The 72,089-nt window shown below is 35.0% G+C and overlaps 1 pseudogene; it reads right to left on the bottom strand.

Moving 5' to 3' along the window:
* Positions 1-71,198: 71,198 nt before the first annotated feature.
* LOC112675164 (splicing factor 3B subunit 4-like) overlaps positions 71,199-72,089 on the bottom strand; it is a 9,939-nt pseudogene continuing 9,048 nt past the window's right edge.

Here is a 72,089-nt window from a genome sequence, read left to right as displayed (position 1 = left end):
TATATGTTCTTGTTTGATTGCCCCTGTAACTATTATATAATGTCCTTCTTTGTGTCTTGTTACAGTCATTGTTTTAAAGTTTATTTTGTACAACATAAGTATTGCCACTCTGGCCTTTCTTTAGACATCCATTTACTTGACAGATGTTTCTCCATCTTTCCTCTTCAATCTGCAGCTATAGGGGATCCCTGGGTGGCGCAGTGGTTTGGCACCTGCCTTTGGCCCAGGGCGCGATCCTGGAGGCCCGGGATCGAATCCCACATCGGGCTCCCGGTGCATGGAGCCTGCTTCTCCCTCTGCCTGTGTCTCTGCCTCTCAATCTCTCTCTCTCTCTCTGTGACTATCATAAAAAAAAAAAAATCTGCAGCTATATTTAGGTCTAAAATGGGTCTCTTTTGTAGGCACTATATAGATGGGTCTTATTTTGTTTTTTATTAACCCACTCTGTCACTGTATGTCTTTTTAAAAATTATTTATTCAGGAGAGACACAGAAAAAGAGGCAGAAACAGAGGCAGAGTCCTGATACTGAACTCGATCCCAGGACCCTGGGATCATGACCTGAGCCAAAGACAGATGATCAACCACTGAGTCACCTAGGAGCCCACTCTATGTCTTTTTATAGGAGAATATAGTTCATTTACATTTAAAGTAATTATTGGTAGACATGTCTTTATTATCATTTTAATACTTGTTTTAAGGTTGTTTCTGAAATTTTCTCTTATCCTTTCCTGTATTTATCTCTTTCATGTTTTGCTGATTTTCTTTAGTAATATGCTTGGATTTCCTTCTCTTTATTCTTTGCATTTTTATTAGTGGTTTTTGAAATATGATTACCAATAGGTTACCATTAAGTTTGTACATAACCTCTTCTGCAGGTCGCAGTTCTATATTAAGTTGATGGAAAAAAAAAAAAAAGATGGCCATTTCAGTTTGAACTCATTATTTTTTCCTCCTCCCTGTTTTTACCATATTACTATATGATATATCCTTTGTGTGTGTATGTGTGTGAGTTCATTGACTGATTCTTTATTAAAGTACTCATTTTTACTGATTTTGTGTTTCCTACCTTCATACTATTATTTTTGGTTCTTCTCTCCACTCACAGAGTCCTCTTTAAATTTCCTGCATGGGTGGTATCGTGGCCATGAACTCCTTTAGTTTTTGTTTGGAAAACTCTTTCTCTCTCCTTCTAATCTGAATGATAGCCCTACTGGATAGAGTATTCTTGGTCATAAGAATTTTTCCCATTCAGTACTTTGAATATATCATGCCACTTCCTTCTGGTTTGCCTTTTTTTTTTTTTTTTAATGTCCTGATAGCCTTAGGGATTTTCTTTTTCTTTTTCTTTTTTTTTTCTACTTTTAAAAATTTTCTTTGTCATTATATCTTATAAAGTAATTATAATATGTCTTGGTGTTGGCCTTCTTTTATTGATTTTGCTATGAATTTTCTGTGCTTCCTGGATATGGATATCTGTTTCCTTCCCTGAATTAGGGAAATTTTCAGCTATTATTTCTTCAAATAAATTTTCTACTCTCTTTCCCCTCTCTCTCTTCTTCTGCTGGAAAGCCTAAGATACAAATGATGTAATGTTTGATGGAGTTACTGAGTTTCCTGAGTCTATTTTCATTTTGCATAATTCTTTTCTCTTTTGCTCAACTTGATTACTTTCCAGTACTCTGTCTTCTAAGTCACTAATTTCTTCCTTTGTTTCTTCTATCCTGAGGTTCATTCCGTCAAGCATTTTTCTCATTTCATTTACTGAGCCCTTTATCTCTGCTCTCTTCTTCCTTATCTCTGTGGTAAGAGTCTCACTGATGGCTTTCTTTCTTTTCTCAAGTCCAATGAGTATCTTTATGATCATTGATTTAAATTCTTTATCAAGCATCTTACTTTCATCTGCTTCACTTAGATCTCTGGTTGTGGCCGTGTCTTGTTCTTTAATTTGGGATAGATTTCTTTGTCTGCTTATTTGGTCTGCCTCTCTGTTTTCTTTTTTTTCTTTTATATATATATATATATATATGGATGTCAGTTGTGTGTTCTGCTTTTGAAAGTAGTGACTTTATGAAGAAGAGGTCCCGGTATGTCCTGTAGTGAAGTGTTCTGTTCACTAGAACCTGGTCCTTCAGGAGAGTATTCTCTGTATGTTGCTTACACCCTGCTGTTGTGTCTTAGTCACTTTTCCTTTCACTGCAGACATTTGCATAGACTCTCTGCCTGTGTATGCTCTGCTTACTCTCTGTGGTGTTAGTGACTCAGTCCTGCCAGCTTTGAAGGTGGTGCCTGCTGGGGCACTTGGGAATGGTGTGGCAATGTTAGCAATATTTGTGTTGGTCCACCAATCCTATGGCAGATCCCCTGAAGTGCTCCAGAGGCTAGGGATGTACACTGACTAGGGGTCCAAAGGTGGCCAACGCACAATATCTGGGTGCTGCATGCGATGGCATCTGTGCACCAGGTGGCTGGGTGTAGTGTTTGTGTAGCTTTAATAAAATTTGCCCTGAGCAGAGGCTACAAGTAACTGTGTAGTCTTTCCTCCCAAGGGTGACTGTTTTAATGCAGGGGGTGTGGGAAAGGAAAATGGTACCTGCCAGCTCCCTCATTTTCAGAGAAGTCCCCCAACACACTCTGAAATCAGTGTGAAGAGACATATCTCTCATTTGTCCTGGGGTTGTAAATTGCTGTCCTTATGTTGCCTCTCAGGATAGGCTGCTGTCTTTTTAAGGGCAGAGACCCAGCTATCACTGGCCCTCTCAGCTCATTCAGGGCTGAGTGAGATGGCTTTTATAGCTCCAGGTTCCAAGTCCCAAGGGCTTATAAACTGATGGAATCCAGCCCCTCTGTTTTTTAAAGCCAAATGCTTTGAGGGAATTAGTGTTCCCCAAGTGAGCTCCCTGGTACAATCAATGGCCCATTTCTTTGCCCTCTTCACATGTTCAGCTCCCTCCCTCCTGCAGGCAGCCTCTCTCTGCCTATTGGACCTTCCTAACCTTTCAGAGGCATCTTCTTCCCTCTATATAGTTGTGAAGTTTGTTCGGTCAGTATTCAGGTCATTCTCTAGTTTATTGACTTGAATGTGGAGGATATCTAGTTGTGAATGTGGGATGGAGTGAGCTCAGCATCCTCCTACTCTGCCATCTTCCCAAGCTCTTCTTAGAAACAGCATTCTAAAGGTAAGAAAAAATAATCTCAGTGCCTATAAATCTTAGATATTTTATAGTCAAATCTGATGTATTGATATATATATACTGGTTTCTCCTTTTCTGCCTTGCTCAGAATTTTCCCCAGAAATAGTGTCAAATAGAGACTGTTGAAATGATTTCCCCAAAGTACTTCATGAAAAAATGTAAAATCATGTCCAATATTTTCTTCTAGACCATGACAAACATTGATGCTGCTTCTATATCAACTGCTTCCCCTATTGATAGTGGAGGGGAAAATACACCAGCTACATATTGTGACCAATAATGAGCAGGACATTTTTGGTAGAGTTCAACACATTTCAGTTCCAAGGAAAAGTATATCTGTGCACATTCAATGGTAAAGAAGTTTCATCTAATAAACCAAAAGCAGGGTCTGTGGTCAAGAAAAGGGGACCTCAGTAAAGATCCTAAGTGTGTGAGTTATCCTTACCAGTAATTAAACAGATCAAGTATGGTCAAATAGTCTGTCAATAGGTAAGTTACAATTGTTTCTAGAGCCCGAAGGGGAAAGTTTAAATTATTTATTGCCCTGATGAAAATATCTATATGATATCTCATATAACCTACATATTAGGCTCTTCTCTAGGGAGAACCTTTGTTTTAGACTAAATAATGGATTTTCAAGAACAAAGTTTATACATTGAGACTGAGTTTCTGAGAACCCATGAATTTTTCTCAGTAATGAAAAGACCTATCACTTCACCAGAGCATAAAATATAGCATATTTTTAATTTAACTTTTAAGGATCAAAGAAACTCTGTTACTGATGACAAATATATACTGAACTTCTTTACAGAAACTGTATAGGATGTAGTTTTGGAAAAGTCCATTAATAGCCTCTTGGAAAAAAAACATCATATTAATAAAACAAATGGGAAGGAAAAACGTAGTTATGCCAAGCTCAAAGAAACTGCCAGACCCAAGATATTTCTGAGGCAATTCTCTTGACTTTGTATAACTATTCCTACAGGGGCTGATTCTGAATAGAATGATAATTAAAGGCAGTTAATGTGAAACAAAGACTATGTGAGAAAATACAAACTGCTTTCAGCATTATCTGCTTTTACACTCCCCAAGAATATATCGATAATAACAATGAGCCTGAGCCAAAATACATGATGTCTGTTATCAGTGATTAACAGAGGAGAGTTAGAAATTGAGACATAAAACATTACTTACTTACTCAAATCAAATCTTTGTAGTTTGTCTGCCATAAACCGTGTATAAGTAAGCCCTGATTTTAACATCTGAGACTAACAAACTATAAAATATTCAAAATAGTATTAGCACTGTTGACAGAAGCATTTGATTCATGTTTACTTGAATCTTATATACTTTCAAACTGAGTATAGAGTGACTGGCTAATGTGCTTTTTAATAGGAGGCTAATACTAATTACATCCCTTGCTCAGAACACATTCACCTAAGATAAGCTTTCCAGGATAGATGAAACTCCTGAAAAGAGTATCAAATATTTGAATCTTCCAGGAAGATTCATGTATCATAGGAGTAAATGTATGTACCATTAAACTGTTGATTACCAATATTCCTATATGATAATTTTCTCTCAGTCAGGTCCACTCAGATCTCCAGATATTCCCAGAAGGATAATACAAGATATCAAATAATGATGAGTGATAAAACTCTGGCCCTTGGGCCACTAGATAATTAATGCCCATTTTTTTCTTATCAGCAAAGTAACACACACCACCCTGACACATCCTCCCCATTATTTAGTAAAAATGCAAATTCTTCGTCCAATGTGCATGTGTATCTCTAGGAAGACAATGGAAACATTGCTAGCAGTGCAAACATGTCAACCTATTTTTTTTCATGTCAACCTATTAAATTCACATTCAAATTTATTAAAGTGGAGGGATAAGATCAAGAGAACAGAAATGGTGAAAATTACAGAAAATGTTATGTGCTGAAAAGAGAGATATTTAAAGTTCTCCCAGAGTAGCAAAAACCAAACAAGAAATCTTGCTAATCTGAGCCAGATATTTGACAAACCACTTGATGATCGGTATACAACATAGTTCTCAAAGTCACAAGGCTGCAATATAAATGTGTGATTTTAAGATCTAATCCTCCATCACATACCTGGATGAAAGGAAGAGCTACTAAAGGTGGAATGTGGAATCCTAGTTAAGTTTCAAACTTCACTGTACAATGGACCAACAATGAATTAAAAGCAAAGCAGCATTCACTTGTATTTAATGCTTTATAGATTTCATCAAATGTACAGATTGCTTCATGGCAGCTTTCTATTTACTTACCCATACGGTTTTTTTTCTATAGTGGTATTTCCCAAATGATCATCTGTTTAATATTTATTTTTATCAATGTGTATTAATGATTTTCACAAATAAAACAAAATAAAAATGAACCAAGGCTGCATTGGCATTATTTGCTCCTAGAGTTTATTTTTTAAACAATGGAGGAGAAATATTATGAATTATTAATCTTCCATTAATAAATGGAATTTAATAAATGACAGATACATAATTCATGAGAAAAAACTATTTTTCTGCAATAATAAATTGTGAGCCACACCTCAAAATAATGGAAAGACGTGTGCAACAGCACATGCTATGAAACGACAGAACCATCAGCCATGAATACACAGGCTCCACTTGTTGACTTTCAGTTGCATTGATGAACGTCATCAATTTGTTTCCATGTATTGTACCCCTTTTTTAAAAATTTCAACATGTAAAAAAAAAACAAAATAAATAAATAAATTTCAACATGTAGCTGTGATAATATTGTTTATACCATAGTAAATATTTCTACAAAACTTGTCATCCAATAGCTCTAGGACTAAAAGCAATACTTTTTAATAAAAAGCAAAATATCATGATCTCATATCATTTGCTAAAAATAGAAAAGTAATCTTCAAAAGTAAAGGCCACCAATTTGTAGGCACCTGTTTCTAAATTTTTGGAGTAAAACTATCCCAGAAAAAAGAAAATTGTTGAGTTTTAGATTAGCTTAATGCAAACTACTTGATAAGTACAAAATACACAGCCTCTATGCTTTTTTTTTTTTTTTTTGGACCACATATCTGAGGAAGATTACATCCTCATATCACACTGAACTGAAAAATATTGTATAGATGAAATCTTGGTTTTATGTCTTCTTTTGAAGATCAAAAAAAGTAATGGGACTTCTAATGTTTGACATATATAGGACATAAAGATTCCAAAGTGTAATTTTCATTTTAATATATTTTCTGTAAGTCATATTTCATAAGAATGATATAAGTGCAAGATATTTTACTTTCTCTTTATATCTTTTTTTTAGTTAGTATAAAATGAAATATCTTTGGTTTTTTTCTGGCATAGATTTAGAAAGACAAATATATTGGGAGAATGAAAGATATTAATCCTTCATCCACATTCCCTGTAGATTCTAAACTGATTAAAAATAGATAGAGGAGCAGAACCAATTAAGAATAGACACAACCTGTGCAACCATACGTGGTGTTTCTGCTCTGGAGCCAGAGGGGAATTAAAATACAGTGCTGCTTTAGTAATACGTGTTCTGGATGAGGTGCAGTATGGTCTGGCAACAAAAATGGGCTCCCTCCAATTCTTGTCCTGACTTGGATCTATGACTAAACTTGCTTTTAGGAAGCTAGAAGTAGGAGCCACAGAAAAGTGAATGAAACGTTCTTTCTTAGCTTCTTTTTAGAGGGAGCAGAAGCTTAGTATCATGGTCTGAGGCAAGAACAAAGGAAAGGGAAGACTGGAGTTTTCAGAATACTTGGTAGCACCTCCATTATAAATGGTATAATAAAAATGCTGTTTTTGGTAATGATTTCACAAAGAAACAGGTATCCTGCTGTAGTCAGAGGCAGAATTTAAATCCCGGTTCTGCTGCTTATTGTGTCACAATGATTTCATCCATATAAAATACAGATAATAATACTGTCGGTAGCAAATCTAGAAAGCTCTCAATTTTAAGGCAAAATTTTAAATGCCACTGGGAGAAAAAAATCACAGCCAATTGAAATATGACAAAAAGCTCTCATAATGCTATGATTTCTGTTTTGTGAGCATATTGAAAGATCTCTTCTAGAATTAATTATACATAGATGTTTTTAATCATACACACTCTCATGCATATATAAAAAAGAAAATATAAGCAACATAAATTGGTTTAGATAATCCTAAGTCTTCTTGATATTTAGATTCAAACTCTTCTAAATCAGTTCTTGAATCTGATTTGCCAATGTCTGAGTTTTTCCGTTAGTGTTGTCTATTGTGCCATCAAAAGTGTTAATGGTGGTCTCTGGGGTGGCTCAGTGGTTGACCGTCTGCCTTCAGCTCAGGGCATGATCCTGGGCCCTGGGATGGACTCCGGTATTGGGCTCCCCACGGGGAGCCTGCTTCTCCCTCTGCCTATGTCTCTGCCTCTTTCTCTGCGTGTCTCATGAATAAATACATTTTTAAAGAATCTTTTTTTAGGTGTTAGTTATATAGCATTTCTTAGTAAAAACACATAAATCCACTAAAAGCCATTGGCTGTACAGTTCTAGAATCCATCTACTGTTGACACCGGGTTTGGTAATTCTGCCGAACATGTGTGGCTTGCCAATCTCCACTATCAACCATCAGCTGTGTGGCTCCTAAGACCTCCAAAGCCCTTCTTATACTGTCTCTGGGATTTCCTTTCTAGCTCCTGACATCTATTCTTCATGCTTTAAGGCTGGTGATTTTAATGTTCTCACATGTAGCAGATTGTAACAAATACTATCTCAACTGCTGGCTCATGCATAGCAATTGTAAGAAGTCATCAATTTTAAGACATAGCCTGATTTTAGAACTGTTAAAATATGAAAAGTATGCACCCTAGAGTTGATGAGAAACAGTAGTTATGTGGATTTAAATGAGTTAAACCATCCAAAGACCCTAGAATAATGGCTGATACATTGTAAGGATGCACTTATTGTGGTCAGTTACCATTATGCCTAAGCTAAAGTAGCACATGTTCATGCATGCCAGTTGGTTAATTAGTTTAGGGAAATGCTATTCCACTTGTCTTCTGTATTTTTGGCTACCTAACAATGAAGAAAGTTCTTGGAGAGCTAAATGCTGAATAAACCTCTCTAATCAATGGTTTCTATTATGTTGAAAATTAAACTAGAGTTTCTGTGACAAAAGAAATATATGGAACATCACCACCAGTGTTAGAACCAATTCTATTTAAGTTATCTGTACAATCAGTATGGCACTCAAGAAAGTGTGAGTTTTATACGAGACAGAATTATCCTGCCTTTCTCTAATGTACCTACATATCAACCTGAAGAAAAATAAAACAGCTTTTACTCTACATGAATGCTTAGCCATTTATGACCTCCTGAAGTGGGGGTATGGGAAACATGTTGCTCAGTGGGTCTGTTATATTGCTTTTGGTATACCACGAGGCAACAATGAGTACCCACCAGTCTGTCCCCAGACAGGACAGACTGCATCGCTTTTAGAACTGGTGGCTGAAGCTTACCCTTATTCATAACAGTATTTTGAACAACATAAGCCCGCGCTTTCATTAAACTAGAAGAACCTATATGAAATAGATTTCTGAGGTTTGTTTCTATTTGGTAAATTTGCCTTCGATTTACAATCCAGTACATGTAAATCCACATCACTGCAATAGTGAAGGATCGCTGCCACCTATAGACATAGACTGGATTAGAGAAATAGTTTCATACTTCAGAAGAATGAGAGCATTCCAGAATATAAATTAGAAATATTTTGTTAAAACGGTACATTAGCAAAGAGAAATAAAAGCTTACAATAGAACAATATTTCAGAGGCAAATCTTTTGTCTGTTGCTTTACTGCCGAATCAAATCATTTATCCAAAGAGACATCAGTGTTACCTGTGAGATGAATGAGTTATGCTTATTTATATATAATAGACTGAGGTTTCAAAATACTAATTTTCCACACAGTTGGGAACATGTAGAAATAATGTATGTGGCTTCCTAGTTTGTTTGCTAAGAGCAGCTTGCTAAAATGTAAAAGCAACTGTGATTGTACAATAAACATGAGTCTTCTTTCTCCCCTAACATAAGCAAAGAAAAAGTGAAACGTTGTTATTGCTGAAAGAAAATAGCATACACAAAGTAAGAATCCGATACTAAATCTCCACTGAAGTATTTCCTTATTTATCAAAAAGAAATGTTCCCATTTATTTCCCACAAATGCATGTTTTCAGCAAATCAGCCAGATGTCCAAACAATGAAATTCCATCTTGTGAAAGAGCCTGTGCTTATGGTATTTCTGACAAACCCACGCCAAAAAGTGGCTCTGGCCAGATTCCTCTTTCTTATGCTCACAAGTCGAATTTCCAGATAGGAGTGATTCAGTTACAGTTGGAATTGAGCATAAATGCCAGGAATTTATCCATACCAATTCACACTTTGTTAATGCCAACATTCTTTGTTCTTAACCTGAGTATTTAATCCCACTTTCCTGCTTTAGGATCCTTTTGATCTGGAAAAAAGGTTGGCCTAGAACCAAAGAACAGTTTTGATAAAACTGAGTAGATGAAACTGCTGAAGCATTTGTTACTGCTCACACAATAGAAACAACTTGTCTGGGGTGCCTGGGTGGCTCAGTTGGTGAGTGTCTGCCTTCAGGCTCAGGTCATGATCTCAGGGTCCTGGGATGGAGCCACACGTAGGTCTCTCTGCTCAGTAGGTATTCCTGCCCAATGGGCAGCCTGCTTGTTCCCTCTCACTGCCCCTCTCCACCCCAGCTTGTGCACTCTCTCTTTCGCTCTCTCTCTCTAATAAATGAATAAAATCTAAAAAAAAAAGAAAGAGAAAAGAAGAAAGAAGAAAGAAAGAAAGAAAGAAAGAAAGAAAGAAAGAAAGAAAGAAAGGAATAAAAGAAAAAGAAAGAAGAAAGAAAAAGAAAGAAAGAAAGAAAGAAAGAAAGAAAGAAAGAAAGAAAGAAAGAAAAAGAGAATGAACGTTGTCCTGAAAGGAATTGTTTTGATAGCAGAGTGGCATGCCCATGTATTCGTATTCATGAAGCTTTCCATAACTGTCTCTCTTAAAGCGATCTGAATGAGTTTTCATGAGACAGACCCTGATGTGATACATGCCAGGCCCTTTCCTTCCTCAGCATCACTCGCAGAGCTCAAAAGGATATTCATGTCTTAAATATGGAGTGAACTTAGAGCTCTTACATTACAGTTATATGTCAGTGCAGCAAACAAAGTTAGTCTCAGCAAACGCAATAAATGAATTAAACTTCTAACAAAATATTCTACTTATTAGCATGTTTATAATAAAGATAATTAATGGCTCTCTAAATAAATATATGATTGCAAAAAAATGGCTTACCAATTATGTTTTTAAAAGACAGAATCAAGATTGTATGACAAAGGCCGCTGGTGGCATTCGATTCCATGGAAGAAATGAGGATAGTTCTTGGATATTGTTTACCTTTGGTAAGCACCAGGAAAAAGACTTTATCCTGGACTTAATCCAGGAATCCTCAGATTCTGAAGTATTTTACCAAATTATTTCAAAATATTCATCTTGGTTCTCTCTTTTCTACTCATAATAGGACACAAGAAACAGGAATTCCTTAATACAAAGAGGTAAAGAATTATGCTTTACTCCCTATTCCAAATTTCTTCTTTAAGTCAAAATTTGCTTCTCAATTACTCAAGATTGCTCAAGACAGGCAGAGAATTTTTTTCCAATTCAGAGATAAGATACTGTAAACGGTATCAAAACAGAGACATTTTTGAGCACTTATTATAGGCAGAGATTTTATAGGAATTATCACTCCCATTTAATGAATAAGGAAATAGATGATCATACAGACTCAGCAGCTTGATCAAGATCAGACAACTGATAAGTGAAAAGCAAGATTTTGAACCCAGGTTTGGCTATGTTCTTTGCATTATATTCTGCTCACAAGTGGGTGATGGCCAGAGTTGGGCTACTACACCTATAAACCTACAAAATACACTGGTTTAAACAACACATAGCCTCTCTTCTACTATAATCTAGGGCTTCTTTGGACAATCTATAATGAGACTTGTACTTAGATGTAAAAAATTAATAAGAGCATTTTATCTATTTTTAGGGAAAATAAACAGCGTAAACCTATTGCCTAAAAATATAGAAAGCTGTCTTCAAGGCTTGAAAATAAATCAAAGAAATTACAAGTAAGAATTATGTTTAGTATAGTGATAGTTGAAATCAATATGCAATCTATGTGGCATAAATAAAAAATACAGAGGGTATACTTACATCCTGAAATATTTAAAATCAAATATCAGTACCTATCCTTCTCATATATATGTAGTTAAATACGTCAACTCGCTTGCTATTTAATCAATGAACCAAATGATTGAAACAGCAATATCATAAAGCTATGCTGAACTAGTGTTAAATCCATTTTTTCTAAAGCAATGAAGGTCACACACCTCCTGGTTTTTAGTAATGAAAAGTAGGCAATCAAATGTGAGCATCATGCCTAGATTGTTGGTGAGTGACCTCAAACTATACTTGAATAGAATGCCAGAGTTAGGAGAACTGATATAGGTACAGCAGATTTCAGAATCTGAGGTGCCTGGGTGGCTCAGTCAGTTGAGTGGCTGACTCTTGGTTTTGGCTCAGGTCATGATCTTGGGGTCGTGAGATCAATCTCACATCAGGCTATATGCTGGGTATGGAGCCTGCTTAAGATTCTCTCTCTACCCCTCTCCCTCCACCCTTCCCCACTCCCCCTCAAGCGTGAGTAATGAGTAATGTTGACCCAATATTGGCTAAAAATTTAAAGTTGAAAGAGAGAAAATGGGTAGAGGACATTTTTTCTATACTAAAGTATTTTAATAGATTTTGAAGGACTTGTATATTTAAATTGATTTTCACATACTAAGAGAGGCAGAAGAAAGCTCCACAATTCAAAAATTGTAAACTTAAGCATTAACTATATAATTTCATAATACAAATGTGTTGATATTGAGCAAATGATTAAATATTGACATGTAAACCAACTCATTAGGATAATTCAGTTCAGATCATCTGGTAAAAAAAACTGCCTTGAACAAATGTTCAATTATAGCACAGAAATGAAGGGACTGTCATTTTTAGAAACAGAAAGAAAAGTCTGCGACAACCCAAAGATCTGTCCTAAACTGTCATAATGAGATCATCAAAGTTGCACAGCAAGTGGGGCACATGCAATGATTCAAGTATCAGCATAAAGCTACATCCAGAGTAGGAGGTCAACACACATTTGCTGAATTAATAAATATGTAGCAATATATAGATAGGGAAGTGTTTGCTAGACCTTCCAAAAGCAGGGTGGAAAATTCTCAGGAAAAAACAGTGTTTATAGAGCATCAAAATGAAAACTGCAAAGGAGCAGTTAATGTTTGAATCATATTTTCCCATCAATTTGATCAACCATATTTCTAAGCAACATGTAATACAAGTCCTGTCATGTCTCAGAATTAATAGCCCAGGGTTCTTAATTCTTACTGAGGTTGACAAATTATTGTTCCTTATGGCACCAGTCACACTTGATCATAAGTAGCATCTCTACACGTTACTCTCCTTCCATCAAATTGAGCCTAAGTTTATTTGTCTAACACTAAACGCCAAAAGGTCTATGATATGCAATGAATCAAGTGTTCTCCATTAATGAGCAAAATGTTTCAAGTGCAGAAAATGATTCTCCGGCTTTCAAATAGCCTCATACAAATACAAAGCCACTGTTGCAAAGTTATTATTTTATTTCCAGAGTAAATGACTGCTGTCTAATACTTTTGGAAGTAGCACTAAGTTATTTTCAAGTCATTGAGCCTGGAGACAGTGAAATGTCACAGATTATATGTATGTATGTGCATATGTATTTTTTTCTAGACATCATCACACTATTGTTTTCCTTAGCTTCCATAACTAAAGGACCTATCAAAAGGATAATGTCATGCTACCATTAAATTAATAAACATTATTTGAGGGAAAAGAGTCTCTTAATATGCTATATTTTTAGCTCTGCTAAGTGTCCTAAAGAGTACAAATTAAAATATATATATATTCTAGGGCTCAAGTAATCATCCCAGGTTCCCTGGATCATCAGGCTCCCTGTTTAGCAGAGAGTCTGCTTCTCTCTCTTTCCCTCTGCTTCTCCTGCTGGCTTGTGCTCTTTTTCACTCACTCTTTCTCTCAAATAAATAAATAAAATATTTTTAAAAATAAAGTATCTCTTCTATTATTTAGAATGCACTATTAAGAGGAAAGTGGAAATCTTAAAAGGCATAGCAGTCAGGGCTCAAAGGACAGGATCTAAATCTTAGACTGGTTACCCCATTAAAAAAATTTTATTTATTTGTTTATTTATTTATTTATTTATTTATTTATTTATTTATTTTAGAGAGAGAGAGAAAGTTCCCAAGCAGGGGGAGGGGTAGAGGAAGAGAACCTCAAGTGGACTCCATGCTGAGCATGGATCCCAACATGGAACTTGATCTTATAACCCTGAGATCATGAACTGAGCTGAAATCAAGAGTCAGATGCTTAACTGACTGAGCCATCCAGGTGCCCTCTGGTAACCTAACTTTTTATATCATCAGTTTGATCATCTATAAAATGGATATGGAGGTGCCTGTGTGGCTCAGTGGTTGAGTGTCTGCCTTTGGCTCAGAGTGTGATCCTGGGGTCCTGGGATCAACTCCTGCATCAGCTCCCCACAGGGAGCCTGCTTCTCCCTCTGCCTATGTCTCTGCCTCTCTGTGTGTTTCTCTCGTGAATAAATAGATTAAATCTTAAAAATAAAATAAAATGGGTATAATTGTACCAATTTCATTATGAAGATTAAATAAAATTCTGTAAAACACAAAGTTTAGTGCTCAACACATGGTAGATGCTCAATAGATATGATTTCATTTTCTCACTTTCAAACATCTGCATTCCCATGTTAAATGATAAGGAAGAGATAAAAGGTCCTTAAAAGTCTTTTTCGGTCTTAGTGCATAGTTTGTGACTATGGAATGTCGCACAAATGTGACTAAGGAATGATTGATTAGTTTATAATACTAAAAGAAAGAAACAATGGTGGATTTCACATTTAATAGACATTTCATTTATGTAGAGGATAAATTTGGTATAAATATTTATGCTCTTCATCGGGTAAAGTTTTCACAATGGTGTGACTGTTCCTCTTCTTGGCCCTAGCTCTACTCTAATCTATTTCTTCTTTCATGGCACAGATAGCTCAGCATAAGCAGAAAGGTGAGCTAAAATGTTAAATTTCACCTTTTTTGACCTACAGCAGGTGTTATCTAATTATGACAGAAGACAAGCACTCTACAGATTCAATACAATCCCTATCTATGTACCAGCAGCATTTTTCATAGAACTAGAAGAAATACTAAAATTTGTATGGAACCACAAAAGACTAAAAATAGCCAAAGTAATCCTGAAGGTATCAAAGCTGGAGGTATCACATTCCCAGATTTCAAGATATACTACAAAGCTGAAATAATCAAAACAGTATGGTACTGGCACAAAAATAGACACATACTTCAATGGAACAGAACAGTACTCCAGAAATAAACCCATGCTTGTATGGTCAATCTACGACAAAGGAGGCAAGAACACACAAGTTCTCTTCAGTAAGTGGTGCTGGGGAAATTAGAGACAGCTACGTGCAAAAGAATGAAACTGGACCATTTTCTTACCCATACACAAAAATGAACACAAAACAGATTAGGGACCTAAATGTGAGACTTAAAATCATAAAAGTTCTAGAAGAAAACATAGGCAGTAACCTCTTTGTACCTGATAGTAGACAACTTCAATTTGATGTTGAATCCTCCCACTATCTTGGATTCTCAGGGTAAACATGTCTCTTTGGGGTCAGATCCCTCCAGCCCCATGAGTTTAGACTTGCTATAAGAAAAAAAAAAAAAAAAAAAAAAAGAAAGAAAAAAAAAAGATCTTTCTAGATTCTTATCATACCTTAGAAATCAAGATATTTCCAGGATAACTGTCTGTACTCTGTGCCCTCTTCTGAATTGATCGCCTCTCAGTCCTTATTTCTTTGGCTTGATGTTCTAAAAATATTAAATTCACAGCTCTACAGAGCATTTCAGAAACAAACAAACAAACAACAAAGATTAAACTAAGATAAAAATATCATCATTAGTAAATACCTTTATTGTAATACTATAGTTACTTGAAAATTGGTAATTAATTTATAGGATTAAAGCTAATTTTTATAAACAAAATTTAACTAGAAAAAAGTTATTCATCAACCTTCTAGATAATAGAGTTCTCTATGCCCATCTATTCTAACATTAATGCAAAATAAAATAAAAAAACATTCTTATACAAATGAAAATATCTTGCAAAAAATTTATTTAAATTGTACTGATTAAGAGTGATCATTTAATCCCTTATACTCAGGTTCCTACACTAGTATATAGTCAAATTATTCTTTTTAAAAAGTATTTTCAGACTTTAACTCTTATCAATGAAATAAAGCACCTCAAGGCATAATTTAGGCAAAGTCTAAAGAACATTTTAGAAGGTAGTTCAATCTCAGATGTGAATCCATATCTTATCTTCCTTCATTGGAACTAGCATACCCCCAAAATACTACATTTAGCTTTATAAGAATGCAGGATTGTATTTAAAGGGTTTTACTCAATATAGATATCAAACATACTTCTCTTTTGAAACTGTTATGATAAACAAAATGTATGATATCACGCATTGGGCTCCTGGGTTGGTTGAATGTCTGACTCTTGGCTTTGGCTTGGGTGGTGATCTCAGGGTTTGGGATTAGTCCCCACCTTGGGATCCATGCTAATCAGGGAGTCTGCTTAGCATTTTCTCTCTCCCTCTCCCCTTCCCTCGACTCTCTCTCTTTCTCTCTCTCTCTCAAATAGGTAAGTAAATCTTTAAAAAATTCTACACACACAAACACACTGCCATTTGTTCCAACAACCCATTTTGGAAAAAACAAGTTGAAAACAAGACCATTTCAGGATTGTGTATATAATCCTGGAAATGCCTTTTAAATTCCTTATTGAATAACCTTTCAAAATGCCAAATATTCCACCTTGATTAAAATGCTATAGAGCCTTATGTCAGCCGTTGGATCTCAAACTTGAAGTCCTGACCTTAGATCACAATGGTAGCACATAACCCTGGTGCAACACTGTGATGGCTAACATTATAGGGTGATAAAGAGCTTTCAGCCCCAGTATTCCTGACACAGCACAAAGCTGGAGACCATTGTCTGAGTCTCAGCAGTATCTTCCTCTTCCAGGCCTTTGCTCACTCAAGGCCTCAAATCAGATTATACTTGATCCAATTGGACAAACTCCCAACATGCACTGAACATAATATTATTTGTTAAGGGGTTTTCCAAGACAGGAATAAGACTAAGAAGAAAATTATTGATATTTTTTTTGTAACTGAATTTAAATGCATTGCATATACATCCTTAAAGACTGGAAATTGGAAAGAGGACAGCTCCAGCCTTTAAGACATCACCTGGGCCATATTCCTTTATCAGTGTCTCAACTCCACCTGACTAAAGCAAGGTGAATTCACTCAATGCATGACCAACCTAGCCCTTTTCTGACAAGATCACTGACATTAAAGTCATGGTTTCAGTTTCGATGTTGTTTCTGCTTCGGATCACTGAACTCAGACAGGTAACAGAGCTGCTCATGCTATAGGCCAATGAACATGGCACAAACAGTTCTGATATCAAGGGCCCTAATGACACAGAGAAATCTTGACTGATAACCTATGATAGGAAGAATTTCAAATACTATTCCTAATCACCTCGTAACCCCAGACTAATGTTAGAGCCTGAATTTTTAGTGAAAAGCTGGACTACTGCTTCTAGTTGAATGACAATGTATTTTAAATCTCTTCTAGATGGCTAAGGTTGCTAATATGCTGCAAAATGGAAACATTAGACATAAAGAATATTCCACTTATTTTCTTTGCCATCTGCATGTACACATATTCAAACTGTGGAGCAGGAAAACCAGCTACCAAACCCAAGGGAGGACTCTTATTCTGAGGAAGAAGGCAAAGATCATTAGCACTAAAGTTCACCAGAACTAGGAGCCCACAGACCGGGCCCACTGCATCTTTATGGGTTTGGAGTGATCGAGGAGGATTCAGCACAAAAGCCACTGGTTGGAACAATGCTTAAGTTACAGAAAGGAGAAGAGATGCAGTAAGATCCGTGTCTGTCCTCCCACAGTCCTGGTTCGCTCCTGACAGCCGACACCGGGCACTAGACTGCACACACCTATCTCCTGCTACAGGTGAAGACCTGTTTCCTTCTCAGAGGGGCAGATGTACTGGCCAGCTGGCAAGGTGGCATGTGAGACACACCTGTAAGCAATATGAGGTAGTTCACCATGTGCCCAGAATGGGGGGAAAGGATCTCCTAATGAGGAGGAGAAATCTGGGATCAAGTATCAGCTCACCACCCAACTTCCACAGAGTGGACTGTTCCAAATCAGGACACTGGATAGTCATATAAGGGAATATTATTTGTCCAAGAAAGGAATGAAATTTTGATTCTTGCCACACCACGGATGGACCTTAAAAACATTTTAAGTGAAAGAAGTGAGACAAAGGCCATGTACTGTATGATTCTATTTACAATGTCCAGAATAGGCAAATCAAGGGATAGATTAGTCATATTAGTGACTTGGGTGAGGAGACAGTAGAGAATGACTTCTCATGCATATAGGGTTTGTTTGGGGGGATGAAAATGTTTTGGATTTAGTGGTAATGGTTGCACAACTTTGTTAATATACAAAATCCACTAAACCCTACTCTTTTAAAGGGCAGATTTTACAGTATAGAATTATATCTATAGAATAATGATTACCTTTTTCATAATGGTGGGGATGAGGTAATAATAGCTAACATTTATTGAGCACATACTATATGCCAGTCACTGTACTAACATCAATACTAATACTTTCATTACATTGATTGCCTCGTTTAATTTGAAAATGACCTTATGTGATTGGTAGGGTTTTAATCTCTGTTTTATAGTTTGGGGACCTGTATTTTGGACAGATTAAGAATCTTTCCCAAGGCCAATCAGCTAGCAAATAACAGAACCAAGAATCCAACTCCAGCGGCCTGATTCTGGAATTCACACTCTTAACACCAAGCAACATCTCCAGTAGTAGACCCTTGGGAAAGTCTGAAACGTGGTAGGTGAGTATTTTTGTATATATGTGTGTTATAGTCATGGTAGTAAATAAGAAGATTAAGCTGCCAGGTGTTCAGCTGCAGTTCCTTTTCTGCCTGGTTTAAAATAACTCTGAATGAAGACGTTATCAGACAAGTCAACATTTTAAAGTGCTAAACTTTTCCATAAACACCTGGAGCTGGGGGTGGTAGCAGGGAAATAGGCCAGCAAGAATTATGAGAGGTTAGGCCCATTCCAAGGTAAACATACCTTAAAATATAGAGAAGTCCAAATCAAAATAGGTCTGCTGACAGTAGGGTTTTTTTCTTTAACTGTGGAATATATAGAGGATTCTTTGCTGTGTAAACAAGTCAAAAATAAAGTGGCAAGTAAAAATATTCCAGAAAACTTTACTGCCAATCATAATAAATTTGTAATCCAGAAACTAAAAGTGGTCTAAATTAGCATTTATCATACATGGAACACATGCAGGAATAATTAGAAATAATTATGGGAAAGAGGGAATTCTACTTTAGGGACTTAGAATATTAATATAAAAATTTGGGATAGAAAATTGAATAGGTAATATGTGATTGTAATTCTAAGCCATGTTCAAAACAGTCTAGTATTTTGGAGATGCATTCATATTGAGTCTGATAAGCTTAGTTTGGTCATATGAAAAACCTCAGAATTGCTTATTTTTGTTGTAGTTCATAAATATGAATTTGTATGCACAACTCCTTACTAAATATCTGTCAAAAATGGAGAACAAAATCTACAGGTTGGGATAGGGGAATGAACCGGTGAGTCTTATGCTACTAATTTGGCAACAAGCCCTGAGTTTTTATTTGGCCAGAGAGCAGCTCTGTTCCAGGCAATCAACAATTTTCTGGGCATCTATTATGGAGTCATTAAGAAAATTCCAATTACTACACTTGGCAATCTTTTGTTTGTCTGCTTCCAGCCCCTGCTACAAATATAACTGGAATTTCTAGTGTCCCCTGGGGAGAGTATGAGTGAGGAGTATTATTTTCTTGGTTTAGTAGTAATGACGAGGTCCACGATTTCTTGCATTGACAAAATTCAAATTAATAACTTTGTAATCTAACATTTTCCTTAGCATGCAAATAAAATTTAGGTAATCTTGTCATTGTACCTTGGAACACATTCTGAATGTGTTCATAGTAGATATTTCCAGTTCTCTTATTCCTCTCACCATTCGTAAATATTGCTTTCCATCAGTTCCCAAAACTGTTTTTCTTTTTCTTTCTTAAAGGATCCAGGTATTCTAAGTTACTTCTGTATCACTTTGTCACAATCCAAGTAAACAGTATATACTAAGCAATATTTTTGTCATTGGCATGTATCCTAGAAAGTAATATTATTTATTCCCTTGTTCTAGTTGAGCTAATCCTACCCCAATACCCTTAATATAGCAACTGTTTATAAGCATATGCTGTATACAAAGAACACTATGCTAAGTGTTGGTAGACTTCCTGGGATTAAGATGTATTTTACAGGGACACATAATAATGTTCTCTGGCTGAGTCTCCACCAGTGTAAATATACGAACCTCACCTTTCCAAATCCCATCTCCTCTAAAGAGAATTGTTACACATGTTCTCTGAAGGACTATTATGACTCTCCTCTTTACATATATGTCGTTCTTTCTGGGATATTTCCAGATTCTAATGGGATTCCCATCCATCATGTTGACATGGCCACTTAGGTGGTAATTGTGGTTCCTGCTGCAGCTTGGTTACATCATCTCCATTGTCTCCATTCTTGAAGGTGGTATGATAGCTATTAGCATTGCTCTAGTTCTTTTTATACACATGCATACACATACACATACACACACTTGCATTGGGCAGTGGAGCAGTAAGAATTCACTCTATGAATAAAAGTAAATTGGTGAACTCAACCAATATTACTGGGATTTATTTTTCCCTCAGAGCTTTTTTCTCCCTGAAATATTCTATGGATATTAAGGGTCAGAATTTACCCACTCTTTCTCAGACTTGATAAGGAGTTTAATTCTAAATATTGGCTACAATCTCCAATATATCTCATCTTTGCATACTACATGAAATTTATCGGGATCCTATGAATATAGAATTTCTAATAACCCATCTTAATAAAAAATAACTTCTGCACATTCTGAAATTCTCATTACATACAAATAATTAAATATGTAGTCCCTTCCTACAAAGAGTTTATAGGTTAAGAGAAAGGGATAATATGGGTAATTTTACCCAAGGGCTGTTTTTTTTTTTATGTTATTGCTGTTTGTTATTGTTTTTAATAAGTAAGTCCTCTAATTCAGTAATGGGCATATAGTATTTCAGGAAAGACTGACTCAGTGGTCAGTGTAAATATTTGTTATTATGTATATGCTATCATTACAGAAGGAAATGTACCAGTATTCAGAAAGCTTTCAGAGTATAAGAGCTTCAAATCATGTGTCTTTTTTTGATAACATGGAAATTTATTTAAGTGGATATTGGTATGTCAGTGAAGAAATAAAATATTATAGTTCAGTCATTTTAAAAATTAATTTCGTTAATGTTATATTATCTTGGTATTTCATTTATTTACTATTATTTTCATCATTTATGTTGATGAATTTGTATTTTTTTCTACCTGATATTTGTATTTCTTAGACATGATGAACATGTATTCCTAGGACAGCTCTTGTTTATACTGGTTTTTCTGATCTAATTATTAATTGGGTGCTTCTTTTCACTCTTTAAAGATTTGAAAAATAAGTTACATGGCCATCCTATTTATAGATGTATTAGGTTGGATTCATCCTACCCTACCTCAAAGCAAAATGTGAGTCACAGAGTAGTTTACAGTCACTACAGTCACACCTATAGTTTACTGTGGGGACAGGTATGATTGGAGTAGGAAGAGTAAAATGCGGAAGAAGGAAAGGCAATGCAAAAGTAGTCCTAGTCACCTGGGCAGCTAGATATATTTCCTTTGGGGAACTCTGGAAAAAAAAAAAACATGGAAGATATGCTTCATAATTTCAAATTTTTCTGCTTGAGACATGGAATAATGAAAACTTCTATCCACTAATGTTATATTTATTTTTATTTTTTAAAGTAGGCTCTGTTCTGGGCATGCAGGGATTAAACTCATGACCCTGAGATCAGGACCTGAGCTGAGATCTAGTCAGATGCTTAATTGACTGAGCCACCAGGTTCCATAACTAATTTTGTTTTCCATCAGATGAGAATTTCCCCAAGGGTTTTTATTACATCTCCCCCAAAGTTAGTGCATACCTCTAAATGTCTGAGTGGAATACTCTACAGTGGTCTCACACAGTGGCATTAGATAGAAAAAGATATCTAGTACAGTTGAGATAAAGTGCCATCAGGGTAAATATGCATGTATAGCTGCTTCAGCAAAGCTAGAGCAAGATTTAGATCAAGTGTATGTGAGATAGGGCACAGAAGGCATCAAAGACAATCACTTGTATCTCTTGGATTCACTATTGTCCTACATTAATTACAATTTCTCAGACAGTATTCAAAAAGATAGCTTCTAAAGATGGCACAAGAAAAAAATTACAAGTCAATATCCTTGATGAATATAGTTACAAAAATCATCAAGAAAGTATAAGCAAACAAAATTCAATAATACATTAAAAGGATTATATACACCATAACCAAGTGGGACTTATTCCAGGGATGCAGGCCGACAACTGCAAATCAATCAGTGTGATACACCACATTAACAAAATGAAAGATAAAAATCTTAGGATGCTCTCAATAGATGCACAAAAAACATTTGACAGAATACAATATCCACTTGTGATACAAGCTGTTAGCAGAGTACAGAGAGAATATGCCTTAATGTAATTAAGGTCATATAACATATAATATATTAGGTCAATAATATATAATGAGACCACAGCTAACACCATACTCAAAGGTAAAATCTAAAAGCTTTTCCTTTAGAATCAGGAATAAGACAAGGGTGTCCACTCTCACCATTTCTATTCAACACAGTATTTGAAGTCTTCACCACAGCAATCAGGAAAGAAAAAGAAATAAAAGACATCCAAATTGAAAAGGAAGAACTAAAATTGTCACTATTTGCCAATGACATAAGATTACATAAAGAAAATGATTCTCTGTCAAAATGAAAAAACAAAAAAAAATAACAACAACAACAAAAACCCTGTTAAGGACTAATAAATCAGTACGTTACTGGTGTAGGTACAGACATAGTGGAACAGAAGAATAGAACCCAGAAATAATTCTATGTTTACAGCAAATTGATCTCAGTAAGGATGCCTAGAATATGCAATAGGAAAAAAATATCTCAGGAATGTTGGAATTACCAGACCAGGAATTCAAAACCAACTGTTTCTATGTTAGTGGTTCCTTGGGTCATAGTTAACAGCATGAAAGAACATATGTGCAGTGTAAGCAGAGAGATAGAATTCTTAAGAACCAAAATGGAATGCTAGAGATAAAAAAATTCTAGCAGAAATTAAGAATGCCTCTGATGGGTTTACTAGTAGACTGACTATGGCTGAAGAATGAATTGTTGAGCTTGAAGCCAACTCAATAGAGATTACCAAAACTGAAAAGCAAAGAGAAAAAAAATGACTGAAATAAAAGCCAAAATAAAACAGAGCAAAATATTCAAGAACTAGGGGTCAACTACACGAGGTATAACAATCCTCATGCTGGGAATTTCAGAAGAAAAGGAAAAGAACATAAAAAAACTATTTGGAGCAATAACAACTAAGAATTTCTCTGAATTAACCCCGAACACCAAACCACAGATCCAGGAAGCTCAGAAACAACTTAGCAGGATAACTAACAGAAAAAACTATACGTAAGCCTATCATTTTCAAATTACAGAAAATCAAAGATAAGAAAAACATCCTGCAAGAAGCCAAGGGAGTGGGGTGTGGGAAACAACTTGCCTGGAGAAAGCAAAGATAAGAATTATATTTGACATCTACTCAGAAACCATGCAAACAAGAAGAGAGGTGAGTAAAATATTTAAAGTGTCAAGTGGGGAAAAAAATCACAAAAAAACTAGAATTCTGTTTCCTGGGAAACTATCTTCCAAAAGTGAAGGGGAAATTAAGACCTCTGATGAACAAATATTGAGAGAATTTATTACCAGTAGATCTGCCTTATAAGAAATGTTAAAGTAAGTTATTTAGAGTGAAGGAAAATGGCAGAAGCTTGGATCTACACAAAGCAAGGAAGAGTACAGGAGAAAAAATAAGTAAAGTTGAGAACTAAGCCTCTGAGATGTCACTCAGTTAAAAATGATGCATCCTAGTATTAACACAGCTGCTCTGGCTCCAAAAACTTTATTATTTCTGCCATCATAATGCTCCAAAAGATGGAGTCTAAGGGAAGAGTTATGTGCACAGGACAAAAGGGCACAACTCATTGGATAGAAGAATGTTTAGTGGGTATTATGTTATGGAGGCCAAGAGAAGATAGAGTTTCAAGATGGTAGAATTGGAAAATAGTGTTAGACACTACACTGGGTGAGCAAACGGTTACTAGTAACTATGGACAGTTGCAGGAGGCTGTGTTGATAAAAACAAGTAAAAGTGCCTGCATAGCAGCAAGACCTTAGCTCTCATGCCTCTGCAATGGTCCTCGTGGAGTGGACCACTCTCTGTGGTCAATATCTGATGGACATTCCATGTGTTTTATCAGGGAAGCCAAAGCCCCTCTTCTCAAACAACTCATAACTTAATTAATTGGGGACACTAGTTTTCAGATATGAAGACAACCAGAGAACACAGACTGCAGGGGACCTAAGGCACTGGCCTCTTCCTAACCCACTTCTGCCTTTGTTCTGCAACTTTTCTTCAGCGGCTGGCCAGGAGAGCACGAACACAATTCTTCTGCTGGATCAACCTCAGGTTTAGGTGCCCCTGGCCAAAAAAGCATTCAGCTGCCACAGTGCCTGAAATATTAGGATTATCATCGATTCCTCTGAGAACTTGAAAAGAAAGAAAGACTACTGTTGATATTCCTTCATCTCCTCCATGCATTTCATAAGTCTCTATTACTCTATAAAATAAAAAAAATAATAGCCATTTTTTAGATAATGACATAATTTGATCCAGAAAAGTGTATCAGGATTTTTCTGCTGAATATATCTATTTTATATATGAATGAGCAGGAGTTTTTAATTTGAAAGTTCCAGGTAGTATTGGATAATTCTGAAAAGATATATTTTTTTGCTACCGAGTGTACTTTTTTAAACATCTATGTGATTAGAAGGTTTATATTCAACAGTATCCAGGAATATTACAAAACATATGTTATACAAATTTTAGTAGCAAAAAAAAAATTTAGTAGCAGCATCATAACCCTAATGATTAACAATTCAATATAATGAGAATACTTTAATCTTCATAAGGAGATATATTTGTTTTTTTTTTCATTTTTCGTTTTTAATCATAAGGAGATATAATAGAACTTATAACTACTATATAGTTTTTCCCTAAAAGATGAATCAAATCAAATTTTTTTGCTAATATATGGGACAGTGAACATTTCTCTACAAAGGAAAATAACTGTGCTCTATGCCGTCATTTATCTGTAAATGTTCTGAATATATATAATAAGCTACAGCATCTTACAGAGATATGAATATTCCACCTGCTTGGAGTCTGGAGTATCCTTTGAGGGAGGATACTTCATCTGCTAAAGAGAGTTAAAAAGATGGACATAAATTATTTTTTGTTTTTATTCAATAACCACCTAGTACCCTCTGGGAAAGCATCAAATATAGAGGAAGAGGTTGGTTACTGTTAAAATGACCACCTGTCTTCACAGGTGATCCATAGTCAAAGTTTATTTATTTATTTTTTTAAATTTATTTTTTATTGGTGTTCAGTTTACTAACATACAGAATAACCCCCAGTGCCCGTCACCCATTCACTCCCACCCCTGCCCTTCTCCCCTTCTACCACCCCTAACTCTGGGAAACGAACCATGGTCAAAGTTTAAATCCACCATTTCAAATCATGTAGAACAGGAGAGGCTGTTGAAACTATCATCAATGGCCAGTTGTCAGTTGTTTCCAAATCTCCTCATTATGGTGAAAACACCCAGTTAGTGTCATTGAAGATCAGAATATGGGAAAAGATATCAGATGACTAAAGGGCAGAAAACAGGAAGGAGTTACCTAAAGGAAAGGGAACACAGCATCTCTTGAAATGGAGATATCACATCCGCTAGCAATCAAGTTAAAAACCCAGCAAGAAGACTGACACAGATTTCATAGGAAGTTCAGACCTCACAGGAAATCCTTTATCCACAATATATAAAGATTCCTCCTGGAGGGATTGGAAATCCTTGAAGCAAAGATCTCTATAAGACACTGAAAAACAAGGGGATAGGTAGGATTGTTCTCTGTAAACCACTACATACTGCCAAGGGTGCAGAACGGAGAGGCTCAGAAATTGCTGGTGGGAATGAAAACTGGAAAATAGTTTGGAATTTTCTAACAAGTTAAACATATACTTATCATATGCACCAGAAAAGCCAGTCCTAGATGTTTACCCATGAGAAGTAAATACATGTACACATAAATGTGGTGTGGATGTTTATAGGAACTTTATTCATGATTTCCCCAAACTGAAAACCAACTAAATGTCTTTTAACTGATGAATAAATGTACTTTATTGCTATTGTTAACTGTAAGTTGTTTATAGATGCCCTTTTGTATTATTTATTGTATTATTTATTTTTTTTATAGATGCCCTTTCTAAGATTGAAAATGTTCCTCTATATTCCTAGCTAGTTGAGAGAGTTTTTTTGTTTTTTGTTTTGTTATATTTTTTTTAATGAATGGGGGCTCAATTTTTTTTTCTGCATGTATTGAAATCATCATATGTACATCTTTAGTACACTGATACAGCAAATCGCATTGTTTGATTTTCAACTGTTTAATGAAACTCCCATGCACAGGAAAAAATGTGTTTTGCTGTGATTTCTTTTTTTTTTTTTTTTTTTTGGAGTTCAGTTTGCCATCCCGTCAAGTGTCCCCCACAGTGCCCATCACCCAGTCACACCAAGCCCCCACCCATCTCCCTTTCCACTACCCCTTGTTCGTTTCCCAGAGTTAGGAGTCTCTCATGTTCTGACACCCCACTGATATTTTCATTCATTTTCACTCCTTTCCCCTTTATTCCCTTTCACTATTTTTTTTATAATCCCTAAATGATTGAGACCGTATAATGTTTGTCCTTTTCGGATTGACTTGCTTCACTCAGCATAATGTTGAAGCAAATGGTGGATATTTCTCCTTTCTAATGGCTGCGTAATATTCCATTGTATACATATACCACATCTTCTTTATCCATTTGTGATGTGCTCTCTATATTATGTGTCACTGGATTTTATTTAATAAAACTGTTTTTGAGAAATTTTGTGTTCATATTCAAGAAGGATGACATAAGAGGTCTGTAGTTGGCTTATCTTGAAATGTCTTTCTCTGGCTTTGCTAGTAAAATAATTATACCCTCATAAGATGAATTGGAAAGTATCCCTACTTCTATTTTCAGGTAAAGTTTGATAAAATATATAGTCTAATATAAGTATAGAATTTATAGTATTTCTTCCTTAAGTTTTTTTCCAAATTCACCAGTGAATTTGTCTATACATGCAATTTTTGTCTTGAGGGTCTTAAACTATAGATTGAATTCTTTAATACACATGAATTCTACGAAGTCCAAGAAGCATAATCTGATTTTATTTTTTAAAAATTTAATATGGCTTCTTTTATGGTCCAGAATAAGGTCTATGGTGAATGATCTCTATGCACTTGAAAAGAATGTATATTATTTTGCGATTGTACTGTGTTCTATACATACAATTAGCTTACATGTATTTTATAGTATTTTTCTGCCTTCTATATTCCTGCTAATTGTCTATTTTTTCTATCAATTACCGAAAAAGAACTTTTAAAGTCCCTTACTATAAATTGTGAATTTGACTTTTTTTCTCTAATTTCTAACAAGCTTTGTTTTATATATTTTTGAAGCAATGTTATTAGATGCATACACTTTTAGGATTGTTATGACTTCTTCATGATTTGACCCTTTTATTGCATTTTATATATTATGAAATATAACTTTTGATATTCACTGCCTGAAGTCCTCTGTGCTCAGTGCTAATATAGCTGATCCACATTTCTTTTGATTACTGTCTACCCGATATGTATTTTTCCACATTTTTATTTTTGATCTATTTATATCTGAATTATTTCTGATAAGTATTCTTATATCTCTGTAACTTGGTTTTCCTCTTTGTTAAAGGTATAATAATACCCATCCTACCTGGCTTATAGGGCTTTTGTAAAGATTAGGTAATATTAATAATGTATATTAAAATGTTCTAGAAGTGTTCTAGAAGTATTATAAAGGTAATAATGTATATTAAAATGTTCTAGAAGTGTTAAGTGTGATCACTATTTTAGGATTATACAGATCTTGTAGGAATAAGTACTTCAGGAAGTCTGATTTGTCAGAGGTATACAGACTGAAAAAGATGAATGAGGCTAGAGGATGAGAATCGTATCTGAAGGCAGTTTCAGTGATCTAGTCCTTAGATACCAAGGGTCTTCAACAGAACTCCACCCCTATTTGACTCATGTTCTTTAATGTACTTCCTCATACTATTTTAAACATAACTTTATTTGATGACATAATTTTGTTGCATATCACAGTGTTTAGGTTTTGTGAAAACAGATATATTGAAAATGCTATATACTCTTCCTTTCAAAGATTGATTCCATAGGGGCTATCCCACCATAATCAAAAATTAGTTCCATATTACATAAATTTCTGGAAATTAAGAAAGCTTCTTAACTGAAAACATTTAGGATCTTTCATATATTAATACACATTAATAAATATATTTTATGTGTATGTGTAGAATATCTCAAGGAGTAGGAGTTGATCTTTTATGCTTCCGGAAAAATTTCATTCCATAGGAATATATGATTAATCAAACTTCCTGATACATTTTGTTTGTATACTCTAGTTTCATGTATATTATTATTTAATTAGAAAATAAAGCCAAGTACCCATATAAAGTGTATGGATATTTTAAAAAGCAGTTGTCAAACCTCAGACAATTTTATGCTAGCAGAGTGCCTGGGGAAATATTCAGATGCAAACATTTTGAGATGTATCATCAAAATTAAGCATAATAATAAGAGAGGTAGAGAAAAATAATCATCAAAATGATCACAACATGTCCAACTCTTTCTTCCCTATTTACTGTTCTTTACATTAGATATTTAATCACTAAAATTCATAGCAATGCATTAGACTGATCAGTCTTGTTTCCATCTACCAGTTGCAATGTTTCTTACTTTATAAATATTAGATAAGTAAAAATGGTTTACATTTTCCTTCTCATTATACTAAGACTATTAGTTATGGGGAGAAGATGTGAGGGGAAAATGTTCCCTGATTTTGCATATAAAATAGTAAAATTTATACTGTACTTAAATAGCATCACTGAAGATGAAACTGTACTCTTCATTTAGGATTATTTGTCCAGTTTGGGTCCTTTTCGGGAACTAACTAGATCTTTCTTTCCAAGGGCCATAATACAAGCTTTCTCTTTATCTGTGTACTTCAGAAATGCCTAAGAAGGCTAAAGCACTCCATAAGAAAGTTGTGTAATTTTTGGCATTTTATATATAACATTTTAAGGTAATATAGAGACTAGCAATGTAGTACTTAAATGGAACTACTTTGAAGAAATGCCAAGGGGTTTAGAAAAGGAAGAAGAAAAAGACTTTATTTATATAGAGCATATCTCATGGCATCTATTTGTAACACAAGTTTATCTACCTGAAACAAAACCCCCCAAAATGTTGATAGTTTTATGTTACTCAAGGCATAGAGGAATACTTAAATGCCCACAAAAATAGTCTAGCTAGACAAGGACAAGTTGGAGGTATGATTCATATCCAATAAAATTAAACATTTTAACCTGTATCATTCAGTGCTTTTTCATATATTCATTCATATAACAATCACAATTATCTGCTTCCACAACATTTAAGCTCCCCCAAAAGAAAACCCCTACCTATTAGCAGTCACTCCTCTAGCCCTGGAAAATCTAATCTTGTTTCTATCTCTGGATTTGCCTCTTCCCAATATTTCACATAAGTAGGATCATATGTGTGGCCTTTTGCTTCGGGTTTCATTCATTTAATATACTGTTTTCAAGGTTCATTCATGTTGTAGTATGAATCCATATCTCGTTCCTTTTCATGACTGAATAATATTTTATAGTATGGATATACTATATTTTGTTTACTCATTCATCTGTTGATAAACATTTGAGTTTACATTTTTTGGCTACTATGAATAAGGATGCTGTATTAACTTGTATGCATATATTTTTGTGTAAACATATGTTTTCAATTCTCGTGGATATATACCTATGTGTAGAATTTGTGGATCATATAATAACTATATTGCATCATATAAGAAACTGCCAGATTATTTTCCAAGCAAGATATTTGTGTATATAAAATTCTAAGGACACCCAAAACACTGTTAGAGATGATAAACATATTCCAAATTATAGGATAGAAATTGATATACAAAAATCAATTGTATTTCTGTATAGATTTTACATTCCCACTAGCAATGTAAGAGGGTTCCAATTTCTGCATCTTCTCCAACAAGTGATACTATCTTTTTAATTATAGTCACTGTAGTGGAAGTAGCACCTCAATATGGTTTTGATTTGTTTTTTCCCAAAGAACAGAATACTGAACATCTTTTCATGGACTTGTTGGCCATTTGTATATCTTCTTTAGAGAAATATCTATTTAAATCCTTTACCCATTTTTAGATTGAGTTATTTGTTTTTTAGTTTTTGATTTATAACAGCTCTTTGCGTATTCTGGACACTATTCCTTATCAGATAAATGATTTGCAATTATCTTCTCCCATTATATCAGTTGTCTTTTCACCTCCTTGATAGTATCCATTAAAATACAAAAGTCTCAAATTTTTATAAAGTCCAATTTATCTATTTTTTTCAGCTGCTTGTACTTTATTATTAGCCAAGATATTAATGACGAACCAAAGATAATGAAGATGTACACTCATGTTTTCTTCTAAGAATGTTATGGCTTTGGCACTTACATTTAAGTCTTTGATCCATTCTAAGTTAATTTTTCATATGCTGTGAGGTAAGGGTTCAAATGCATTTTTTGCATTTGAAAATCCAGTTTTCCCAGCAACTTCTGTAGAAAAACTATTTTTCCCCACTGAAATATTCTGGCATCGGCCAAAAATCAATTAATCATTAATACATGGGTTTATTTCTGGACTCATAATTTTATTCCATTGATCTATACATCTATCTGTAGGGTAGCACCACACAGTCTTGATCACTTTTAAAATCTTGAGAGTTTTGTCTTAAATTTTGAATTAGAAAGTATGAATCCTCCAAATTTAATTTTTGTCAAGATTGTATCTTCTATCTTGGGTTCCTTATATTTCCATATAAATTTTAGGATCACCTTGTATGCTCAATGTATAAATCTTAGACTTCTTTTATTAAGTTTATTCTTATATTTTTTATTTTTAATATTGTTATAATGGGAATATTTTCCTTTTTTAAAAAAAAGATTTTATATATTTATTTGACAGAGAGAGAGAAAGCAAGCACAAGCAGGAAGAGTGGTAGAGGAAAAGAGAGAAGCAGGCTCCATGTGGGGCTTGATCCCAACATCCTGGGATCATAACCTGAGCCGAAGGTAGATGCTTAACTGACTGAGCCATCCCGCACCCCTGGAATGTTTTCCTAATTTTATTTTTGGGTTGTTCATTGATAGTGTACAGAAATACAATTGATTTTTGTATATCAATTTCTATCCTATAATCTTGAATCTGTTTATCATCTCCAACAGTATTTTGGGTTGTCCTTGTAATTTTCTATACACAATATCATGTCATTTGAAAATAGATGTAGATTTACATTTTCCATTATAATGTGGGTATTTTTGTTGTTGTTGTTGTTGTTGTTGTTACTGTTATTGAATTTTCCTGCATAAAATGTATACTAAAGTATTGACTAGAAGTAGTTAGCAGTGTTTACTTTTCTTTTTCTCTAATCATAGGGGAAAACATTTATAGTTGAATCATGAAGTATGATATTAGGTGGGGTTTTTCACAGGTTCATTATGAACTAAATGTGCCTCCCCAAAATTCATAAATTGAAACCCTAACCTCCATTGTGATGATATTAAATGATATCAGACTTGAAGAAATGTGTAGGTCAAGTTTCATATATGCTTTCCGACTCCATTTTCAATAACAAATGGAACAACTAGAGAGGAAATAAAATGTTTAATAAGATTATAAATCAAAAGGTAGAGTATCTGAATCCCTTATTTTTATTCCTTGCTAAATCTGGAGAACTGCTCAATTCTGGGCCCCACATTTGAAGTGGTGTACCGAACAAAGGCTAAAGAGAAGAGACCAGGGATAATGTATGAAGTGAGACAAAGTTGAGAAGATGACTAACTTTATGCATAGATGAGAAGACTTAGCCAGGAATCTGGTAGTTTTCTTTAAGCATTTGAAAGTTTATTGTATGGAAAAGTAATTATGTTTATACTATGCTTTCACATAAAGTAGAATTGGCACCAACAACAAGATGTTTCATCATTAACAGTTATAAACTCAATTTCTAGAATGATACTTAAAGATGAGATATTCAAAGATAGAATAGGGTGCTACAGGTGATAGCAAATATTCCACCCAGTATTAGCAGCAAGGACACGGCAAAAACATCCAAACAGAGATTGAGGGAAAAGATGGGATTTTAATATAGAAGTCCTTTTTAACCTTGAAATTTTGATTCTCTTATTCCAAAATCATGTCTGATATCTTCCAGGTACATCTTCCAGGGACTCTGGCTCCCTTCTCTCTGACTGCTACTAATTGAAATAGTGGGCCTCAAATGCTATGAATCATTATAAGAGTCCAATTATATTTATTAAAAGTTTCAGGTAGGGGGGGGAATAGCCTTTTTATTCCCTTATATGTATCTCAAAGCATCTACATGTTTTAAAGGTGAGATCATTCATGCAATTTCTGAAGTAGAAATGGACCTGGAGAATAATACAAATCTTTTCTACCAACCCTTGAGTTAGAAGTTCTTTTTTTTTTCATTTTCATCATAACCAAATGTTTATTAACACTGATCTAAGATTTGAAAGCATTTAATGGTAACAATTTTATAACTAAGAGTTGTATAATAAAATCTTCTATTGTGGGATCCCTGGGTGGCGCAGCGTTTGGCACCTGCCTTTGGCCCAGGGTGCGACCCTGGAGACCCGGGATCGAATCCCACGTCGGGCTCCTGGTGCATAGAGCCTGCTTCTCCCTCTGCCTGTGTCTCTGCCTCTCTTTCTCTGTGTGACTATTATAAGAAAAAAAATCTTCTATTGCTTTCCCCTGCCCCCAAAGTTCATGCATTTTATTAGATGAAAAGCAAAACAAAACAAAACAAAAATAGAGGAAGGAAAAGTTTGGCTGATGATTGGTGACTCTGATGCATTTTATAGAGTGGAGGATACAATCAAATCCATGGTTATATCCTTATCCCTTTCTGAGGAGAAATGCTTTTCACAACCACAATTTTGGCAGACATCTTCCTGTTGTGGGGATCAAGAATAAAACAAATGTTTATTGTTACACTCTGTCTGGCCAGGAAAATTATCATAGCATAAAATACCCTCTTTCAGTAAACATTTTATTCATGGACTGAAAAAGCATGTTGCACTATTTCCAGAAAGGATGCTCTAACAAGTAAAACATTAGTTGGAGAGAACAATGTGATCACAGATGTAAGACCATAAGATAAACAAAAACAAAACTGGATACACACTAAAGCAGGGCTCTGACACATGCCTAAAGATTCTCTTGTGGTTTAGGGGGATGGTGATTATACTTGGTGGTGATTTTGTTTATGATACAAACTTCAAGAGAGCAAAAGTTTTTCAACCGGACTCCCTGGGTATATTTGTTAAATTTTATTTTAGAATCTATGTATTCATCTATTTATCATCTAGCTAGCTAACTAGATATACATAGAAGGCAAAAGAAGAATGTTTGGTTAATGTAAAATTCATATATCCATTCCTTTAGGATGTATGAGAAGATATTGATAGAAAAACAAAATAAAACAACTGTTGAACATTCAGGGTTTACTCTCTTTGCTCAGTTGGGATTTTTTTCCCAACTTGTCTGAGTTTGTCCTCAGTCTCTACTGAAAGTAGTGAAATTTTCTAACAGCAGTTCTGCATAGTAAAGACTCCCTATCAAAGATTTAACCCTGAGTGTGCTCATACTGTGAAATCCTACAACCTCAAATATTTTCATTCATTTATTAAGCAAATGTGATAATCTGTTATACTGTATTATAGACTAGTTCAGGCTGTGAGATTATTTGATTTGATAAAGATAAATAAGCATCTTCTCACTTCAGCCTCCAAAGACTGGAGCTGCTACCAACAAATAAAATACAACAAAATCTCCAGCCAGATCACTAGTAACTATTGATAGCCTATATATACTTGACCAACAGGACTGTTTTAACATTATTAAGAATGCTACGAAAAAAAATAAATAAATAAAAATAAAAAAAATTTAAAAAAAAGAATGCTACGGTAAATTCAGAATTATGCTTTGGAAGCTGATTTAAACTTACTTAATGATGTTAATAGCATTACAAAGCATTCCTTATGGATTTATTATTTTTTGGAATTGTTTTGGGTTTGATCTAGATTGAGAAAGCTTTGGCATTCAGCCTGCAATATTATCTGTTTTAACATTTTTTTAAAAATATTTTATTTATTTATTCATGGGAGACAGAGAGAGAGAAAGAGAGAGAGAGAGAGAGGCAGAGACACTGGCAGAGGGAGAAGCAGGCTCCATGCAGAGAGCCTGACGTGGGACTCGATCCCTGGTCTACAGGATCATGACTGGGTTAAACCACTGAGCCACCCAGGCTGCCCTATCTGTTTTAACATTAAAAAATGTAAATTTTTGCATCTTTCTTAAAAAATGGAGCATGCTCTTTGGCACCACCTCAGAGAATTTTTGTTGGAAAAGACGTTAACATGTACACATTTCTTGAATAGTCTTATCCCTCAGTTTTTAAATTTTGACTTTTTTTCATCAAACAAAATATGAAGAGAAATTTTAAGAGAGTGACATGGAGCTAAGGCTGGCCAAATTGACCTGATATGATATCTTTACTTAATGTGCTTTAACATACAAGAATCAACAACAAAAAATTTCCTGTCCCATACATGACAATTTCTAGTAGTTCATTAATGTTGAATTTTAAACCAACAGAAATGGAATCATATTGCTATTGAAAGGAATTTGCATGAGGCAGGGATCACACATGTAAATGCTGTCATTTTACTTAACATCTAAAAGAAAGATTTGTTGTTGAACTAGAAAGATTTGTTGTTGAACGAGGTTAAGACAATACATATTTACATTGATTTGTCTCTGCTACATTTGATGTGAAACATGTTCAATTTTATTTTGGTTAACATTTTGAAAGAAAATTCTTAACCATGCTCCAATAAAAAATAAATCTAAAAAATACTGTCAAATATTGTTTCCAAGTAAAAGTATCCCTCCTAATCCCAGCTTTGCAATGCACCTCATTATTGCATGTCCTCTGAATTGATTTTATTCTCCAGAGTTTCAGAGAATTGTTTTCAATATACTGTTTACTGTTATTCCTATGCAGATTTGCAATACTGGGAAACTAGCTAGATGATTTACTGTTGTTTATTTGGAATCCTTTTAAGAAAAAGGCACTGCAATTGATCTTAATAGGGACGTGTTTACAGGGAATGTAGCCTGAAGAATACAACTAAGACTTCTTAGATTGTTTTAATATTGAAAAAGGAAACACACAGGAATTCGTTTGCGTATTAATACCTGCCTTTCATAATACAAGGAAAAGTTAATTACCAAAAGGCAATTTTAAAAAAGTAATTTACTGCTGCCTTGCTAAAACCTCCTTTTTTGTTTTACTAAGAAAAATAATGCAAAAGAGATATGTAATGTCAAGTTAGTAACCAGGTGGGGGATAAAAAAGTACAACAGAATTTATGTCAAAAACATTACTTATCATGCTGATATCCATTATGATATTTCTTCTTTGAATATAGGTATGAGTATTTTTATGTGAGTTCTACTCAGATACCACAAAATGTTGCCTCAATCTAATTAAATAATAAATCCTTCTTTTAGGTATAAATAAAGTGAGACCAAAAATAAAAAAGAGAGAAAACAGATATTTACTATTTTGTTACCAGAATCTATAGGCTTGTAAAATTGTAAGTAGATTATAGTTTTAAAAATTTCTTTTCAATACTTAGTAATAAGTACCTGATCACATTTTCTGAACCAAAAATTGGTACATACGTCCCTACATCTCTTAACACCATGTCTCAGAAGTAGGGCATACTATTTGGAATTTTGTGACCATAAACATGAGTAAAATGACAGGAAATAAAGTCCTGCATTGATGATGTGAAAGCTGACACCATGTAATCATCCATTTAACATCTTCTCTGTTGCTTGGCACTATGCTACGATTTAGAAATATAAAGATTTCATGCTCTTTGTTCAAAGGAACCCACTATAACAAAACAGGGCGACATGTTCATAGCACATATGAATTACAGAGATGTTCAAAGGAAGGAAGGGAAAGCCTCCTTAGAAGTTGTCATTTTTGTGGTGCTCAGTGAGTTCACATGTCCATGAAATCCAAAAGTATCTCTTTAGAGAAAAATTAGCACAGCAAAAGTACTCTTCAAATGGATGAATAAATAGTAAAATATAAAATTTAGAAAAATTAATTGTATCTTTTTTATACTTTTGTATTTGTAATATGATTGTTATTTTTATATTTATAATACATTTATATTTTGTATATTTGTATATTTGTAATTTAATTATTAGTTATAATAATTCAAGGAGTTAGCTTTAGCCATTAAAGAATTTTAGGGTGGTAAGGTGATTCATTTTTGTACTATAGAAATAAATTTCAATAATATTGAAGATTAGATATCTTTATACGCATTCCAGTCTGTGTGAGGGCAACATAAAGAGGTCAGGCCATTCTAATCTACAGAAGATAAATATAAATATAGATAAAAATAGTAAAATCATTCCAGGCCTTGGGAAAATGACAAAATGCCAGCAATGACATGAGAACTGTTTACACGTGAAAACACATGCTGAATCAAATAAATAGATGAGTTGTTTATTTGTGGGAGGGGGGGGTGCATACCTAGAGAACCTCCCTTCCCCACAATTTAGGCAATGTAAACTCACAGATTTACTAAATGGAGGTGTTAAGCTGGATTTGGGGTAACCAACAAAGCGGCTAAGCACTTAAGGATAAATAGTTGAAGTAAAACAGACTTACTCATGTAGAAACAGATATAAAATGGCTGAAACAGCAAACACATCAATGAGCAACTTCTCAACTAAAATGAAACATGCATGCAGGGAATGCTAGAGAGCACAGAGAAAATCAAAACCCTGGAAAGAGCTATTAATATGCTGTATCTTTCAACGCATTCTTCAGCTTGAACAATGCTCACATGGCAAAAAGTGGAAACTTTTCTGGCTTGGTATATTTCAACATAACTTCTGCATAAGCAATTGCATAATCACTAACAATATAGTTAAATGGAAGACCTCAGGAATCTAGACAGTATTTTAAAAAGTACAAAGAACAACACCTGGATGGCTCAGTAGGTTAAGCATCTGTCTTAGGCTTGGATCATGATCTCTGGATTCTGGAATCAAGCCCTACATCGAGGTCCCAGCTCAGGGGGAAGTCGGCTTCTCCCTCTCCCTTTTCCCCTCCCCCTACTCATGCTCTCTCTTTCTCTGTCAAATAAATAAATAAATAAATAAATAAATAAATAAATAAATAAATAATCTTTAAAAATTTAAAGTAAAAAGCACAAAGAAATAGCCTTATATGAGACATTAATTTTTACACACTATTTTGCAGTTTGAGTCCAAGCAGATTAATTGATGAATTAAAGCAAAGCAAAGCAAAATAAAACCAAGAACCTTTGGAAGAACAAAACAGAATCCAGAGTTGCTACAATGTTGAATTTTCAAACAAAAAATATATATAAAATGGTCAGGAAATGGTCACACATATTCAGGGGAATAAATGTCAATAGGAACTATGATTGTCACAGATATTGGGTTTAGCAAAAAAGACTTCAAAATGTGTATTATAAATAGGTTCAATTAGTCAAAAGAAGATACATTCAATTGTTAAATATGAGTAAGTAAGAAATATCATTGGGAAAGTGGAAGTTCTAGAAATTAAAGATTAAAATATCTGAAATTAAAAAATCACTTGAATCAGCAAGCCCAAAGTTATGAATAGAAATCATTTAATGTGCAAAACAAATTTTAAGAAATGGAGAAAAATAAGACCCTCAATGATCTATGAGATCATTTTCAGTATTCCAATAGAGCAACAATTGAAATCCCCAAAAAAGAGGATAGAGACATGGGGCAGAAAACAAAACTTAAGTTTTGACCAAACCACTTCTCAAATTTTATGAAAATTATAAACTTGTATACTCGAAAGTTCAATCAACCCCAAGCAAGATAAAAGGAAAAAAGATCATGGCTAGACACAGAAGCACAACTTGTATAGATGTGTGCATGCTTGTGTACAATAATCTATTTATCTGTGTAAGAACATGGGGTGGGCAACTATCTCACAGCAGCAGTCCTGAAAAACATAAGCTGGGAAGTGACTAAAGAATGTAAGCAATAGGACCAAGAACATAAGTCTAAAGGAACACCCACGTTTACAAGGTAGATGTTAATAAGAGAGGATAGCCATGGATGGAGCCCAGAAGATAATATCCAGAAAGCAAATGAAGTCTGAGAAAGCATGTCATGAAAAGCAAAAAAGAAAACAAAAACAAAAACAAAACTATGAGAAGATGAATGTTAACAAGTCCAATTGCTCCTAACGTGTCAGGCAGGATGAGATGAAGAGAGAAGACTGAAAGTTAGGTGTGGGGCATCTGAAGGCCAAGGTAATAGTGCCTCTTCACAGAAGCAAGGTCAGGGGCTGAACTGAAGTAGGTTGAGATTAAATGCAAAGTTAAGTGAATAAATCTTCTGAGGAAGTTACAAAGTAAAAGATAGTAAATGAAAGGGTAGTTAAGGTGAATAGTGTTTGATAATTAAAATATGAGTGATTTCCAGAAAGATGGTTAGACTTTGGGCCCCGAGAGAATTTAACAAAATTCCAGAGAATTCCAGAGAAAAATGTGAGGCTTCCACACAAGTGAATCATGTGCCGACATGTGTGTGTTTTGGAGGAGGAGAGTCTTCCTGTATAACAGGAAGAAAGATTCAAAAAGCTGTTTTTAAAATATCAAACTACATTTACAGTGGTTGTTGTGTGGCTGCTGCTCTGACTGCACCTACCCCCGTGCTCTCTCTGTGACTGCTACCCATTTCCCACCCTCCCCACACCAAGCCCCAGCAGAAGGCCTCAGCAACATACATTCTAATTCTCATCATCTGGTGTCAGTTCCTCCCTGGTTGTTAAATATTTTTAGTATTACCCCTGATTACTAATATTATAGGATTACAGAATAGTGAATATAGCTTTTGATTTTGAAGTAAGAGAAGCTGGGGAAGTCCATGTTTCAAAATTTCAGTGATTTATATGTTACAAATCATCCGCTGGGAGGGATACAGAAAAGATGATTGGGAGAACATGGAAAAGAATAGAATCTAAGTAATAGAATTGAGATTTCCTAAAAAGTCATATGTCTGGCTGAAGTTGAAGCTCATACAAGTGTTATAGGGTAATCACCATTGTTACGTGACATTTCTTAAGAGGAGGAAGGAATATAAAAACTCAGAGTTGATGCTATTTTTAAAACTGCCCAAGTAATTGCAGTGGAAGGACAGGGAAACAAAAAAATGGAAGGCACTAGAGACAGAGCTCTTACTATGAGCTTTACTTGGAAAGGGCTTTACTTCAAGAGGGAACTGAGGGAGCATGAGAAATGGCAAAACTCAAGTGAATGAAGGTCACAGTAAAGCCACAGCTTTGTGAAAAAGGTAAAGGGATAAGATGTTGACATAAAGAAAGAAAAGGAATAGGAAGGGAATCTCAGGACTTGTCAAAGACTGAATAGTTTGAGAGATGATGTGGTCTGGGGATCAGTCACAGGAGAAGGTTAAGTGAAGCAGAATAAAGTTCTCCTGAGTCAGGGAGGGCAAGGCTATGTAAGTCCAAGGTGAAGTTGTCCATGTGGATGCTGTGAATGAACAAGGAGGACTGACAGGGATAGAAAGGGGAATAAAAAACCCATAAGCCAAGTTGTATAGAAATGTGATTGATAGAGAATGGATGAGAAATCTTTAAGAAATTTGGAGGCAGAGGAGTAATGGAGTAATGGAGTAATGGAGGCAGTTCTTATGCTAGTTATAAGTTTTCCAATGTGATTCAAGTAAGAAGATTTGCAAAGGATAATGCCTATTAGTAAATATTGCACATTCCAGTCCTTAATAAGAAATTTTCCTACTACAAAGCATTTTATCCCTAGTAACACTACCCATATCAATGTATTTGCCAGAATACACTTCAATGTATTTGAAGTGGGCCCCTCTGGATTTATTCACACAAACTTGGGTCTTCAGTTTTCCTTTTTGAAACAGATTGGTAAAAACTAGTTCTCTGAGAAATGTATAATACTGCCTTCCTATTCGGGGATCCAACATCACTCTTTGCCGTTATGTGAAATGAACGGTAGATTGTCATCTTTGAAAGCTTTGCTCTCTGGTTGAACCTGTAATGATTTGTTTGGCCTTTTATTGCTTGAGAGAGTAAGGGGAGTGGGGCTGCTGAGTTATTAGAATAAGAATGTTTGCCTTGGGATTGCTACAGCCACCGACCTGACCAAGAGGTTGTATTCTCCAATTCAGCATTTGCCTTTTTTATTTTGATTTTCTTTTGTATGTAGCAATAATAAATAATACATCTCTCAACACAGACACCAATGGCCATGGAATTCAAAAGCCATTCAATATCAAATTCTCCCTTTGGAACTCTAAGTGCAGGCTCCTGCTTGAGACGCCACATCCCCAATATTCAGAGATAATAGAAAGTTAGAAGTTTCAAATACCTTTGCTGTGCTATAAAGCAAGGAATATACAGCAATGCAAGACCAGCATAATTCAAACGGGATATCTTTCTCAAGCAGTAAAAATTCCCCACCCATTAAAATGACTAATAATATTGCTCTATATTTATATAGAGTCCTCCTACAAAGGAGCTTAAAATGTTTTACTAACATTTTCTCATTAACTCTACCTTCATCTCCATGAAATATGTGGTGAGAGTTGTTACTTCTATTTTTCCTTGTTTTACCTGCAGTTAATGTGATGTCTGGCATGGTGAGACCATAAACCCAAGGTCATTCCTTTGGACTGGTGATTACAAGACTTCCTTTTATTTGTTTTCTCCTCTTTGGTCTATGGTCAGTGATAATGTCTCATTAATTTAGATGTTAAGTTCTCCTGTCAGACAGCTGAGAATACATTTAGTGAAGTATAATTGGGCTAAGATTGAACACTACCTTAATAATAATATTGGTAAACTTTCCTTTATTTCAGCTCTTAGCCATTAATGAAATACTTTGAAAATAGTTGTCATTTCTTAGATGAGTAGTAAGGAAAAAATGCTGTGAAAAATAAAAGAAGAGAGAATCATTATTCTGCTTTGTCAACTTTGTCAAAAGTTCTACTTTTGAAAAAATCAGAATTCAGAAGAAGAATTCAGAAACACTGACAAGCACTAAGATAATCTCAGTAAAATTGTTTTTAACATCCATGGAGTCACCTCTTAAGTCTTCTGTCAGACTTAAAAAAAAAAAAAAGGCTCTGCATTCTTATAAGTGGTAAAATGATAGACAAATAAATTAGAAATTTTGATTATGACCAAGATAACCTAATTTAAAAATGACATTGTAAAGCAGCTATTTTCATTGTGATAACTTGATATTCTATTGCCTGAAATTTATTTACTTTTTACTGGATTGTTCAGTGTCTTTTTATGTCTCAGTGCCCTTGCAAGACTGTCTCTTTATCCTAAACATGCCACAGTTATGTCATCTTTTTGAAGTCTCTTCTGAGCCCCACAACGATGTAGGTCCCTCCTTCCACTGAGACTCCACTGATTATGCAAAAGCATATCTACTTTAGCTCTCACCCCAATTTTTCTTTTTTTTCTCACCCCAATTTTTCAAATATGTGTTTATGTACAGGTCATCTGTTATTTTTTCTTAAAGATTTTATTTATATTTTGAGACAGAGAGAGTGATAGCAAAAGAGAGGGTATGAGTGGGGGAAGGAGCAGAGAGAGAAGCAGACTCCCCATTAAGCAGGGATCCCAGGACTCTGGGATCATGACCTGAGCCAAAGACAGATGCTTAACCAACTGAGCCAGCCAGGCACCTCCCTGTTATCTCTTAGATGGTGACCTGCTTGAAGGAAAGGGAAAGTGAACACGACTTATCACAGAGCCAGTGCCTGCCATATAATATCCCCTCTAAATATGAAAAATGAGTGATTGAATCAATCCCTGCTGAATCCACTGTATCTTATGCCCTACAACATTTAATTTGCTGAATGAGTCTGTAGCTAAATAAATGATAAATGAAATAATAAGTGAAGACATTCAACTGATCAATAACTGTATTATGATAAACCTCAGCCTCCTTCAGGCAGCTCTTTATAAGAGTACCGCAGAATGCTTGGCTTTCAGCACCTATGAGTCATTAAGCCGTGTGCAAACTCAGCTATTCACCTGCGCCAAACAATGAGCTTCTTGGTCTCTACAGTTGACTCACAATGAAAAAAAGGTATAGCTACTGGTTACAACACTTTGTTGGTATTTTTGTGCATAAATATGTCCATTTATGTTTCCTTATTTTCAAAAATGTATTTGTTGTCATCTTGAGTATCTACTTTTAATCACTAGCACAAAATTTAAAAGCACTTTCTTTGCCCAGATCTCTCTCCTGCCCCCAGACACAGGAAGATCTACAGCAATCTGATATTATCCCATAATTTAACAATTGGCAGAACAATTTGAATAATTTGGGTCCTTAGAGCAGGTTAGTCTTATGTTCTGCCAAAGATTGGTGTGTCATCACTCACATTCCCTTCTCCATGAATGTCTTCTATTTTTCATCCTCTTTTGGGTTTTCCTGTCACCCCTATTCCTGATATGTATCAAATATGATACATATACACACACGCACATATATATATGTCTATATATTTATGTTTATATTTCTTTTAGGACAGCATTATACACATGGTGACAAATATGCAATAAATATTTAGTGTGCATTTCAAAAGTATATACAGGAATAAAAGGTGATCATCAAAAGTCATATGACTCAAAGTACATAAAATTTTTTGTTGACCTTATGTTTCCTTCATATTGGACCCTTTATTTTTTTAATTTTTAAAAAGATTTTACTTATTTATTTGACACAGAGAGAGAGCACAAGCAGAGGGAGCAGCAGAGGAAGAGGCAGAAGCAGACTCCCTCCTAAGCAGGGAGCCCAACGCAGGGTTCAATCCCAGGACCCCAGGGTCATGACTGAGCTGAAGGCAAATGCTCAACAGACTGAGCCAACCAAATGCCCCACATAGGACACTTTAAAACTCCATTAAAGTAGAGATAGAGTTTAAGGAAAATGTATATACACTGTGATAACAATAGTATCTCTCACTTAATAAATTGAAAATTTAAATATTTTGGTGAAAAAATTTGGTGTAAAAACTTATCCTATTTAAACATGATACAACATTAGTGTTAAATCATGCCATTAATAAAGTTAAAATTGGATGACAAAGCACTACAGTGAGAATTTTTCCCAGATAATTAACACAGCCACTGTTATGCATTGCCAAACACAGGGATCAGTACTCTGAGAGATTAAGAAAAGTATCTTTGATGACATTTGAATAAATTCCTATAATGTAGTATCCCATTTAACTCAGTGGACCCAAATGTGTTGCTTGAACTTTGAAAGAAGCTATTATCATAATCATCCTGACTCTGGTGAAGAAGCTCTTTGCGCTAGTGACTGCACAGTAAAGGTTCAGTGACAGCTCTGAAATGGTATTGAAATATAAGAGATTAAGTGCACCTTATCAATCAATATGCAACGGCACTATTAAAATGCATAAGCTTTCTCATGACTGTCTTTTCCCAGTAATAAGAAATTACCTAGTAAGTTTATTTATTTAAGAATTGAGGATTTAAAAAAAAAAAAGAATTGAGGATTTTACCAAATATTTACTTTTTAAATAGACATTAATTTTCTTTTTTTTTATAGTTATTTTTTTTTAAAACTTTTATTTATTTATGATAGGCACACAGTGAGAGAGAGAGGCAGAGACACAGGCAGAGGGAGAAGCAGGCTCCATGCACCGGGAGCCCGGCGTGGGATTCGATCCCAGGTCTCCAGGACCGCGCCCTGGGCCAAAGGTAGGCGCCAAACCGCTGCGCCACCCAGGGATCCCTAGACATTAATTTTCTAAGGACCCAAATGGAGAGTATTCCATTGAGTTTTTGATTTTTGGTGTATATGAATTATAGACCTACATTTTTGTTTGTCCATATATTTTTGACTATCAACTGGAAGAGATTAACCAGTTATTAACAAGGTAATGACAAAAAAATAAAACAATAGTAATGACAGTGATGATGGTAGTTGTAATTATATATTTTTTTTTGTAATTATATTTTAATTTAATATTTACTATGTGTCAGACTCTATTATCACAGACTATTATTACCTTGATACTAAAGCTAGATTAAGACACTACAAAAAAAGTAAAATTATAGGACAATATCACTGATGTACACAGATGTAAAAATCCTCAGCAAAATGTTAGTCAACTGAATCCAACAATACAGGGATCATAGACAATGATCAAGTGGGATTTATTCTAGGAATACAAGAATTATTCAATATCTGCAAAGCAATCCATGTGATACATCAACAAAATGAAGACTATAAACTTTATAATCATTTCAGTAGATGGAGAAAAAGCATCTGATCAAATACAACATCTCATGATATAAGTTTTCTTTTCTTTTCTTTTTTTTTTTTTTAAGAGAGAGGGAGAGAGAGAAGAGAGAACACTGCGGGGTGGGAGGGGGGTCGGGTGGCAAGCAGAGAGAAAGGGAGAGGAAGTTTCCGGGAGGAGCAGGGAGCCCAATGTGAGGCTTGATCCCAGGACCCTGGGATCATGACCTGAGCTGAAGGCAGATGCCTAAGCAACTGAGTCATGATAAAAATTTTCAACAAAGAAGAAAATGAGAGCATGTACCTCAACACAAAAAGACCATATATGACAAGCCCACAGCTAACATACTCAATAGTAAAAAACTGACAGCTTTTACTCTAAGATCTGGAACAAGGCAAAGATGTCCATTTTGGACACTTTTATTCAACATATTCCTGGAAGCCCTAGCCACAGTAATTAGTCAAGGATAAGAAATAAAATGTGTTCCAATCAAAAAGGAAGAAGTGAAATTGGCTCTGTTTACAGATGACATGATCTTATACGTAAAAAATAAAAGCCCTAAAAACTACACACACAGAAACACAACTATTAGAACTAATACACTTAGCAAAGTTTAATAAAATTCAGCAAAGTTGCATGATACAAATTAAAATAGAAAAAAGTTACATTTGTACATTTGTATTGTACACTTATAGCAAACTATCTGAAAAGAAAATTAAGAAAATAACCTCACTTAACAGAGTTAAAAGAATGAAACATCCAGTAATAAACTAAAAACTGTACAGTAATCAAAATATGCCACTGACATAAAGCATACATATATTCCAATGAAATAGAACCAGAGCCCAGAAATTGAGCCACAGTATATGATAACTAAGTAGCAAAATTATACAATGAGAAAATGACAGTGTCTTCAATAAATGATGTTGTGAAGCTGGATATCTCAAAGCAAAAGAATGAAATTAGACTCATATCACACCACACACAAAAATAAATTCAAAATGGATTAAAGACTTCAAAATTATACCTGAAACCATAAAGCTCCAAGAAGAAAACAGAAAAAAAGCTTTTTGACATCAGCTTTGGTGTTATTTCATAAATATGAAAGCACAGGCAATAAAAGCAAAGAATAGACAGGCTTACCTCAAACTAAAAAGCAGAGCAAAACTAAACTTCAACAAGATAAAAGAGTAATCTATGCAATGGGAGAAAATATATGCATATATCTGAGAAAGGGGTGATTTCCAAAACATACAAGAAACTCTTATGACTTAATGCAGAAAATTTATATAAATAAATAAATAACCTTATCTTAAAATGGGTAAAGAAAATGAATAGGCATTACTTCAAGGAAAGCGTATAAATGGCCAATAGGTGTATGAAAAGGTACTCAATATCACTAATTACTAGGGGAACGCAAATCAAAATCACAATGATCCTAAAAGGTTAAAAGTATATGTATTTATAGATGCAAGGAAAGAAAAGTCTGGAAGAAAAAAGGTCAGAATGTTAATAATAGTTATTTCTGAGTTGTAGAGTTTGGATATGTTCTTTCTTTTTGTATAATTGTATGTTCTCTACAATAAATATGCAATGGTTTATAATTTTTCTTAAGATTTTATTTATTTATTCATGAGAGACAGAGAGAGAGAGAGAGAGGCAGAGACACAGGCAGAGGGAAAAGCAGACTCCATGCAGAGAGCCCGACGTGGGACTCGATCCCTGGTCTCCAGGATCAGGCCCTGGGCTGAAGGCAGCGCTAAACCACTGAGCCACCCGGGCTGCCCAGTAGTTTATAATTTTAAAAAGTCACAATGAGATATCACCTCGTACCAGTTAGGATGCATATTATACACACACACATGCAAAGATAACAAGCATTGGCAATGATGTGGAGAAAAGGGAACGCTCCTACATAACTGCTGAGATTGTAAATTGGTGCAGCCACTGTGGGACAACAGTGTGGAGATTCCTCAAAAACTTAAAAATAGAGCTACTCTGTAATCCAACAATGCCACTTCAGGGTATATACTGTATCCAAAGGAATTCAAATCAGCATCTCAAAGAGATATCTACATTCTCGTATTTACCACAGCAGTAATCCCAATAGCCATGATATAAAAGAAACTCAAATTCCATCAATGGAGGAATAAAGTGTGAGATCATACATGTATAAAATGAAATATTATTCAGCCTTAAAAAGACGAGATGAGGGGGACATTCTACCATTTGGAACAACACGAATGAACTTGGAGGGCATTATACTAAAGGATATAAACCAGGGACACAGGAGGATAAATACCACATGATACCACTTATATGAGAAATTTAAAATTCTCAAAGTCATAGAAGCAGCGAGTGGAAGGGTAGTTGCCGTGACCTAAGGGGAAAGGAACATTGGGAAACATTAGCCAAACGATGCAAAATTTCAGTTGTGCAAGATGAATACAACCTGGAGACATAGCAGTGCCTCTAGTTAACAGTACTGTATTGTTAACTTAAAACTTTGCTAAGATAAAAAAAAATGTGTTAAGATAATAGATATTAGATTGTATTCTTCATCATAACTAACTAACTAACTAACTAACTAACTAAATAAATAAATAAATAAGGCAGGAGGAAGCTTTTGGTGGTAATGAATATGTTTATGGCATAGATTATGGGGACAGTTTCATGGCTTATACTTGCCTCCAAACTCATCAATTTGTAAACATTAAAAATGGATGGCTTGTACAATTGTACAATTGTATGTTAATCATACTTGAATAAAATGATTTTAAAATATATAAATTAAAAACAGTATCTAATTCAATGTCATGGGAAGCATAAATGGATAGATAGAGCACCATGGGGGATGCCACTTTAGAGAGAGTGAGTGGTGAGGAAAAGCCTCTCTGAAGGGCTGATTTTGAGCAGAGACCTCAATGAATTTAAGAAGCAAGTTGTGTGTAGATTTGAAGGAAGAACACCGCAGGCCAACTGAAAGGCCCTGACACGGAGACACACTTGTTCAGATATAGCAAAAAAATGTCAGTTGTGAAAAGGTCAGAATAATTGAAGGGGAGAGTGGTAGGAGGTAAGTTTGGAGAGATAGAAATAGTCAAGAGTCATATAATGTGAGCTGTGCAAGCCACTGTGTGGACTTGGAGTTTTATTCATGGTGGTATTAAGCCATATGACATTTTATCTCACCACTTTGCTTCTAAATTGTTTCCAATGTTTATCTATGTTGATACAAATCTAATAAATGCACTGTAATTTTCTACACCAGCCTCTTTTTGATGAACATTTATGTTCCTTTTACTTTCCTCATTGTTGGGTGCTTGTAATTCATTCTCTGCTTAAATTAAGAATACATATTGGTTTATATATTATGATTGATATTGTGAAAGTTTCTGTGATTTAATTTTGTAGATTTTATTTTTTTTAATTTTTTAAAAATTTTTATTTATTTATGATAGTCACAGAGATAGAAAGAGAGAGAGAGGCAGAGACATAGGCAGAGGGAGAAGCAGGCTCCATGCACCGGGAGCCCGATGTGGGATTCGATCCCGAGTCTCCAGGATCACGCCCTGGGCCAAAGGCAGACGCCAAACCGCTGCGCCACCCAGGGATCCCTTATTTTTTTTTTTTAAGATTTTATTTATTCATGAGAAACACAGAGAAAGAGAGAGAGAGAGAGAGAGAGAGAGGAAGAGACATAGGCAGAGGGAGAAGCAGGCTCCATGCGGGAGCCCAATGTGGGACTCGATCCCTGGACTCCAGGATCATGCCCAAGCCAAAGGCAGGCACTAAAGCACTGAGCCACCAGGGATCCCAATTTTGTGGATTTTAATTTGCCATATTTCTGTTTTGCTTTCATATGTCTCTTTTTTCTGCCCACTGTTGGATGGATTGCATTTTCATCATTTTCTTGTTGGCTTCCTATGGTTTGCAATTAAAAGTAGTATAGTTTTGGATTTACCTTTACATACTTAACATCCATTCTTATCTCTTAAAGGCAGAAGTGATCCTGGAATTAAAATAAAAACTTAAAAAAAGTGATTCACTATCTTGGTCAACTTCCCAAACAATGCAATTCCATACCCTTCTCATCCTCTGTATTTGAGATCTAGTATTTAATGATTATTATTTTTTTTTAAATTTCACCAAAATTGTCAATTAGGATTCTTTTCATTCCAATAAATACCTAGATGGATGTAAAAACTTTTTAGCAATTTATTTGTGTACAATTGCTCTGTATCTACTTCATCTGTTTTGTTTTGGTTTTTAATTGCTGAAGTATATATTTTGGGATAATTTTCAGTGAGTCTCTATGAACAGTAAACTCAGTCTTTCATGTTTTTATTTGTGTTACTTGGAGCTTAATATAAACCTTCAATCTAAGCACACATGTTCTTCAGTTCTGCAAATTTCAGCAAATTATCATAAAATTCTGCATCCTCACCAGTTTCTCAATTTCCTGCATCTGCAGGAAATTTTAAAAGACAAAGGCTGGAGTTTGCCTTTAAATTCCTCCAGTTATCAAATCCTCTTTCATTTTTTCTGCTTCTTTTCCTCACTGACCTACATTCAATGATTTCATCACATACATATTCCAATTAATTAAGCCCACTAATGCTTTATTCAGCTCTATATAATCTAATGTTTAAAATATCTGGTGATTTTTAAAGAAAATCTCTTTTTTAATACAATCTCATTTTTATTTAATGATATGTTTCCTGTCTTTTTGATCACTTCAAATGCATTTGATTTAATCTCTCAGAAGGTGAGTTCTTACAGTACCAACCTCCTGTTTTCGTATCAGCTAGGTCTCACCCACAGCAGTTTGCTTGCTGGTAATAGTTACCATTTTTTATTGTTATCTTAGGATGCATGTGGTTCTCCCTTTGAATCAGAAGTTTCCCAGTTTGTAGCGTTTGTTCTTGTTAGGGCTACAAACTTTTCAAAGAATCTGGGCTAATTTTATGTTTCTCAATGAGGAATATGTCGTGGGAAATTAGACTCCATATTATTACTTGGCACCTGCTTACTGTTCTGGTTTTGTGTTGGTGACAATGTCTTTCTGGGCTGATGGGCATTTTTTCTAGTCCTCATTTCACAGAGGAAGCAGTACTTTAGGATTCTTAGCTTTACGTAGGAGGCTTGGTTTTGGTTTCTACTGAAATAGACTTGGAATCTCACTTCCTATCTCCATGCTGGCAATAAAATCCTGTACCTCAAGCCAACATCTGGTTCTAATATTCATATGAACCATTTGGCTTATAGATCCCTCCCAGCAATAGTTACCTGGGTAATTTTCTGTTCTTACTTACAATGCTTGTTTTGTCTGTATTATATGTATTTTCTCATTGAACTAATTTTACGTAAAATCTCTCTCTAAAACTAGAATGCTGCTATAGACTCTTTATGTCTCACCAAAATTTATATGTAGAAATCCTAATCCCCAGTGCAACAGTATTAGGAAGTGGAACCTTTAGAAGGTATTTAGGTCATGAGGGTGGAGCCCTCCTGAATGGAATTAGTGTCCTTATAAATGAACCCCAGGAGACATCCTTGCTTCCTCCACTATGTGATGACACACAAGAAGACAGTTGCCTATGATTCAGGAAGAGAGCCCTCACCAGACAATAAACCTGCTGGCAACTCGATCTTGAATTTCCCCATCTCCAGAATTGGAAGCAAGAAATTTCTACGTTTATAAGCTATCCAGCCTACGGTATTTTGTTATAATAGCCTGAACAGACTATGATGAGTGTCAAAAATCTTTAGGTTACAGAATCCAGTTTCATGCCAATCATGCCAATCAGCCAGCATATTGTGATGAAAAATACCTGGTTCAAAGTTTTGCTCTTTCATTGCTAGCTGGGTGGTGGTTTTGGCAAAATGCCTTAAATTCTCTGAGTCTCATTTTTTTCCCCCTCTGCTTGACCACACCCTCCTTTGTAAATTTCTGTTTTTCTCTTATCTTGGCTTTTTTTTTTAACCCAATAAGTCACTCAGAAGAGAGTTTGTTCTATTCATCCACATTTCTTTTCTACTCATCATTGCATTAACTCTCTGAAATCTACCTTCTGAATGTATCACTGTAATGAAATTATTCAGTTCTTTTTTTTTTTTTTTCAAATCTAGCAGCTGTAAGTAAAATAAGAGTTCTTTCATTAAAAATCTCAAAGTCAGGGAAACCACAATTTTGAGACTCATTTTCCCATGTCACTCACATTGATATGTTTTCATCCGTCTTTCCTGGCTTCTGTGAACTGATGGGAATGGCATTTGGGACAGCATGGCAGCAAAATGTCTTTATGATTCCTTACTGGCCTCAGTGGATTTTCCATCAAACATCCTAGTAGAAAGTCTGAGTCAGAACAATTGAAGAGCAAACAGTCCAAAAGCCTGTCTTAAGTGAGGAACTGTGTTCTTGAGATGTCCTTAACATCCCCTACTTGGGGGCATTAGTTGGAGGAAGCATTGAAGATGACAGAGTTATTTCAATAGAAATGGAGACAAAATCTAATATGTCTTCTCCCTGGCTTATACCATATGTGGTGTGAAAAACAGATAATTTTAAAATCTAAGAAAAAAATTTTATCAATTTCCCTACCTAATTTCTAGATGTAAATAATAGAAAGTTCTTCATTCTTTAAATAAAATATCTGAATACTGAATGTATTCTATAGATGACTGGATTCACCATATATATTGTTATTTAAAAGTCCCCTACCAGGGGATGTCATAACTCTTAATTTGGCATATAACACCCTAAAATTTTTATATTCTACAAGACTAAAATGATTACCTGCAACAAATTTTCACATAACATTAAAAATCTTTTTTTCATTATTTAAAACTACTCTTTGCATAGAAACACAAAAATGATAAAATTAAATAATACTTCTTAAAAATGACTAAATAAAATCAATCTACGTTTATGTGTTTTTTGGGGTTTTTTGTTTTTGTTTTTTTTTTAATCTGTGTTAAAATAAAGAAAGCCCATGTGGCTCTATTATTTTTACAAATGTTTTCTTTTAAATGGTCTGAAAAAAGTAAAAAAAAAAAAAGAAAGCATTATAAAACAAAGAAATAAATAACTTGAGTGGGATGTTGATGTTGTTGTATAGCAGGAGTCGGATGTAGGTAAATGGGGATAATTCGCAAACAGCTGTCCTATGTTACTAAGAGCCAGCAAAGCTGAGAGCCCAAAGGATTTCAAATGTCCCTACAAAGCTTCAAAATAACTTCAGGCTGATGAGCTAAATCCCTGTTGATTATTAGATCAAAGTATCAGTAAAGGTTTAATGTGTACATATAACTATGTGTTAAAGAGATCTATGAGAATAGGTGTGTTTTAAATGTATACTTAAATACACAGAGGTTTTTTAAAAATCTGTCCTATTATGTTACAACAGAAACAAAAAATTTTCTCAGGCAGCTAAATGTCAATAATGCGCATGTTCATTCCATGTTCATACTCCTTTCCAGGAATTGTGCAAGGGTGTTGCATATGCCAGACAATGTCATTTGAGGCCTTTTCTGACTTTCTTCTGGATCTACCATACAGTTTTAATTTTCACAGTTTAATATCTGCACTTGTTGGTAATGTACATAGCAAAATGATCTATGGCACTGCAAAGCAGAAAAAGCCAGGCATGATTACTCTGATTACAGGGAAGATGGATCTTTTGTGTGTGTTTGTCAACCTAAATGGAGACGCACTATGAAAAATTCAAGATGAAAGCATTGTCGTATTGGATAAATATGAGCTCAGAAACCTAACTCAGTAACAGAAGAATTCCCCCACAGGACTGAGAGCCTCTAATAATCTAGATTGGACCTTCTGAATTAATACTGTGAACCTTTTGCTCGCTACATAATTGCAGTTAGAGAACTGTTCCTGTAATTGACCAAAGTTATCAAGTTTCATACCTACTTTTACTTACCTTGACAGCTCACAATTGTGATACAAGGCAGCTGCCAGGATTCAGGACAGCCATTAAGTGGCAAGAGAAAATTGCAGAGTTCAGATGAGGCCGCCGACTGAAAATGAGCCTCAGTTTTTGGATTAAAATGCATTTCAGTTGCATTCGGCCTGGTTTGTCTATGAATTTTATTTTCCATTAATGAGAATTCAGACTAAAATTATTGTTGAATTTTTTTCCAAGAAAGTCTTATTGTTTTTCAGAATCCTAATGATATACTTTCTTGAGTTAATTTTATTTTCAAGAAAGGTGCTTTAAGTGCTTAAACTCCTTATAGGTGGCCTAATTTTCTGGTGGGAAAAAATAAGTCACTGAATTAAGATTTGTGTGCTAATGTGAACAGTCGTAATGATGTGATTTGTTTACATTAACCAGACCTAGTGGTTAAGATGGTCTCCACTCTAGTGATTTGAACTGAAAAAGATATCAGCAAAGTTTCTCAGGTGTGATGTGAAGGAAACCATAGGTATAGATGGACTGAGAAACATAAGCTGCCTTATAAATAGCCATACCAACTTTTCAGACACAAAGTAGAATGCTGATAACCCCCCAAAAATAAAAGTCCTACAACCAAAGGTAACTAGTTTCACTTTTTCTCTTTAACTTTAAAATGGATCTTTCTATAATTATTCTTCTCTCAAGGAATATAAAAGTATAATAGTACCATAAGGTACTAATTAATTTGTTCGCAAAAACACATTTTATTGATATAATTACCATGGCGGTAGGGGGTTTTGTTATCTATATTGACCTTACTGGTCTCCAGTTAGCCAATTTGGGTCATCTGTTTAAATTTCACCTCATATTTAAAGTTTAAATATAGGGGCACCTGGGTGGCTGAGTTGGTTAAGCATCTGCCTTCGGCTCAGGTCATGATCTCAGGGTCCTGGGATGGAGCCCCACAACATGTTCTCTGCTCAGGGTGAAGTCTCCTTCTCCCACTCCCCCTGCTCCACTGTCTCTGTCTCTCGCTCTCTAAACAAACAAACAAACAAACAAACAAACAAGCAAACAAAGTAAGTAAGTCTAAATATAATGAGAGCAAGGTGGTAGATATGAGGGTTGCTTTGGGGAGTGTTTACACTGTCTACTCTCCACATTTTTCCAGAAATAATAATCCAGAACCTCCTTTTTTATTGTATTCAACAAAAAAGTAAGGGTTATTATGTAAGTTAATATTGGTCATTTATAAAACACACCATTGAAGTTCTATTTCTTTGCTATTAGGAGAGATTTTAGCCAATCCTGAAACTGCTGTCAAATGAATATTTTAAGGATCTAAAATTCATCTCCACAAAGTCCCAAATATGTCAAATTCAAGTATCTACTCAGATTATTTTGCTGTGAAATATAAAGGGAATCCATACATTTAAGAAGGCATGTTTATGAAAAATGTAAAATAATTAAAAACATACATTTTAAGATAATGATGTTGATCGTTAGCCACAGAAGAGAGATGAATTCTAAAAGATCAAACACCTGCTCATTTTCAGGGAATGGGGTAACTGGGTGATGGGCATGGAGGGGGGCACTTGACGGGATGAGCACTGGGTGTTATACTATACGTTGGCAAATCGAACTTCAATAAAACAATATACATACATACATACATACATACATACATACATAAATGACCCAACACCTAGAATAACTCTTCCAAAATAACATATAGTGAGATATGAAAAAGAGAAAATATATCTTCCATAATCACATTCTCATAAATTTATTATTTGCACATTTGTGAAAAAGAAAGCAACTGTGTAACAAATTTCAGAATATTATCAAACTTTGTGTTCTCTATTTAAAAGCAGTTATTCTGTTTTTAGAGGAATAAAAAACATCCCTTCCTTTTAGGAGGAAACAAGAACAATCTACCTCTTGATAAACAAAAGGAAGGAAGGCACAGAGAATTTGGGGATTTTATTCACTAGTGAAAGATTAGTGCCTTTATGGATTAGAGTTCTTGAATTTATATTCTTACCTGCATAGAGCAAATGATTCAAGTTATTATTTGTCTCCTTTCAATACAAGGTGTATTAAATAGTATGTAAATAAACATGTCAAGCAAAACCTATTTATTGTCATAAGAAAGTCATTTGGTAGACAGCTTGTCAGAGACTGGAAAATTAACATCTTTTTCAGATACTTTTTCTTCCAAACAGGTTGATAAGTTTAAGACAAATATATAGCCTAGTGTTATTAAAGGTATAACCAACCATGCTCCCTGTGTCTGAAGCTTAACAGGAAGTAGTAAAACAAATGTTAAATTTTGTTATATCTTTGATACAAAGTAAGTTTAAGTTTTATTGAAGTTTAATCATTTCTTTAAAAAATTAAAAAAAAGAAGTTTAATCATTTCTTAAGGTAGATCTATGCTTGTGTGCTCATTACAATAGAGAAATTTATCATTGATCAAACTTTCCAAACCACAGAAAGAAAGACACTTGGAAGAGTTAATCACATTCACCATTATTTTTCATTAACTTGCTGCCCAAACCTCCTGCTCTGTTAGAAGAAGGTAACAGAAAGTAAGGATCATGTGAACGATTGCAAAACATCTCCTAGACCAGAGTTCTTGGGATTGTCTCCCAAGACTTGAGAAAAGAGCTACCAAGTTTGATGTATCCAATGCCCTCACCCTACAATTAAGTATACTAAAGCAAGCAAGACAGCTATAGTAAATACAGAGATGAATGAGGGATATTGTGGAAATAAACACATGTTTTGGTCATCACAACAGTTTGAAGAAAAAGGCTTTAAAATAACCTAAATATTAAAGCTCCAAACACAAACAAAAACTATTATTCAGTAATTAGTTGCATAATGTGCATGATAGAGTGACAAATGCATCAAAGGTGTAAAGAACCAGTGGTAACATTAAAGATATCTGTTCAGAGATTTATTATTGTTATGATGATTAGAAGTAGCAGTTGCAGTTAGAAGTAGCTATGGATTTGGAATAATCCATCAACAGCAATTTATAGAGTCTAGATTTATATCTTCATATTGAAAAGTTCACTAAGTTTAGCAAGAGTTGAAGCTAATTTTCCATCAGAGATCAATCATTTTTCGTGATTCAAAAGCATCACATACTAACCAATAAGGTAATTGGATAGCTCAAAATCTTCAGTGATTTCCCTTTTCCTAACAAATTAAATACACAGTCCTTAACCTAAGTTTTGGGCTGACCAAAGCCACTTTGGCTTTTCACATTTATTTTTTTTTTTTGGGGGGGGGGGAAGGGGTAGATAGTCAATCTCTAGTAAATAGATACAGGTTGCTTCTCCCATCACTACAAACAAATGGAATGAAATCAAGTCTGCAGAGTAATTCTGCCCCCGACTCCCACACAATTTCCAGCAACCTAGGAATATGGTATCATGTAATCATTTGTTATCTGACCAGCAATATCTCAGGTCTTTCTTCCCTTTTGGCCCTTGCATATGAGATTCACTTGTGGCAAATGGAACAACATTCCAGTGGCAGAATTTGGCCATTTTTGTCATTAGAATCAGGTGACAAAATGGGCAGGGTGGAATGACAACAGAGCCAGGAAGTCACTCAAAGGATGATAGGCTACTGAGGTCTCTAAATTCTCATGCCTTGTCTGTGCAAGTGTGGTGGCACTACACATTTTATCAAGCCCATCTGTGCATTTTGAATGAGATACATTTTACCAATGAAAATATCTTTCTGGGGCAGCCTGGGTGGCTCAGCGGTTTAGCACCTGCCTTCAGCCCGGGGTATGATCCTGGAGACCCTGTGTGGAGCCTGCTTCTCCCTCTGCCTGTGTCTCTGCCTCTGTGTGTGTGTGTCTCATGAGTAAATAAATAAAATCTTTAATATATATATATATATATATATATATATATATATATATATATACATATATATATTTCTGGCATTCTTTAGGCTACTTAGAAAATGAGTAGCACTGATCAAGGTAACTATTTACAATAGTTCTCTTTGGAAAGTGAAGTACCCATTACGGTCTTTTAAATGTCAGATAACCACCCCTGGACTATGTATTCCTGTTTATCTGCGGATATTTCAAATATTACCTAATGCCTCTAAGGGTAGATTAAAACTAACACTTTTCTATAAACTTTCTTTAATACTGTCTGTGCTAAAGTTTTTTGTTTTCAAATCACAGAAAATATGACATATTCAAGGCTCTCTGTGATGTGGTTCTCTACAATCTTTTCTAAAAATTTCCTTGCATGTTCCTATCAAATAACTCACTAAACTTGAGCCTATCCAGTGCCACTAGCTGTACTATTCTATAGGGAAAAATTTATCTCTACCTATTTCTATTCAAAAAATGTAATCCACCTATAAAAGCTCATTTTTAAAACAAATTCTTATTGCCTTTATTGACTATTCTTTATTAGCACTCATAAACACACTTCTACATAGTTCCTTATGTAAATATAAGTTTTTTTTCTTAAAGATTTTATTTATTTATTCATGAGAGACACACAGAGAGAGAGAGAGAGGCAGAGACATAGACAGAGGGAGAAGCAGGCTCCCTGCAAGGAACCTGATGCAGGACTCCATCCTGAACCCTAGGATCATGCCCTAAGCTAAAGGCAGACGCTCAATCACTGAGCCACCCAGGCGTCCCGTAAATATAAGTTTTATATATGTTATCTATATTTCTATACAACTAGGGAGTTAATAACTTACTATACTTTTAATAACAAATTTCATTAATCCCCTTATTTACTATACATTTATTGAATACGGACTATATTCCAAGAAATGGACCAAATGATCTATTTAGTCCCTGAACTCAGGTAGCTTACCAGCAGGCAAGCCAGAGAAAAACAGCATGCTGTGTGTTCTAGTGGACAAATTTATGACAAATTTGCTGCTAAGACAGCCTGAGGGAAGGGCCTTCTAAGTCAGCTTGGGAGAATCTTGAAGGTTTTTCCAAAAAAATACTGTTTGAGGTGAGATTAAAGATAAATAAAAGCTGTTTTATTTTTAAAAGGCAAAGGCAGAGAAGTGCTAGAGAACAAAATTTGATTTCACAAGAACCTATTGACTACTTTTGTACCTGACTGTTACTATGTTTGTGTGCCATGGTAAAAAATTTGAATCACATTATATAGACTGTGGCAGCCATTGAGATAGGAAGCATAGGGACTGATTTCAAATTACCATTTTAGAAAGATCAGATTGTCTCATGGCAGACAGATTGGGGAGGAGGGCAGGATAAAGAGAGTGAATCAGAATTGTTAATAGTTCACGCAAGTAATGAGTAAGGTTTGAAGTAAGCCAGGGACAATGGGGATCAAGATCGTGAAAATAGGACTAAAGTATAATATTTAATTAAAAAGCATTAACATTGCTGTTTTTTTGTGGTGCCATAGAGGCAGAAGGCTGCTCCAGGATGAAGCTGAACATCTCTTTCCCAGCTACTGGATGCCAGAAACTGACACTGAAGTAGGCAGCGAACATAAACTTCATACCTTTTATGAGAAGCTTATGGCCACAGAAGTTGTTGCTCATGCTCTGGGTGAAGAATCAAAGGGTTTAATGGTCCAAATCAGTAAGTGGCAATTATACAAGGCTTCCCTATGACACAAGGTGTCTTAACCCATGGCTATGTCTGCCTGCTGCTGAGTAAGGGGCATTTCTGCTACAGACCAAAGAGGATTGGAGAAAGAAAGTACAAATTTGTTCAGGGTTGCATTGTGGATGCTAATCTCAGTGTAAACAAAAAGGAAGAAGGATATTTCTGGACTCACTGATACTTCTGTGCCTCTTGCCTGAGGCCCAAAAGTGCCAGCAGAACACATAAAGTCTTTAATCCCTCTGAAGAATATCATGTCCACCAGTATGTTGTGAGAAAGCCCCTAAACAAAAAAATTAAGAAACCTAGAACCAAAGTGTCCCAGACTCAGAGTCTTGTTACTCCACATGTCCTCCAACACAAACGTTGGCATATTGCTTTGAAGAAACAGAGTACTAAGAAAAATAAGGAAGAAGTTGCAGAATATGTTAAATTTTGGGCAAAGAATGAAAGAAGCCAAGGAAAAAAAACTTCAGGGACAGACTGCTAAGAGATGGGGGCTGTCCTCTCTGAGAGCTTCTACCTCTAAATCTGAGTCTAGTTAAAAATAAGATTTTCTAAGAGTAATGAATAAATAGGATTTATTTACTAAATAAATAAATAGTATTAACATTATGGCTTATTCACACACACAAAAAAGTATGAGAGTGAAGAGAGAGTTGACAGCTGCCTGTTGGGTGGGTCCCTTGTGTCAGTGTGTGTGCCATAAATTGAGAGAAGAAACAGAATGAGAAGCACTCAGTGGAGAGAGAGGAAGTCAGCAGTTTCAGTTTTAGAAAAGATGAGTTTGAGGAATGCATAGGATGTCTAAAAGGTCTTTTTATATATGATTCTAGGGCACAGGAAAAAATACTAGATAGAAATATAAATTTGGGCTTATCATTGTAAACTAGTAAATCAAAGAAAATGGATATGGACAAGACTGCCTAAGTAAAGCAATAAAATAGAAGGGAAAAAAGTGTAGGCTTCAACCCTTGGAAATAGGATCATTTAAAATGTAGGTGGAGACAAATAAATTTATTGAGTAGACATAGGAGGGTATGGTCAGAGACTAAGGATGGAACTCAAAGGAATTGAGAGAATGAGAAGCAAGAGAGAAAAGAAGTTCAAGATAAAAGTGTCCACATTGTCAATTTTTCCAAGACAGTAAGTAAAAGAAGAAAAAAAAAACTAATTCATTAGATATGATTCCTAGAAACTCAGAGGTAAACATAGTGAAAACAGATTCAGTAAAGCAATGGGGACAGAATATAAATAAAATAACTTATACAATTTTGTCCTTATTCTTCCTTTAAATAATAGTATGAAGTCATTTAGTTCTTTTCTAATCCCCCCTACTATTATGCTATAATGACTTATCTTGGTTTCCATTCTAGCAGCTTGGGCTATATCTCATTTAAAAACTTCTGAATTCTGTCATCCTGTACATGACATTAAACATAGTAAACTTGTACAAAAGCCCAAATTGGAAATTCATCTCTAAAAAGTATTTTCCTATATATGAAACCCATAAAGTTTACTTCCTAGGAAAAAATTAATAAAAGTTCCATATCTGATTCTATTGCTGCTCATGTATTTTTGAATATAAGTATAAGGAGAAGAGGAGCTTATCAAAGCTTGATATTTTGTGACTGAATATGAATCCCAGGTGCTTCCTGTGGAAGTGAATCAAAGGTTTTAAGCTCTTGTGTTGCAGGTTTCATAACCTCAGGGATATGCAGGAAGTCTAAGGAGTGAGAAGCTCAGGTGGGAGAAAAGAAGGATGGCTCTGAGAGCAGCTTGGGCACAGAGAAGGTATCATGGGAGTCCATCCAATAACAGTTGTCTATTATAGACAATAACTGTGTTTGGCTTACCAATGGACTTTGGCTCTTCAAAACCAACAAACAAAATGCTTCTCATTGTCAAAACTGCAAAGTGTTAATTATCCCCTGGCACCCAGAGAGCTTAAAATTTAAGACCAGGCAACAATCAATTGTGTACGGTTTGCAGTGATTCTCCCAAGAGCCATTGTGAGCCTTTCTACCACTTTCTACACTGCGCTTGCTGCTTTTGTGATTTTATTCATCTGGGCCATGAGAATATATGACACAAGGTGACTCTGGGCCTGGACTAGATAAATAATTAATTCTCAACTCAGCCAGAAGCCACCACTGCTGGCTTCAGCAATCCCGACTCCAATGCTGAGTGTATAAACTTGGAAAAAGCCCCGAAGTGTCATGATATTTGCAATATGTGTGAATGACAATCTCTTTTTAATAGTTTCCTACCTCCTGTTTTCCCCAGTGATATTCTAGTAACCAGGAGCAGCCTGAGGGAATCTACAATTCTCTCTTTTTATTTCCCTTACTACACAATAGCATGATTCAGCCTGTTGATGTTATATTCTTTACCATTAAATTCAGTCTGCTTAAAACATTAAATGTTCAAGATTGGCAGAAATTTAGAACTGCCTTCTTCAAAACCAATTTAAATTGCAGATATCTGTACTTAGTTACAGAAATTCCACTCCACTGATAAAACAAGCAAGTCAATGCAAAGGCCTATTCTAAGTGTACTAATGGTAATTTCTTTTTAAAAATTTCAAACCAGGTACCTTGGTTATCCATTTACTTTTTTTCCCCCTATTTCATGATACACATGGGAATATTTATTAAAAAATAACTTTTAAAAACCCTCTTGGTTTAGATCAACTTATATCTCCTTACTAGATTCCTTTATCTCATATATTCTTTTCTTTCTCTTTATGCCCTAATTTTTCCAAAGCAATGATTTTCTGTAGACACAAAAAAATCAGTACAACTGATTAGAATAAACCTAGAGGATTCAAATAATGTCTTGAGAAGAAAAACAAATGCATTTAACATCTGCTTAATATGTCACTGGTGATATCCTCATTGACCAAGGCCGTACTGGTCCCTGAAGCCCATTATCTATCCTTTACTTGACCATAGAGAGCTATAGAAAGCTGTGAATATCATGGCCATGGGTCCAGCGTCCTTAGTTTCACAGATGCTCATCCCCATTGAAGTCTTACTACTATCTCTGAGCACTGCTTTGATGGGGGAAGTAGACCTTAAAAAGTATGAGATTACCTTCATTCCTCACCAGTATTTGGGATTATCCTACTCTTTCATAATACTGAATGATAATCTCTTCTATGTCCCTTCTGTATAACCTATTTCTTACTACTTCTTAAGCTTTTATATACAGAAAAAAAGTCACAAAGAGCTGTTGGCTTCCTGAAATTCTGATTCAGCTATTCAAAGATCCCTGAAACAAGGTAACACTAGGGATCTTTCTATTGGAGATGGAGGGACAGGAAAGGGCCAGAGGTAAAAAACCCAAAGAGCAAAATCAATATCTCAAAAAAGTATCCTGCCACCATGGTGGTTAAAAGCCTAGAAAAGCCTAGGTTCAAATCCTGACCTTGCCATTTATAAAGTTGTATGACCTTGAGCAACACATTTGATCTCTTTTTTCCCTTAATATTTCATTGAAGAATATTGTATAATAATAATATGTATGCTAATATATACAGAGAAAAGTACACTTATCTGAAGTGTATAGCTCAACACATTCTCCCAACATGAACAAACCTACGTAACCAGTACCATATCCAAAAAAGAATGCCATGAGCACCCCAGAAACCCCTCTTCTTAATACTCTTTTTCACTTGCTAAACTAATCACTGTTCTGACTTCTAATAGCACAAGTAGTTACTGCTGGCTTCCAGGGATACTGCCTATAAGCCTCTTTTTGCTTCATTTGTGAAACAGGGATTATAATTTCTTTACCCTTGGGTAAAATTAAATGAGTTCATATTTATGAAAGGCTTAGAAGAACCTACAGCATAGTAAAATAAAATAAATGCTTAGAAGATTAAATTGATATCTGATTATTTGTTTAGTATAAGTTGTATGAACCTAACCTATGAATTTTAATTAAAAATAGGTGAATTCACACATGAGGAAATAAATGAAGATCTACTCTGGTCGAACTAAAAATCAATTTCACGAATGTATCCTTCACTTTTACAAAGTAATCTCAGAAAAATATTGTAGTTTCCTTAGGAATAAAATTTAATTGTAGATCCATATCTCAATGGTAATTAAACATGGTTTCTTTCTGAAGCCCAACACTTTTTCCTACTGTGAAATAGTTATACATGAGTTCATGTGTCATTTCAAAGAACTTCTAGATATTGTTAAAATTTATTTGTTGTATTGAAAATTTTGCAAGCTGATCATATATACAAGCATTATTAACTTGAAAAAGTAGACAATAGGATTATAAATCTTTGAATCGAATATATGTGGTTCTCAAATTTTAAAAATACACATTTATTAAAGAAATTATATCTAAAAAAGATGCACTTGCCATCATATTAAAGAGGTTCATTACACACTGAAAGGGCATGAGATCAACATTAAGAATGCTATTTCATTTGTCACCATTTCATGGTATTGATTTTTTTGTCCTTAGAAATAAGGAAATTTTATACCTGAGCTATCAGAAAACAACAGGACTTGACTCTAAACACCTTTCTCTTAAAGGAAAAGAAGAAAAAAGGCAGAAAATAATTTTGAGAAAAATGCATAGATTAAAACACAATTTCAAATAAATTTTAATATATTTTTCTTCTTTTTTGGTTTATTAAATAACACTTATGTGATTGTATTAATTTTCTGAAAATCTTTGTACTACTTCATTCACAAATTATGTTTCTAGCTATTCAGTGATATTACACAACCAAACAATTGTATTTGAAGATACAATATCATGTTACATTTGGAAACACATGCTAAAATGATGATAATACTAAACTACAAAAGTGTGAATTTAAGAAAATATTTAATAAAGAAACTTAGAAACACATCAGGTCAAGTTTAGAAGTACTCATTAAAAAGGGTATTCTTTGAAGTTTCATTTCTACAAATGAAGTTCCAATATTTTTTAAGTATCTTAAAAACCCAAAAAAGCAAGAATATAAGTAACCCATATTTGACAGATAACCCTATTGTTTTAGACTTGCTATGTTGCTGCAGAAAATATTCAAATTTTTCCTGAGGATACAATACCTGTGACTTAACATTTAGGATTTAAAACACTTTAAAGTTACTAGGGGTAGTGCGGGTTCATGAATATGCAGCTGCTGCACCCACATTGGTGTCCTGCCCTTGGAAGGGTCTCACCTTATAATCTGATGACGCCATCTTGAAATTCTTAATTTTTGAACAAGGAGTCCCCATTTCCCTTTCGTTTAGACTGGGTACATTTCATAAACTGTTCTGACTAGAAACTTGCTCAATACCCCAGTTATCTGACATGTTCAGTGGACATTCAGCCTATTTATTTCCTCAAAGACCATCTGAAAAGAATGGGAGTAGTGCCACTTGTCTTACCACATCCTTGAATCATGTTATGTCTATGTTAATGGACTACATGCTTTGGTCCCATTTTTCTTGATGTCACCTGGGATTTTTTCTTTCTTTCTTTTTGGTCAGTGATACCCTCTTCTTCTATAACTTTAGACTCACCTTCCTCCAAAATAGTTTACTTTTGGCCAAAATATGCTCAGATAGACTCCATATTTAGAACAACAGCAACAGGAACAACAAATGGGTCTTTCACTAAACGTTTGTTTTCTATAAAGAAGCCTATCATTTTACAGTTAAGAATTCAAAGCATGATATTGTTTTCTTCTTGAAAGTAATATGAACTCATAGTAGAACATTGGAAAAATATATTAAACAAACTTTAAAGGCAAAATGTCACCCATAATTTTACCCCTAAGAGAAAATAATGTTTTAAAATATTATTGTTTCTTCCCTTTTTCTAAGTACTTAACATACTTAAAATCTTAAAATCATATCACTTTTTCTCAAAGTGTGATCCATGAGAGGCCCAGAGAAGTTCTTCAAGGTTCAGAGATCCATGAAGTCAAACTTATTTCCATAATAATGTTAATATTTTATTTTTATTTTTCAGCATGTTCACATTTGCAAATATGCTGTAATAGTAAGGATAAGTAAAACTGCTATCTCCTTGGCCTGAATGCAGACAATGGCCCTAATTCATACTATTATTCACCATATTCTTCACAGTCACACCCTTCACAGTCACACCCTTGTATTCTTCATAGTCACACCCTTCGGTGGGGGGAGAGGGGAAGCCTTCTGTAATTAAGAATGATCTTGATGAGTCAGTCATTTTTATTAATTTTGTTAAATCTCAAACTTTAAGTACTTTTTAAAAAATATTCTGTGATGAAATGAGAAAAATGCAGAAAGCTCTTCTGCTGCACAGCAAAGTAAGATAGCTGACTTAAGGAGAAGTATTTGTGCCATTGTTTGAGATGTGTTTAGAACCAACTACTCTTATTATAGAACACCATGACTGACAGGAAACTACATTTATTCAGACTTGAGTATTTAACAAAGATTTTTTTTTTTTTCCAGAGATGAGCACTGTGAAGCTGACACTTCAGGGGAAACAATAGACATATTGGTTACCAATGATAAAATTCAAAACTCTAATTGAAAATTAAAATTTTGGATAGCATGGAGCTACCTGGGTGGCTCATTCGGTTAAGCAACTGCCTTTAGCTCAGGTCATGATCTGGGTCCTAGGATGGAGCCTCACACTTCAGGTTTCCTGCTCAGCAGGGAGTCTGCTTCTTCTTTTCCCCCTGTGTGTGCTCATACTCTCTCTCTTTCTCTCTCTCTCTCTCTCCCTCTCTCAAATAAATAAATAAAATCCTTTAAAAAATTTTGAATAGCACATAACCACCACTTGGGGATTTATAGCCTCTGAGTAGTTAAACATTTTCCTGAGAAGATTGGTGGTGACATTAACAAATGCAATTTTTGATACAGTATAATTATATTATTTGGAATATGTGCATAACTCAACAAACCAATATTTTCCAAGATCATGCATGGGTAAAAAAGCCATTCAAAGTACAAAATAGAACAATAGATTTTAATGTAAAAGTATAAAAAAAATCATATCAGTGATTTTAGATTCCATATTGCAACAACATTTAATGAAATTGCTACTTGTCCAGTTAAAATGCATTATCAACAAGAAATAGCAAATTATCTTCAAAAGCTACTCTCTCATTTCTAAATACATATTTTTGTGAGGTCAGCTTTTCATATTTTTTAATTCAAAAAACTATGACAGATTGAATTAGGAAGCAAATAAGAGAATTCATATACATAAAAGATACTTGGGATCTTTAATAATGTTTTATGAGCATTAAGTATTCCTGAGATGAAAAATTTTGAAAACATTTGAAAGTTTGCTGCAATATATAATTTTTTTACCCTGGATTTTACACTTAATATTATTTATTACCTGCCTAACACTTACCATAACTTTTTTTTATTGAATTCTTTTCTAACTAGACTAGCAACTATGAGTCTGAATCTTATTCATAGTCATATTTCTAATTTCTAGCAGAGTACTTAGCATAGTACTTAGCATATGTTCTATAAATGTTTATAGAATGACTGAATTGCAATGGAACAAATCATACATGTCAACAGTATTGAGTTCCATTAAATCTTATTACCTGATTCACTGCTTGCTTTGGATTAGTCGCCCTGTTCAGAAATGGTTACTGAATCTTTCCAATACTTAACATGTGAATTATTCCCTGGAAACATCCAAGCAAATCACTTAACAATTAAGTTGTTTTATTGAGTGGGACACCTGGGTGGCTCAGCAGTTGAGCATCTGCCTTTGGCTCAGGATGTGATCCCGGAGTTGCAGAATCAAGTCCCGCATGGGGATCCCTGCATGGAGCCTGCTTCTCTCTCTGCCTATGTCTCTGCCTCTCTCTCTCTCTCTGTGTGTGTGTGTGTGCCTCTCATGAATAAATAAATAAAATCTTTAAAAACGAAGTTCTTTTATTGAGTGGAAAGAGCTCTGATCTAAGTACCTGATTTCTAATCACAATTCTAACAATATTGGTAAAAAGTATAATCTTGGTAAAATGAATTATCATATGCTTTCTGGAGTTATAAATTTTACTCATTGCATACCAAATGTAAGTATTTTAATTAAAACAAAACAATACTTAGAAATTTTAATGTATCCCTACTTTACTATAATATCATAAGAGAAAGAGCCACCTGTGAAAGATAGTGTACAATCTTTGTGCCATGCAAAGGCATAGGTGCTAAATTTGCCCATTGTGTAGAAGTTATAAGATCAGAACATTAAAGACAAAAATCTGGAAAAATACCAGAGAGGAATAAATAATCACTTGCTTAGTAATTATTTACAGTAATTTAGTAATTCAGCAATTACTTAAAGTAACAAAAAGCAGACTCTAAATAATGTTCTTGTCAACAACAGTAGGTACGCACTTGTTTTCAAAGTGCCAGAATCCAAAAAAAAAAAAGTGCCAGAATCCAATTTAAAACTCTTTTTCAGACATTCAAAGATCAAAATTTTTATTACCTATAGATCCTTATTAGAAATAATAAAATAAAGAGCTCTTGATTGGAATGGATAGAGTATAAATGTAAAAAGAAATTATGAAGAAAAAAAGAAATTGGAAAAAACAAGCTGATACACCTAAATCAGCACTGAGTATGAAAAAAACTAGAAAAATAAATTGATGAAATAAAATTGAAGTCAAAATAAAATATTGGACTATAAAAACACAGAGGTAAGGGGAAGGAATTATCATACTCTGAATCCCCTAAAGTGTGTGGAAAATTGATAGTGGATATTCACATTAAGAAAATTTAATGTTAAGTTTGTATTTTTTAAGATATAAGGGCAATAATAAAAATATAAATAGAATGCACACATTTTATGATAGTAGGGCGCAAAATGAGGTAAAGAACATTAGGTGATTGCAATGTAAGGAATTAAACGGAAAGAAGAAGCAAAGAAAAGTAGGGTTAGGTAACACAAAAATAAAAGTTCAAATAAACTAAAACCTTCCAATAATCATTGTATTAGCTTGGGTTTTCTACAGAAACAGAACCAACAGGAGATGGATATATAGTAGATAAGTTCTTAAAATTGCTGAAAACAATGTAAAAACAAATTGATACATAACAAGTATAAGAGAAAGCAGAAAGTGGAAGTTCCTCCTCAGTTCAGAAGATTTGCTTTAGAAAAACAGCTGTTAGACAACAGAATGCACCACGGAAACTACACAAATCTTGAGACTGGCAGCTTAGTATCTGAGAAAAAGGATGCTGAGACTAATCAGGGAGAGTATTGGAAAACGAGGAGAATCTATTCACCCTCTCAGTCAGCAAACATTTGGTGTCTGCAGACTTTTCCTTGTTCAAGGGAAAATAATCAGACAAAATAAATACCAACCTAAGGACTGGGTAAGAAGCATCTTCTAAATAACATTTCCCAAAGTCTGTGCCTCAGAATTTATAGGTAAGATAAGAGACATAACCCTATAATAAAATATATTTTTAATGTATTCTCAAATTCTGACTTAAATGTGAAAGTGGTTTCTGTATTTTAGGATCTTGTGGTACTTTGAATATGCTGCTATTCACTGTGTATCCCTAACTGATGAATAACTGCTGAGACTTCTTCATGAAACTGATACATGAAACTGATATTTTCAGACACGTTTTGAGAAATTACTATGGCAATATGTACAACATTCATTGTAAAGTTACAGGATCAAGCTACAAAATTGGCTATATAATAAATCTCCACACGTATTTCCATTGATAAGAGAACACGACGATATTATGTATATTCAATCTATATGGGAAACATATAGGCAAATGAACAGAGTATAGTATTATGAATGGTAAGGTAAGTGAATGCATACGACATATTGTAACTGTAAGGGGATATCTAATCCTACCTTGTAAAGAAAAAGCTTTTCAGAAAGAGTAGGGGTGTGAGCTAAGACATGATTATTTAATTAGAGATGTTTGCAAGATGAAATATGGAGGGGAGGTGGCTGGTAGTCTGAGGATGACTGAATTTTGCATTCCTACCTGAAAAAAGATATGACCATCACCCATAGCCATAAAAGAGGCATTTTAAAACTGAGAATATTTGAGTGTGGTTGAAGTTGAGAGTATGAGGTGGGAAGTGAGGAGATTGCCTGCTGGAAAGGTAAGAGGTTGTACTATCATGAAAGCCCATACAAGATATATAAAGCATATGAGCTTCATCCCAAGGGCAATAAGGAACAAAATACAAGTTTTACAAAGGTTAGGGGGAAACCCTACTTTTGTTTAAAAAGTTACACTACACTCTGGAAATGTGGTATAACAAGAATAGAAGAAAAAAGACCAGTTGAAATGCTGAATGAGATGATGATGGCCTAAAAGTAAGAGATAAAAGATTATACAGGACTGATAGATCTGAAAGATAGCTGAAGAGCAGACAGGGCATGATTTCCTAAGTTAAAAAGAGGAGTCAGCATGATACCCAGGTTTCTGTAAAGCTTGATGAAAACCTGATGAATTCATTCAATGGCATGAAAAACAGAGAGTGAGTGTTTGGGGGTAAAACACAGCATGGCTCAGGGATGTGCTGGATCTGGCTCTGATTATGTTAGATTTGAGAAGTTTTTGGAACTTCAAAATGGAGTGGGTCATGAATGCCTGGGTGGCTCAGTTGGTAGAGTAAGCTGACTATTGATCATGGGGCTGTGAGTTTGAGCCCTGTGTTGGGTGTAGGGTATACTTTAAAAAATAAATAAAACAAAGGGGTATATCAATAGTTAGTTAAGGGATCTGGGTTGAGATGAAAATTTGGTTATTCCATGAGTGTACTTAACATTCTTTCAAGCATTTAAGAAATAGATAATTTTCCTTCTACAGAATCATTCTAAGGTATACCAAAAGGTGGAATTTTAACCTAAATTTACTTTATGAAGCTAGCATAATGCTGATACTAACATCTTAGAAATATAACAAAATAAAATGTCGCAAATCAGTCTAGTTTATAAATATAGAAGCAAATATTTGAATTTAAATACCAGCTCTGACAACATAAAACTTTAAGAACTCTATGTTAGAAATATCCTAAATAAAATAAATAGTTAAAATAATATTTGGAATTACTTAAAAAGGTGTCAATATACTAAATATTTAAGATGAAAATACTATTTGAGTGATCAGGAAAATAATATCTCTCCAGAGTGTTGTCAATTCTTTGTGACCAGGAAGGAGAGAAAATGGCAAAGCTGTAATGACTCTAACAGCTTCTATCTGGATATGATACATGTCACTTCCACTCACATTTGTTGAGTCAGGTAGGTCATTCGATGATGCATAACTTCAAAGGGGAGGGGTGGTGGGACATGCAATCTGTCAGTGTGCCTGGAAGGAGAGAAGGAAGAGTATTTGAGGCCCTCCCTGACGCCAGAGTCACAGAGATAAAGCCAATTGTCCTCTTCCTGCTGTGGGCGGTTTGGGAGGAAGGAGGATTATAACACCAGGGGTCACTCTTTCCGGTCCTCCTGAATGCCCTGTCTAATTTAATCTAGCCAAATCCAGACGGATAATCCATCATCCACCTTCCTAATCAAGGAAGGTAATACTCTGGGTCTCGTTCTCCTTAAAATAGGTTGATAATAGCTCACACCTGGAAGACTTTTTAAAAAAAGATTTTTTTTCCTTTTTTAAAAAAGGAAAATAATAAGCAAAAAAATGTAAAAGAGTAAGAAATGCCACTGGTATAAGAACTAAAGGGTTCCAAAGTTCATCCAAATAGAAGATTTTTTCCCTTAGTATTAGAAAACTCTAGAGCAACCAGATTCTGAAGAATTGTACACAAGAGGAAATTAGGTAAGTTAGAATATTACTAAATGTGTTGTGGGACCTCAGAAGATTTCAGAAGTCTTCTTCACAGAGGACAATATTATATCAGTTCTAAGCAGGGAAGAAAGAGGGCAAAAAAATTTTTTTGACACCCCACTCTTGTCTAAAGCAAATAATGAAAATGTGGGAAATGTAATCACTAGTTCAAGAACTAAAATCTTGGAAGGAAAAAAAAAAAGAGAGAAGAAAAAAATTTAAAAATCAACAAAACATAAAATGAACATGAGTGTAATTTTTTTCAGACAATCAAACAAAACCCTGAAATCATTATAAGTTTAAATCATAGGAACTGTAGCTCATCTTGAGAAGAAAAAAAAAATAAAAAGATGCAAAAGGAAATTCTTTCACATGTACAGAGAAGTCATGATATCCTGAAATCTGTGTATTACTTAAATGAATTTCAGTGCTAGAATCCAGAAACACACTCTCCTCACAAAACCCAGACAGCCAAAGGGCTGAACAAAACAAAAACATCAGTACCCAAGCTGCTATTTGCTATCTTACTCTCTACAAGAGTCAAGAACTGTATAGCTAAATAGGATGGACAGACATACAGGGAAAACGCTAGAACTCCCTGATGATTTGAGGAGGCAATAGAAAACTTAGAAAACATTTGGTTAAAAAATACATAAGGAAAAAAAGATCAAGGCAAAATATCTAAAATAAATTGGATCCAAGTTTGTTTATGTTGGATGTCTGTATATACATAAAAGAGAAAGAAAAAACCCAAATATATCTAAAGGTTAAAAAAAAATATATGAAGAAAAATCCATTTGGGGGCAAAATAAAACAGTTTAAGAAACACAAGATGCTAATGGGAAAAACTTTTGCAATCTCAAAAAGAAACATTAACTCTTATGAGATAAAAAGTAATCAAAAATGTACTGATAAAACAATGAACCACATCAATCTGTACTCTTACAGAAAACATGGAGTTGTACGTAAGATTAAAAAAAAAAAGGAGTTTAGTTTTATTTTCTCTGTGTATTTGCAAAATACTTAGGACCAACACAGAAACAATAATAAAAGCTCCTGTGAAAAAAAATTACACTTAAAAAAAAAAAAAGAAAAGAAAAAGACCTGAGAGGGATTAGTGCCTTAGCCCTAGGGAGCTACAGCAAATCTGATTAGTCCAAGGAATTGAAAAGATATTAGGAAGATAGAACAGGAGGTGAGAGAATTAGAAATTACTGAGGAAGAAGGCCTCGGAATGGACTATGATGGGAACTGGAGCCGGGGCTGGGCGGGGGGCGGGGGGGGGGGTGTCTGGGTGGAGGCAGGGGTCCCCGCTGGTAGCCAGAGGGTGGGGATCATGGAGGCCCAGTGTATCCACAAGGAGGCACCAGTGGAGGAGGTCCAAGCATCCCATGTGGAGGCATGGGACCTGGGTGACCCATGGGAGATCCATACAGAGGCCCTCAAGGGGGCATGTCCATTGGAGGAGGCCCAGGATGAGGCATTCCAGGTGGTGGTTGGGGTGGCAGATGCCCCCCAGTGCCTGGGGGCCCAGCATGTGGGTGGCCTGGGCCATGAGGGCCATGGTGGGCCAGCTGCATCTGAGACATCCCTGGACGGGGCATCCCACTCGGTGGGAATGGGTGAGGATGCGAGTGTCCATGTCCAGGACGTCTGGCCCCTGGGATTCCTGCTGATGGTGGACTGTGTCCTCCAGCCCTCGGAGGCATAGGTGTCGGGGGGCATGGCTGGGGGTATCCCAGGTGGAAGGGCTCCAGGAGGCAGCACTAGGGGTGCGAAGGACCCAGGAGGAGGCATGCCTGGTGGAGGGAGCCCAGACCCCAAAGATGAAACGACAGGATTGGGGGCTGAAGGCAGAGGGGGTGCGTCTGCAAACAGCTGATGAGGGTGGTCAGCTTGGGAGAGTGGGTTCTGGGCTGCCAGAAGTCGTTCAACTGCTGAGCCGTGGCGCAACCCCTTGAAGTCCTTGAAGGCATAGGACGCAGTGATGGGGCGGTTACCAAGATACTGCCTGTTCATGGCCTCGGTAACTGCATCCGAAGCATCAAATGACGCAAAATTAATAAAGGCATAACCTTTGGAGTTGCCTGTATCAGGGTCCC

Source organism: Canis lupus, chromosome 16, assembly GCF_003254725.2.
Source record: "Canis lupus dingo isolate Sandy chromosome 16, ASM325472v2, whole genome shotgun sequence".
Taxonomy (NCBI): Eukaryota; Metazoa; Chordata; class Mammalia; order Carnivora; family Canidae; genus Canis; species Canis lupus.
The sequence above is the reverse complement of the archived record's forward strand: the minus strand, read 5'-3'. Positions and strand labels throughout refer to the sequence as shown.